The following is a 72089-nucleotide window of genomic DNA, read 5'->3' as shown; positions in this document are numbered from 1 at the left end:
TTTTGTCATGTACTGTTATATAATAATATTCTTTACGCTGACAGCTCCAATAGGCTCCTCATGTGTACATTCAAAGCATTATTAAACGCACAGAAGCATTAACATTCAAGTGTTTCATTCAAGCTGACTTTAGTCATAACACACTGATTGTTATTTTTCACAAAGGCACGACGTCTCTTTTGTGCATGCGGATAGCTCAGATCTCTCAAGGTAATTAAAACCAGCCTAGGACCTGCACCAGATAAACATGTTAGTTGACATAATCCGCTTTTGTATTTGAAAAGGGTCTCTGTCACTGCACATCATGTTGACTTCAATCATGCGTCTCTGATGACAGGAGGCAGACCGCCGAGGAGAGAGAGGCTGAGCGACAGCAAGCCAACCGCCTGATGCTGCAGCTCCAACAGGAGGCCTTTCAGAAGACCCTGAGTCAGCCGCTCCAACAAGACCCTCTCTGCCTACACAACTCCTCGCTTTACGCCCTGCAGAACTTACAGCCTTGGGCGGAAGATAACAAGGTGACGTCCGTCACCTCAGTCGCATCTGTGGTCTGACCCACAACTCTCACAACTGCGTGCTAGTTAATTGAGAAAGGATTTTATAGGACGCCAATTAGAATTTAGGCGGATCTCTGACATTCTCACTCGGACGAGCATCTGTACAAAGCCGTACGGTTTTTTGTAAGATGGTAGAGATCTAGCTGTGCAAAAACATCTTTTCCACTCATATATGGAAAGATTCTGATCGATTTCGATCACAGCTTTGAGCCAGTACAAAGACAGATTAAGCCAAACTGTATTTTTGTGTATTTGTTTATGGTTTTTCAGAAACATGCATATTTAAGTCTTGGCATGGAACTAAAAGCCTAATGTATTTCCAGTTAAAGTGGAATTACCACACCAAACACAAGCACACCAAGTTCACATTTTCATTCCCACCTGAATCTGCCTGGTCATTTGCTCGTCCCTTACGCTACATTCTCGTTCCTCTTTCTTCAGCTACCCATCTAAGAGAGGGAGGGGCTTTGTCCTTTCCAACCCCAAACCGCAAAGCTGTCTGATGAATTTCACCCATCAAGACGGCTGTTTGTCTACGTGCCATTTGGCATCAAGGAGACTGACTCAACCCCAGACTCGTTCATTCTTGTTCTTTTTATTTGTGTTTTTTTTTCTTTTCCTTTGGACTTTGTAAGATGTGTTTGTGATGCATGTTCTCTACATTTCCTGTATGAAGAGATGGACTAAAAACTTAGTTCTGTCAAGCTGGAGTCCTTCCTAAAACGCACTTTGGAAGCAATTATGGAGGCTCTCCCTGGATTCTTCATGACGTGACGTTTAAAGGTGTTTTATATTAAAAAGAATTGTGACTTCTAAGACTTCTGTTTCATCCTCTGTAAATTAATTTAGAATGAAAAAGGTGAAATGTGCTATTTTTGCACAACTACCCTACACTGTAAAATCCTAGACTTTTAAAAACTGGCATTGATGGTTTCATGAAGAATATTTAACATCCATGGAATCCTTCCAATGCACAACAGGATTCTTTATAGAGAAAAACGGTTCTAATATTCATGGAAAGGTTCTTTGGGAAACCAAAAATGGTTCTTCTTTGGCATTGGTGTGCAAACTAATGCACTAGTTGAGTCAATGTTGCCTTATTGGGCTAATTGGGATGCTAAAACAGAAAAATGATCAAACAACAAATGGCTTATTTTAAAAATGTACAGATAATGTACTCACCCCCCTTTGTCATCCAAGATGTTCATGTCTTTCTTTCTTTAGTTGTAAAGAAATTATGTTTTTTGAGGAAAACATTTCAGCATTTTTCTCCACATAGTGGACTTCTATGGTGCCCCGAGTTTAAACTTTCAAAATGTAGTTTAAATGCGGCTTCACACAATCCCAGCCAAGGAAGAAGGGTCTCATCTAGCAAAATGATGATTAAATGACAATTTATATGCTTTTTAACCTCAAACGCTCATATTGTCTTGCTTTGACTTAACTATTTTTTCCGGTTCAAGACAGTTAGGGTATGTCGAAAAACTCCCATCCTATTTTCTCCCTCAACTTCAAAAATCATTTCAAAATCATCCAACATCGCTGCAAAAGTACCAACCTAGTGTTTTCAAAGTGAACATGCAAAGAAGATCAAACACCCTTAAAGGAACACTCCACTTTTTTTGGAAATAGGCTCATTCTCCAACTCCCCCCGAGTTAATAAGTAGATTTTTACCATTTTGAAATCCATTGAGCCGTTCTCCTGTTCTGGCGATATCACTTTTAGCATAGCTTAGCATAAATCATTGAATCCTATGAAACCAATAGCATCGCGTTCAAAAATGACCAACGAGTTTCGATATTTGTCCTATTTAAAACTTGACTCTTCTGTAGTTATATCGTATACTAAGACCGGCAGAAAATGTAAAGATGCGATTTTCTAGGCCGATAATATTAGGAACTACACTCCCAATCTGGCGTAATAGTCAAGGAAGTTTGCTGCCGTTATATGGACGCAGCAGGCGCAGTAATATCACGGTAAAACTCAACTTATTGACTCGGGGGAGTTGGAGAATGAGCCTATTTCCAAAAAAAGTGGAGTATTCCTTTAACAAAAAAGTTAAATCAGCGATGTAGGGCGATTTTGAAGTTGAGGGAGAAAATGAGATGGAATTTTCGACATACCCTAACTATCTTGAACCGAAAAAAAAAAAAAAAACAGGGCTCGTGTTTGAGGTTAAAAAGTATATAAATTTCACTAGATAAGATCCTTCTTCCTCGGCTGGGATCGTAAGAATATGCATTCTGGAAGTTCAAACTCGGGGCACCATAGAAGTCCACTATATCGAGAAAAATCCTGAAATATTTTACTCAAAAAACATAAATTTAATATTGAATATCTCAGATGACAAGATGGTAAGTACATTATCTGTAAATTTTTGTTCTGGAAATTGTTCTGGATTTTTTTTTTTTTTAAACTCTAACATTGATTAAAAAAACATGCCACTTTGAGTTTTACTACCTATATTTATCCCGAATTCATTGTCAGCTTGTAAAAACTTGCTGGTGAGAACCTGTGAGTACAGTTTGTATACAAAAAAACAAGTCCTTGACATGTATTTTGAAAGCATTCATCACCCATGTCCACCCAGACACGGTAGGGGCGTAAACAACTGATGGGATCTCTGTGAGCCAAGACAGCAGTCAAAACAGCAGTTTCCTTATTGGTTACCACAGTAGAGTGATATCCACGTAACGCAGGGAGGGAAATGTGGAATCATAGCAGTTTTATTCGCAGTAAATGAGCCTTTACATTCTGTTCTACACACGACTGCATCTCCCAGGAAATGCTAAAGCGCTAAACTGATTATGGCGCTCTACAGCCTGTGGCTTACAGAAAAGAACCAGCAGTTGCACAAACCACAGACTGGGAACACAGCTGGAAAACACACATCTTTCAACAGGAACAATAATTCTCCTGGATTTGTGTGATTGGCCTGTTTTAAAATTCATTACGCATAATCATTCTCAAGTTTGCTCTCGGGCAAGCGAATGAAACGTATTAAAATCTTGCAAACTGTTTCTGAAATTACTAAGGACATTCAAATAAAACATATTTTAATAGATTTATAAAATGTTACTTGTTTCAGGTAACCTAAAGATATCAAATTTTCAGTATTTTGTGTTGTGACGTCCAAATCAACTACTTTTCTTTAGGTCAAAAACTGAATTTAATATAATCGAATGAATCTGACCAAATCAGGTTGCTAATTAAAGTCAGATGAAGTAAGAATAGCATCTTGATTTAACTTCATTTATATATCTATATAGTTTTTGGGTGGATTTTTTAAACATACATTAAACATTAAAACTTTTATTCAGCAAATACATTTTAAAATGATAAAACATGACAGTAATAACATTTATAATGTTACAAAGTATTTCACTAACACTTTACAATAAGGTGTCAACTAATGTTACCTGAACCTTATTAATGAACCTTATTGTCAAGTGTTATCAATATTTCTATTTCAAATTTTTTTTTAAACTTACTAATTATCCCAAAAAAACCCTAACAATTTATTATGTTTTCCAAAAAATATTAAGCAGTACAACCGTTTTCCACATTGATAAGAATAAGAATCATTATTCATAATTGAGAACCAGCAATAACTGATAATAATTAGGTAAAAATAATAAAACTTGAGTAATGTTAAAAAAAGTAAAATAAATTACACTTTAAAATACAGTACCATAAAAAAAAGTGTTCTATTATATTTCCATAATATTTCACAATATTGCTGTTATACTATCTATGGTAAGGACAAGAGACTAAAGTATATAATTATTAAGTACGCTTTTAAAAACATTTTGAAAAAATCTTACCAATCCCAAACTTCTGAATATTATATTTATACATTTAAAATACTAGATTTCAATGGAATTTTAAAAAGTATCATATATTAAGTAATGTATTCACTCTTCAATACATTAATCTTTATTAATGCTAGTTCATAAAAATACAGTTGTTCATTGTTAGTTCATGTTAGTTCACAATCAACTTGGGATTTTAATAATGCATTAGTAAATGTTGAAACTAGTGCGGTCAAATCGATTAATCACGATTAATCGTGATCAATCGTGATCAATCGCATCCAAAATAAAAGTTTTTGATTACATACTATATGTATATATAAATACACACACATGCAAATATATATATTAAAAAAATAAGTTATGTTTTTATATTTTAAAAACATTTACATATAATATTGATTATATAAATATAAATATAAATATATGTGACCCAGGACCACAAAACCAGTCATAAAGGTCCATTTTTTCGAAATTGAGATTTATACATCATCTGAAAGCTGAATAAATAAGTTTTCCATTAATGTATGGTTTGTTAGGACAGGACAATATTTGGTTGAGAAACAACTATTTGAAAATCTGGAATCTGAGGGTGCAAAAAATCGAAATAATGAGAAAATCGCCTTTAAAGTTGTCCAAATTAAGTTCTTAGCAATGCATATTACATTTTGATATATATTACGATAGGACATTTACAAAATAATCTTTATTGAACATGATCTTTACTTAATATCCTAATAATTTTTGGCATAAAAGAAACATTTTTAATTTTGACCCATACAATGTTTTTTTTTAGCTACTGCTACAAATATACTTGTGCTACTTATGACTGGTTTTGTGGTCCAGGGTCACACACACACACACACACACACACACACACACATATATATATATATATATATATATATATATATATATATGTAAATAGATGTATTTATATATACACATAATAAATATACACAGTATACTCACATATATTATGTAAACAAACACTTTTATTTTGGATGTGATTAATCGCGATTAATTGTTTGACAGCACTAGTTGAAATGAATGTTAACTAAGATTTATAAATGCTGTAGAAGTATTGTTCATTCATAGTTCATGTTAACTAAAGTAGTTAACTAATGTTAACTAATGAACCTTATTGTAAAGTGTTACCAGAAAAGTCTATAAAAAACAGCCTGATGTAGTGATAATTATTTTATTACAGGTGTTTTACCCATATTTTGAATTACGCATCGCATTGTGTTTTGTTTTAGGTTCGAGGGGAAATGTCTGTAAATTTACCGGAAAATATACTGGTAATTTTCTGCCATGCAGGACATTATCTGTTTTTCGTACACAGTGTTGATTAAACTTCTTTGTTTATGTGTTCTTTTCTATTACAAAGCTTTTCAATTATATCAGCCTATACCAAAAGCAAAACAACAACTTGACTGTCAAACTGTCTGTTTTAGCCATCCACTCCCGGTTTGTTTGATGCCATCTCGCCTGGTTAAGATCCTGTCAGTGTGAGTCGGTTGCTGCGGTGACGCCTCTCCTACCCTCATTTCCTCTGTCAGTCTTCCAGTCGCTTTCATCTTCCTGTCTATGCTACCGCTGCGACGTGACTTGGCTCATTTTGCTCAAATTCCTTTCGGCCTCTGTTTTCGAAAACTCTCTATTGTGTTTGGCCACAGGTGCTCCGAGCCTCTCTTTCTCCTCATGTGCCTTTATGTTTTTTTTGCCCTATCTACCTGAGGGCCCTCACCTCATCCAATAAAATGTTGCCACACAAGATGAGCGAGAAGCGAGAGGTTAAAGTATCACACTTCCTATCTCACTCAATGTTTCTAGACAGGCTCCTGTTTATCTCACAGACGCTACAAACCAATATGACCTATATGGCCTCCACTTTTTCATAATAAGTCTGCGATTTCAGATTACATCTGATGTCCGACGATTCAAAGATTCACCGCAGTGCATTTCACAAACACAAACAGATAGAAAAAAACATACAATAGTCTATGCATCGCATGTAATTCTTGACAGCTTCTTTTGGCAGCTGATCCACGTAGTAGAAAACATAACTTTATTCAAATTCTTGAATGAAATGTTTTGTTGTGCTGAAAATAGACTGCATTGACATGTTTATTTTTATCTTTATATAGATGCGGTGATGGCTATCTATGAGTCTAGTCACTCTTCCGAAAGAATTCTATGAAGCCCAGCATGTCTTTTATCAAGGGAAGAATGGAGTATTATGGGACACTCACTATACAATTAAATGTAACATAATAAGGCTTTTTTATAGCATCTGTGGAACAATCTCTATCAAACCTTAGGCCATCAAAAGCGCCACCACAGTACAGCAACACACAAAAACATCTGATATACCTGTAGTTTTACTGACACATCTAAATGGCTGATCTCCTCATCTGCATTTGTGAAAATCAGATAGCTGGCTCTCTTCCAGAAAGAGATACAGGTCTGCAAAAACATTTCTGTGAAAGCGAGAAGTTGGGACAACATTTGAGAACTGAAATCATAATATGAAGTACAAAAGACTAATGAAAAGCCTGACATATGAAATAATAATCAGAATAGTCTAATATATTGCAATGGAACATTTAAGTGAGAATAAGAAGCTCATAACTGAGGCAAAAGTTAGCAATTGGCCAAAAAATAAGATGAAAGTCTGATCGTCATTGCAAATAAATTCGATTTTTTTTATAACAGTATAATGATATGTTGAGGTCAAAAGTTTACATCTCACTTTCAGAATCTGCAAAATGTTAATTGTCTTACCAAAATAAGAGGGTTCATACACAATGCATGTTATTGTTTATTTAGCACTGGCCTAAATAAGATATTTCACATAAAAGATGTTTACATGTAGTCCACAAGAGAAAATAATAGTTGAATTTATAAAAATGACCCCGTTCAAAAGTTTACACCCCCTTAATACTGTGCCGTTACCTAGTGTTGTTTTTGGTGGCCGATTTTCATTTTAGTTTTAGTCTAGTCTTTGTGTGAACCTGACATTTTAGTTTTTATTAGTTTTAGTCAAGTTCATACACCTTTTAGTCTAGTCAAGTTTTAGTCGACTAAAAGTCTGAGCATTCTTATTTTAGTCAGAATTACCCATGACTATTTTAGTCTAGTTTTAGTCGACGAAAACTAATGACATTTTAGTCTAGTTTTAGTCGACGAAAACTGATTACATTTAGTCTATTTTTAGTAATGCAATTTTATTTTACCCAGTCAATATAGTATAAGTACCTAGTATAGACAAAACCAAAGTTTTCTTTTAGCTAAACCCATTTCAAACAAGGTTATCTTATTATATTTTTGTTACCTTATAGGCTGAAAAATGCATCCGTTGCAGAAGATGCTCTAATTTGAATTTACAACATTTATTTTACCTACCAAACATGTTAGAAGTACACACACATAAATAAAAATTTAATAAAAACAATAAATAAAATAGCATCACATGACAATGCCAGGAAAAAAAAACAGAGAAACAAGGTTTGAATGGTCAAGCTACAATTTACTAAAAATTAATGATGTGACGTTCGACACAGAAGCTTCGAATAATAATATTAATCAACTTAACAATATTCTTAATTTACTTGATCATCTATGCATACAAGAATCTTTTGTACTTTTGTTTTTTTAAGTTTATTTACAGATTAATTAATTTATACCTTCTGTAAGTAAAATATTTCTTATGGTTTTCTTAGCATAAATTTATTTATTTTATGAAATTGTCCAAAAATTGCTTGGACAACTGGAATGCAAAAGAAACGTTTTCCACCGTTGACCACAAGATGTCATTAGTGTACAACGTGTTGAAAAGCTTCGAGTAATGAACCCTTTTAGATACAGTTGATCCCGTTGGTGCTTCGAAAAGCTTTTTTTTTTTTTTAGTAGAAAAAAAATGTATGTGTTCTTCCTTCTTTTCCCCCCAAATATGAACCCTATCTGGCCGGGCATTGGTCCCTTTATCTGTGTCAGACTTAACTTTGTTTGTAGGCGTCTTCTAGATAATGCAGCGAGTGGAGCTTGAGGGTGTGACGCCGCTCGCTTGCGGTTTAGGCTAGAAGGGATACAGCTCTGGCTACTGGGCATGCGCACATCAATCTAACATTCTAACATTTCGTTTCGTCTCGTTTTCGTCAACGAAAATAAAGAGACATTTTAGCATAGTTTTTATTTTGTAAACAACATTTAGTCTTGTTTTTATATCGTCAACGATATTTCATAATACATTTTATATAGTCATCGTCACATGACCAGCATTTTCGTTTCGTCTCGTCTCGTTTTCGTCACGTGATAAAGGTTCGTTGACGACTATATTTATTCATAATTTTCGTTGATGAAAGCAACACTACCGTTACCTGAATGATCCACAGCTTTGTGTTTTGTTGTTGTTGGTTGTTCATGAGTCCCTTGTTTGTCCTGAACAGTTAAACTGGTTGCTGTTCTTCAGAAATATCCTTCAAGTCCCACAAGTTCTTTGGTTTTCCAGCATTTTTGTGCAATTGAACCGTTTTGCCCAATGACTGTATGATTTTGAGATCCATCTTTTCACACTAAGGACAACTCAGAGACTCATTTGCAACTATTAGAGAAGGTTCAAACGCTCATTGATGCTTCAGAAAAAAAAAACCCCAATGAATTAAGAGCCAGGGTGAAAACTTTTGAACAGAATGGAGATGTGTACATTTTTCTTATTTTGCCTAAATATCATATTTTTTTCATTTAGTACTGGCCTTCAGAGGCCACAGAAGATAGCTACATGTTTCCCAGAAGACAAAATAAGTTATTTACCCTGATCTTCAAATTCATAATGCATGGTTTTTCCGTCTGGAGCATCAGTGAGCGTTTGAACCTTCTGTGATAGTTGCATATGAGTCCCTCAGTTGTCCTCAGTGTGAAAAGATGGATCTCAAAATCAAACAATCACTGTTGGAATAGGTTCAAATACACAAAAATGAAAACCAAAGAACCAAAAATGAAAACCTTATTGAATTGAATTTGTGGGACCTGAAGGATTTTTCTGAAGAACAGCAGGCTGTTTAACAGTTCAAAACAAACAAGAGATTCAACAACTATCAGTAAAAAAAAAACAAAAAAAAAACAGTAACATGCATTTTGTATGATTCCTCTTATTTTGGTAAAATATTAACATTTTGCAGATTCTGAAAAGGTGGGTGTAAACTTTTGACCTCAACTGTATGCATATAAAAAATGTTTCTATTATCTCTCTATTTTTCCCAATAGCATTTTAGTAAGATGAGTTAAATGCTACTTACAATACAATTTTTATTAAAAAAGCATAAATAATCAAATAAATATTAATAACAATATAAACACTAAATATATAAACTGTATATATCAGACGACAAAAGGAATGTAGTAGATTGTAGTAGACAGGTTTTTCAGCAGGCGTTATGGGGATAATCGACCCGTTTTCGCTAATTTGAGATTATCTGGCTAATAAAAAATGTATAAAAGAAGCATTCATGCATACTAGATCAGGAATTATTAAAAAAAATACATATTAAATTGTATTGTATGGTCAATGTACTACTTGTATGGTGTTCTGCTAGTTTATGCTGTCTAAATCACAGGTAAGCAGGAAAGGGTGCAATATTTTGACAAACTAAAGTTAATAGGTGGTAAAGATACTTACAAGCAGTATTAATTAAGACATTAGCTTAATATTTCACCTATTTTCCTAACCGGAAATGATAAGAACAAACACAAATGTTGTCAAGATTCTTGCCTGTAAGTCCTGGTTCAGTTTGGCCAACCACAAACACCTTTTGTTCCTCAGACAGCTTTTTTGCACTCTTCTCCCTGATTTGTTATAATTTTTGGCAGTCTATAGTAGGCTACTCCAAATGCTTTTCCTGGTCTGACCGATTAGTACAGCCCAAAACATGACAATAACTGACCATTTTCTGTAGCAATAAATAGCAAAATTGGCAAGTTTTGCTCAGTTCATTGGCATTGTTTACATTCAGTGCTGCCAATATGGCCGATTGATGACACGTCATGAAAACACTCTATTCATACTTTTTCATACAAACTTGCATTTCTATTAAAAAACAACAACAACAACAACAACAACAACATACTGAATTAAAAGGTGTGCCAAAGCACAAGTCAAGTACAACCAGTTTTCTGTTGATAAATACCTAAACATGTTTATAAAGTTTGCACCCTGCTTGTGAGGATTTATAAGAAATAATTGTTTATGTGAATGTTAAGCAAAGTGTTGACAGGGACTATAGACTATATTAAACCCTGAGATCCGACAGGCATGCCTGTGTTTTGGGGTGTGTAATCAGACCGGCATGTCTTTGTGTGTATACGGGTCACTCACGTTAAAGTGCTGCCTGTTTTGAACTGTTTTCTTTCAAGATGGCTGTTTTCACCAAGAGCCTGCATGAAGGGTGGAAGCGATTATCTTCGTCCTTTTTTATGGCTGTCACCTCTAACAAAGCAAAAAGGCTTTGTTCTTGTGAATGGGAAATCAAGTAAATCCTCTGAAGAGTTTAATAAATAGTCGAGAAGCGACATGGCCTAGAGGCGCCCAGAGTGTGGCAGGTGCTTTCGAAACGAAGCTTCGAGAACTTAATATATCGCCTGATGTTTCGAATCTTTTTTGTTAATGGCGGTTGGCAAACCCATAGATGACGTAATTTAATCTCGAATCAGCTTTATAATTTGTCCATAACAAATTTGTAGAATTTTGTATTTAGGTCTTAAAATTCAGTTCGCTATAGTGTAAACTAAACATACTCTAAAAATTAATTAGGAATTAATTATTTGATGGAACTTGCTGCTAATATAGCAACTGACCTTGACATTTGCGTTCATAAAAATTGAGTAGAATTTTCTATAAAGGTCTTAACATTTTGTTTGTTACTATTTTTCAAGATTGCAAACAAATGAAGTGCTACAATTTTTTATTTATTTATTTAATTATTTATCTGTTTTCGTGGCATTTACAGTTTCAACCAACAAAATTCTTTAGCATGAGAAGTTTCGACAGTGAATCATTTTTGAAGCTTTTTTCGAAAAGCTTAACGCAGTATTTAATAAATTCAGTCAGCTACAAATGCGTTGTAACGATTTTAATCGTTGTACTACTCTTTGTCAATTTCGACCAAGCTCACTTTTTTAAAACCCCGATGATTATATAATAATAATAATAATAGCAACATTTTATTAATATTTTATTTTATTTGGAAATATGTCAAGTAGCATTGAATCATCATAATAAAGCCTTCAGCTCATATTAAAGCAAACCTACAGTTTTATTTTAGAAATTTTTTACAGAGGACATGCGGTTTGAAGAATGTATGGAAGGGTAAACAGAGGTAAATGTGCTGAATTGTTATTATAGGGCGTCATCTGGCGGATAAATTGGAGACTGAACGCAAGAAAAAAGCAAACAAAGGGCAGTTTACGTTACCACCAAGGTTGAATACTATTGGACGAACCCTTTCTATAGCCCGCCCACTCTAGCGCTCTCATTCGTCCATTCAAGTGTCAATCCCCACGCCGGAATTACGATTAACAGGACCCTCTGTGGCGCAAAAATGGAGGATAACATTAAAGATCTCAGCCGACCTCAGATGTATTTATTTGGTGAGCTGAAATAAAACCTCATGTTGCATAATCATATATATGCGATGATCAGTATTATGCATTCATATGACATGCGGCTGCTGCAGCACTGTAATGTAATAAAAGAGTTGTGGCTAATGCAGCTAGCCTCATGCATTGAGTTTGCCTTTGTTTACAACCTAATGTAAATACCAGCTTAGATGTGATTTTTCTTTTTTCCTTTAAACATATTATGCACAAGAGAAGTAGAAGTCTTCCTTTTTTCTATTTGTTTACTATGATCTTGTATCTACAGCCTTTATAAGAAGACGTTGTATAGTATGTGGGCGTTGATTGTAAAGGAGGTTTTTCACATAGGTTTACATTATGTTTACAACACTAACAAATAAAACATATGTTTTGTCTTCTTCCTTTAGGTTGCTCGTTGAAAGCTGATAAGAAAGAGTACAAAGTTGAGTTGGATGATGATGAGGCTGAGCATCAGCTGTCACTCAAGGCGGTGAGGAAGATGAATTAATGAAATGTCATTAAATATTTTCAGTATTACAGATATTCAGTCGTGCATGGAATAGTTTAATCAGTCCTACCTTGAAGAGAAAAGTAGAAGTTGTAAGATGCAGAAATCATGAAATGTCTTAAGTTTTTATTCTCTTATATTGTATTTTAATCTATTTGTTCTGTATATTTGCCCTTGCGCCTTAAAGAATATTGTTCTGTCTTGTTCTCTATAGTTCTATTCTATTCTGATCTATCCCATATATGATTTTTAGACCCTAATTAATCTTTTTCTCCTGTAAAAATGCATGCTTACCGTTTATAATCTCTTTTCATGTTTGCTGAAATCAGTGGATGCTGATTTTTCACTTTAAATTAAATCTCTACATTTATTTCTGAATTATTAAACCCATTTTCCTTATTATCTAATCTATTCTATTCTATTCTATTCTATTCTATTCTAGTATAAACATTCTATCCTGGTATAATATCATATTGTACTATAACACTGCATTCAGTTCTGTGTTGGGAATACTGTTGTCAGTGTTCATCATCACTTTGATAATGAATTATATTATAGAAAAATCATTCAGATTTCCCATAAAATCACATTAACACACCAGTTTCCTGGCACTTTTCTTTTCCCCTGTGTTCTCAGGTGTGTTTGGGTGCTGAGGCGGAGGATAAATTTCACACTGTGGAGATGGAGGGATTGACTTACGATGGCAAAACAACCAAAATCACTCTTGCTGTACTGAAGCCGTCCGTTCTGCCTTCTGTAAGTGTTCCAGTCTCCGTTTCTACAATGCTCAACTCATATGTATCCATCTAACTAATCATAATAAGAAATTATTGTAACACACTTTGGTTATTAATAGTGCAGTGACTCTTTCTGTTGTTTAAGATTCAGCTGCGTAACACTTTTTTTTTATTTTACAGCATCCTTGTTATACAGTTTTAAAAGTACTAGTACTACTTACTGTAATAGTAGTAGGGATGCACCGATCTGTACCGGCCGATCACTTGCGCGTTTTGTCAGTAAAGCCGGTTCTGTAATCAGCGGTAAATGCCATCAGGTGCTTGATTTCACGTTGAGCCGTATATACTACACACAGCCGTTGTTCACTGACGAGCTGCGCACATTCACACTGATAATGAACATTGATTTGCGCAGCTCGTCGGTAAACAACGGCTGTGTGTAGTATATACGGCTCAACGTGAAATCACGCACCTGAAGGCATTTACCGCTGATTACAGAACCGGCTTTACTGACAAAACGCGCAAGCATGATTCGTATCGGTGCATCCCTAAATAGTAGACCTTAGTCAGGTTAGGCATCATATTGAACTTAACGTGGATGAAGACAAAGCTGTGAAGGATAGACTTTAAGTCTTTATGATAGCACACACTGTATAAAGATCATGTAATCTTCACAACTCACAACTTCCAATACTGTTTTAAGGAGTTTTTTCCATTGAAAGATTTCGAAAAAGAGGTTTTGTCTTAACAGTTGACACTGGTATGTTGTTAAACAACAGTACAATCCATTCAAAGTCCCTGATAGTCTTATTTTTCTGTTAAAAAATAAATATGCTGCTCACCTGATAAAGGTCTATTACAGTAAGCAATGCATAATTACAAGCAACTAACCCTAAGTACATTTTGATAAATAATATTGATCTGTATTCAGGCAAGACACCCCAGGTGAATAGTGTAAAAAACTGAACTAGTAGACATCACAATTTCAGCATTTCAACAGAAATCTGAACATAAAGACAGTAATTACTTCTCATGGGGACGTAAGCTATTTTCAACATTTACAGAGGTTAGTCTGTGATTTTTATTGCCATCCAAATCCAGAATGTTGGTGTTTTTCTACGGCTGAATTACCTAATGTTTTTTGACAAACACCAAGGTTGTGTGGTAATTTAATTGCTGTCCAAATCCATATTTCTTTTACAACACATTTGCAAGAAGAAATTGATTCAAAATTCACCATTTAAATCCTTTTTGACCACTGCCGTTGAACACTGCACAGTAACTGTTGCACTTCGCTGTAATTTGAATGCATATTTATTACTGAATTGCTGGGAAGTATTTACAAGAGCAATATTTCATATCTGCTCCACCACAGTAAGGAGCTGTTAAGAAGAAAAATTAGAAAAGCATGTAAACATTTGAAATGGGTCATTATTATGGCAGCAACAGGTATGCGTATTATATACAGTATGCATAATTTTATCGTGTATAATTATATATTACTATAGTGTGTCTATTTTCCTATTTTTCCTAAAAACAGGTGATTTAAATAATCAAATAATAAATAGGATATTATTAAATATTAATTCATTGGTATTATTCCAAGCATATGTCATTTTATTTATAGCAGACAATCATGCGACTGGCTGGTTTGTAGGATCACTGAACTCCCTTTGAATATATCGCCATCCAAATCCATGAGTTTTATCACTGAGGTGACATGTACATTTATTTTTACTGTCCAAATAGGAATATATAAGAGTCAAAAGTTTTTGGCAACTGATACAGTATATGAACAAATCCCTTTGAATATTATGAATAGTAATAAAAAGTTTGTTGTTTGTACACTGGCATTCAAAAGTTTGGGATAAGTGAGATTTTTAATGTTTAAAAAAAAAGAAGAACTATTTTCTGCTCATCAAGGCTGTGTTTATTTGATTAAAAATGCAGGAAAAACAGTAATATTGTTTAATATTATTGCAATTTAAAATAGTGGTTTTCTCTTTTAATATACTGTAAAATAGAATTTATTCCTGTGATGCAAAGCTGAATTTTCAGCATCATTACTGCAGTCTTCAGTGTCACATGATCCTTCGGAAATCATTCTAATATGCTGATTTATTATCAATGTTGGAAACAGTTGTGCTCCTTAATATTTTTTTGCAACCTGTGATCATTTTTTCGGGATTCTTTGATGAATAAAATGTTAAAAAGAACAGCATTCATTTAAAATAGAAAACATTTCTAACGATATACACTACTGTTTAAAATGTGGGGTCAGTAAATGTTTTCTTTCTTTCATTTTTAGAAAGAAATTAATAATTTTATTCAGCAAGGATGTGTTAAATTGATAAAAAGTGATGGCAAAGACTTATATTGTTAGAAAAGATTTCTTTTTTGAATAAATGCTAAAAGGCTCCAAAGAAATATGAAGCAGCACAGCTGTTTCCAACATTGATAATAAATCAGCATATTAGAATGATTTCCGAAGGATCGCGTGACACTGAAGACTGGAGTAATGACTGATGACAATTCAGCTTTGCATCACAGAAATAAATCATATTTTATTTTAACTGTTATTTCAAATTGCAATGATATTTCATAAAATGACTTTTTTTCTGTATTTTGTATGCTCAGATAAATAGAATTTTGATGAACATAAGAGACTTCTTTAAAAAATAATAAAAATCTTGCTGTTTTGAATTTTGAATGGCAGTGTAAGTGTTACTGAAGTGGAGATTTCTGGCTCAGTACAGGCAAAAAACTTTGTAAAACTTTGTTAAAATTATGTATTGTAATTGCAATAAAATTAAAAGTGTAATAAAATGAAGAAATGAAGGTGTATTTTTCTTCTTTTCCTTCCATTAGTCTGAAAAACAAAACAAAAAACATTATAAGAAGCCAAAGCCAAACTTTCAAACAGACCAGTGCCTGTAGCGTCTTGCCTTAATTGTATAAGTACAAGAAGACTTCAAAGTGTGACCAAAAGTTCCCCAAATGGACAGACTTTCTCTTTAAATCACTTCTTCAGGGTAGACAAAGTGTTCAAGTGATGTGGTGGAGAAATGAATATTGCAGATGATACTACAAGTTTACTCTAATTCTAAAAGAGATTAGCAGCCAAGTGCTGTTATGCCCTCAATAACATCTTGAAGATGGATTTAGACTGTGGACGGATGCCTGTTATGGGTGTTTTATGGTATTGGAAGAATGTGTCTAATAAAAATTCCAGCTGTGCCGAGGCTGGTCAAGTTGTGATTGACAGATTGTTTTTGGAAGGGGCCGGGCCTTCGTTGCATCATCAGGACAGCAGGCACAAGCTCTCCATGACATCAGCACATATTCGCCTCTGTTTTATATCAGCTATGGAAAATGTGAGCATTTCCAAAGAGCTCTGGGAGGAATCTATGTTTTATGGTGCAGAGCGAACAGAATTCAGGGTTTGCAACTCTTTTTGTGTTCTGATACATACAGTGGATGGAGTTTTTAATGGTGGCATATTCATTTTGACCTTTCTAACAGCTGTGGTGGCTGATTTGTCTATATTTATAAGCCCTTTTGTGTTATTTTCACCCTGTCTATAAGATCTTGGATTTTATTTAGTTTATTCAATCCCAAAATTAGAAAACGCCCCAGGATATCTGACTCGAGCAATAATTGTACCTTAATTGCGTGGCTTTGTCTCGATAGCTCAGGAGACAATCTACTCATCAGTCAGCGTTTGTGTTGAAACGGATGATCTGAGATGCTTTTGGACGTGAGGGATTGTTCGCCATTCAACGTAATTACAACAGTTACATAGCTGTCATTTAAAGCATTAAGCAGACCATCGCGCCCTCAGCTGTTTACATCTGGTTGCCATCGATGCAAGTGCCGTTGCCTGGCGCAGTGGAATGTTCATTCAGAATTTTTGGCCGTGGCTTGTATTTCGCGAGTTGCGCAATTTTGTACTGATGTTTAGCTGAAGGCCTGATCAGGACGGATCCCAGTCGTGAATTCTTTCTGAGAATCTAATCTTGTTTGGTTGTTTGTGGTGGGAATCATTTGTCATCTGATTTTTAGCACGTTTTAGCTACTTATTTTTTTTTGAAGGAAGTCTCTTATGCTTACCAAGACTGCATTTATTTAATTAAAAGTACAATTAAAACAGTAATATTGTGAAATATTATTACAATTTAAAATAACTGTTTTTTTTTAAAATGGTATTTATTCCTGGGATGCAAAGCTGAATTTTTAGCTTCATTACTCCTTCAGTGTCACATGACCCTTCAGAAATAATTCTAATATGCTGATAATATGCTCATTTTTTCTTATTATTAGTATTGAAAATGGTTGTGCTGCTTAACTTTTTTGTGGAAAAATAGGGTCTTATGATTTTGGCCAAATGGAAAACGACAGGAATTAAGTCATAAAAATGGAATTTACTGTATAAGCGGAACATCATGGAATTTGTTCAGTTTGTAATGAATAAATCAAAAGTATATGATATTGTGATGTGATATAGTCCTTAAAGAAGGAATATTTACCAGAAAAAAAAATATTTACCAGAATTTATTTACCGGAAAAATGTAAATACACAACACATCTGGAGGAAAAAAAAAATAATAAATGAGTTTTTTTTTTATTTATTAATTATTTAAAGATTTTTATTATTTTTGTTATTATGAAACCATTAAAATGAAAACCAGAAAATTTATGTAAAACAAGGAATTTGGTAAAAAAAAAAAAAAAAAAAAAAAAAAAAAAACTGAATTTTTGTTAAACTTTTAATAAAATGCTGTTAAATTGTGTACGTTTCATGATTTCAGTTAATTAGACATGCTTTTTATTAATATTTTTTTTTATTTTAACTATTAAAATGGAGTGTAGAAAGTGAAAAAAAAAAAAAGAATCCAGACAAAAAATTAAAGCAGAATTTGGGAAAGAATAAAATAGATGGGAAAGAATAAAACAAATTTAATAGGGCCTTTAAAATGTAATTTTTGTTAAACTTTTAATAAATTGCTGTTAAATAATGTAAGCTTCGTGATTTAATTTAATTAGACATGTTTTTTTTAATAAATATTTTTTAAATGGAATCATTAAAACAGACTCTAGAAAATGAAGAAGAAAAAAAACTGAATCCAGACAAAAAGTTAAAATGGAAATAATGGAATTTAGAAGTAAATAAAACGGAATTTGGGAAAAAATAAAACAGATTACGTAGGGCCCTAAAAATTAATATATATATTTTTTTTCGGAATTCTTTTATAAATAGATACAAAATGTATTTGTGTCCTTGCTAAAAAAAAAGAACGATTTCTTTAAATAAATAAATAAATACTGTACGTTAGTGTAGATGCATTTTAAAGCAGAAAAGTTTGATAAAAAAGAATTCATAGGGCCCTATTATTTTATGAATTCTATTGAAATGATTTTATGAAATCCTATTATTTTTATTTAATGAAATATATTTTATCTATGTAATGTGTCCTTTCTGATTAAAAGTATCAGTTTCTTAAAAAAATAAAATAAATCAAATACATGAATGCTTTTTTATTAACAAAATATATTTGATCTATTTAAAGGGATGGTTCGGAGTAGAATTGACTTCATTGCTATGCACTCCGAAGCCCATGTAAATAGCCCATCCGAAGTTTTTTTTACCTTAGTCGAACATTTATGGAGATATTAGAGTTTTTCGAATTGCTTGTTACAGGAGTGAATGGTACATGTGATGTATCTCGTAAATTGCACCACTAAACGTGCAAGTAATCTTACCAAACTTGTACAGTAGTGTAAATAGGTTATGTACTCACAAAACGCTGCATCGGAACATTTGTAAGTCCACCATGAGTGTTTTAAAAACATGTTTTACCCGAGAACTACTAGTCTCAGAAACTACAAGTCGACGTCACTTCCCTGGTTTGAAAAAAGCACGTAAAAGTCCTCCTACTACATCTGTGCGCATGTCAACTTGTAGGAGGACTTTTACGTGCTTTTTTCAAACCAGGGAAGTCGCCATTTGTAGTTTTTGAGACTAGTAGGGATCGGCTAAAACGTGTTTTTAAAACACTCATGGTGGACTTACAAATGTTCCGATGCAGCGTTTTGTGAGTACATAACCTATTTACACTACTGTACAAGTTTGGTAAGATTACTTGCACGTTTAGTGGTGCAATTTACGAGATACATCACATGTGCCATTCACTCCTGTAACAAGCAATTCGAAAAACTCTAATATCTCCATAAATGTTTGACTAAGGTAAAAAAAACTTCGGATGGGGTATTTACATGGGCTTCGGAGTGCATAGCAATGAAGTCAATTCTACTCCGAACCATCCCTTTAATGAGTCCTTGCTGAATAAAAGTATTAATTTCTTTAAAAAAAATTAAGGTAGTGTAGATTAGTTTTAGAACAGAAAAGTTAGATAAAAAAAAACCTGTATTTCATTTTAGTTAATCTATTAATAAAATACTGTTAAATTGTGTAAGTTTTTACTAATATTTAATTTTCATTTAACCATAATTTTGATATTAATTTAATAAGCCATGGTCTCTGTTCTAAACCATTTTCTTTGTGTAACCCATGAATAAGATGTCTTGCTATTATTGTGTTTGATAACTCTCTCTCAGTCTGGATTACAACAGTATGTGTGTCTGCATGTTCCCTTTAGCTAAGCCTGGGAGGTTTTGAGGTCACGCCTCCTGTGTCCTTTCGCCTGCAGTCCGGAGGGGGGCCGGTCTACATCAGCGGTCAGCATTTTGTCAGTGAGTACTTCTTGTCTTTTCGCATTTTTGTTAGGACTGAACACGACCACTCAAAACCAAGAGTTCGTGAAGACCATTTCCCAGGTGTGTCTTTTGCCTCTCTTATTTACTCTTCTCTCCTCTGATAAAATGATTCTCTCAACCTGTTGCGCGTCCATGGGAGTAATCCGCCCGTCCGAAAGGGCCTCCGTACGAACTCAAAATGAATTAACCAGCACCATGTGACAACATTTTCTCTTATATAATCGCTTCCATATGTTTGCACATGCTGTTCAGACACTTTCAGCATGTCAGTTCTGTTCTCCATCCGGATATTAAACGAGTGCAGCATTTAGGCTTCCACTTATATATGTCAGAATGGTTTTGTCACACAAACTTGGACATGTGAAGTTGTTTTGTTTTGATTTAAAACAAGTTATTGATGTCTGGAGATCTCTGTGGTTTGCTCAGGTGTGAAGGAATCAGATGATGAAGATGAGGAAGAGGAGGAGAATAATACATCACCAGTGAAGAGACCGTCCAACATGACCCTTGCAAAAGTTCCTCAGGTGGTCTGTCTTTAACCTCACCTCAAATAATGCTGTTTACTATGGAAGCCCATTTCTGTCACTGAATAAAAATAAAAAAAGGTAATTGCAACATTTTATCTCACAATTATGACTTTTTTTCTTGCAGTTTGGATTTTACATCTCGCAATTTTGACTTTTTTCTCGCAATTGCAATACAAACTCGCAGTTGCTAGTTATAAAGTCCATTTCTGATGAGAAAAAAAGACTGATATGTTCACAAAAGACTTTATTTCTCAGAATTGTGAGTTTATATCTCGGAATTCTGACTTTATAACTCGGAATTGCAAGTTTATATCACACAATTGCGACTTTATTTCTCAGACTTGTGAGTTTAAATCTCGCTATTCTGACTTTATAACTCACAATTGTGAGTTTATGTCTCGCAATTCTGAGAAAAAAGTCAGAATTGTGAGATAAGTCACAATAACCTTTTTTTTTCAGTGGCGGAAACGGGCTTCCATAGTTTACACACAATTTATTAAATTATAAAGGGTTTTTTGGTGCAGTATTCTTAATTTATGAAATTAAATACATCACCGGTCAAAAGTTTTTGAACAGTAAGATTTTTTTAGTTTTTAAAAGAGGCCTTTTCTGGTCACCAAGCCTGCATTTATTTGATCCAAATTACAGCAAAAGCAGTAATATTGTGAAATATTTTTACTATTTAAAATAAATGCTTTCTATTTGAATATATTTTAAAATGTAATTTATTTCTGTGATCGAAGCAGAATTTTCAGCATCATTACTCCAGTCTTCAGTGTCACGTGATGCTTCAGAAATCATTTTAATATGCTAATTTGCGGTTCAAGAAACATTTATTTATTGTTATTTATTACACTATTATTGTCAATATTTTAAACAGTTGAGTATTTTAAATTTTTTTAGGATGAATGTAAATCTGAAATCTGAAATAAAAAGCTTTTTTAACATTATACACTACACCATTAAACATCTAAAAGGTTAGAGTCTGATTGTTTTTTTTTTATCAGAAATTATAGAAATTAATACTTTTATTTGCGTTAAATGATCAAAAGTGATGATAAAGACATTTATAATGTTACAAAAATGTATATTTCAGATAAACGCTGTTCTTCTGAACTTTCTATTCATCAAAGAAACCTGAAAAATTCTATTCAGCTGTTTACAACATCATAATAATAGTAATAAATGTTTTTTGAGCAGCAAATCAGAATATTAGAATGATTTCTGAAGGATCGTGTGACTGGAGTAATGATGCTTTGAAATCATAGGAATAAATTACATTTTAAAATATATTCAAATAGAAAATAGTTATTTTAAATAGTAAAAATATAAAAAAATGTATTTATTAGTTTTTTTATCTTTAGATCAAATAAATGCAGGCTTGGTGAGCAAAAGGAGTTCTTTAAAAAGCATATTTAACATCTAAATATATAAATGGTACAAATATTTATGTAAAACTCCCTTGTTTTCCAGTACTATGTCTATATATTCTTAAATCAAGATACAGTTACTTAAAAAGCAAAATTACTTAAGATATTTAGTCTTATTTTCTGAAAAATGTATCAAAATTCAAGCTTAAAACCACAGAAGAACCAAATCAATAGGGTAAAAAAAAGGAAGTTTATTTTTTCTTCACCAGATATTTTTTCTTTTAAGCATAAACACTTAATTTTGATTAATTGTTTACGTCATTTTGCTTCTCAAATAAATGTAACTTGATTTAAAAATGTACCAGGGAAAAAAAAGACTAAAAAAATACGAAAGAAAGTCATTTTGCGGTGTATTTATCACAGACAAACTGGTACTTTCTTTCTTTTGTTCATAAGAAGTGAAAAGGGTTAAACTAGGTGTCCAGAAACATTTAAAAAGAGAAACTTTGAGGTTGCCCTGTTGACTTTCGTGGAATCTCAATAAAGAGACACATTGTTCAATACACACTTAATCCTCTAGATAAGTGTCTGAGACAAGCAACAGCTTGTCATCGATGTGATGCACAGGGAGTCTGTTTGAAATCTTTTGTCAGAGTGTTGAAATGATCCCAGATTTCTTATTGAAGAAGTAAGCCGTGAGAGGCTGTCACTAACAGTGTTTTTACTAGGGTTAAGGGGTGTTGTTGAGATTTACTCACAATAAAATCACTGTAATATCTACCTTTTAGTGGCTTATTGCTTCTATAGAATGGCAGCACGAAAAGACAAGACACAAATTAATGCATTATTAAATATTTTTAAATAATAAAGTATGATTATACTTGTCTCTAGCATCTCACCAGTCACTTCCATTCAGATTTTACTGCCGGAACCCTCAGGTTTATATGTGTGACCCTGGGCCACAAAACCGATCTTAAAAGGATAGTTCACTCAAAAATGAAAATTTGATGTTTATCCAAGATGTAGGTGACTTTGTTTCTTCAGTCGAACACAAACAAAGATTTTTAACTCAAACCATTGCAGTCTTGTCAGTCAAATAATGACAGTCAATGGGATCCACAGCTTTGAGAGTCAAAAAATCATACACAGACAAAACCAAATTAAACCATGCGGCTTGTGACGATACAGTGAGGTGTTAAGACACAAAACGATCGCTCTGAGCAAGAAACTGAACAGTATTTATACTATGCAGTTGGACATAGCGGTGGATCAGAGGTAAAAATGATATAAATGCTGTTCGGTTTCTTGCTCAGAGCGATCGTTTTGTGTCTTAACACCTCACTGTATTGTCACAAGCTGCAGGGTTTAATTTGGTTTTGCCTGTGTATGTTTTTTTGACTCTCAAAGCTGTGGTGCCCATTGACTTCCATTATATGACTGACAGACTGCAACGGTTTGAGTTAAAAATCTTTGTTTGTGTTCTACTGAAGAAACAAAGTCACCTAAATCTTGGATGCCTTGGCGGTAAGCAGATAAACATGAAATTTTCATTTTTGGGTGAACTATCCCTTTAAGTAGCATGGGTATATTTGTAGCAATAGCCAAACATACATAGATTTTTCTTTTATGCCAAAAATCATTAGGATATTAATTAAAGATCATGTTCCATGAAGACATTTAGTACATTTTCTACTGTAAATATATCAAAACTTAGTTTTTGACTAGTAGTATGCATTGCTAAGAACTTCATTTGGACAACTTTAAAGGCGATTTTTTCAATATTTAGATTTTTTTGCACCCTCAGATTTTCAAATAGTTGTATCTCGGCCAAATATTGTCCTATCCTAACAAACTCAATTATAAATACTCAAAATATAAATCTCAAAAAAAAAAAAAAAAAAAAAAGTAGTTTAAAAGACCCTTATTACTGGTTTTGTCGTCCAGGATCACATATAAACAGTGTTGAAGTAAGTTACTTTTAAAGGTAATGCATTACAATATTGAGCTATCCCTAAAAAAGTAACTAATTACGTTACTTAGTTACTTTATGGAAAGTAATGCGTTACGTTACTTTTGCGTTACGTTACTTTTACGTTACGTTACTTTTGCGTTACTTTTTACCTTGCGTTTACCTTTTACCTGGACAGGGCTTGCTTGTTTGTTTTTAATATAAAAAGTTCTATTTTTGGCAAATGTAAAAGCCTTTTTACACCAAAAGCCTCAGGCTTAGAGAAAAGTTAATTCACATCTGTACAATAGACCGCAGAAGAAAAAATGTCAACTCTTCAGCAGTAAAAAAAATGAAAACAGATTAGATTATCTTGAGTAATTTTTGCTTATTAGTACGGATGAATTGGATCATCGAAGGTCGGCAGCAAAGACATTGGTTAATAAAATGGGATTAAATACATAAGGGATATTTGTATTATTTAACATATTTAATTATTGCATTGAATTTCACTTTTTTTTCATTTTGAGGAATACTGTATATGTTTTTTTAGTGAGTGAGATGAATTAATGCATGTTCACATTTATTCTAGAACTAAAGTAACATCTTACAACACAAATCACTGTTCAGTTTCCAATGATTATGTTCTGTCATTTCAGAAAAAGCTAAAAATGGACTCAGATGAAGACTCAGATGAGGATAGTGATGATGATGATGATGACGACGATGATGATGAAGAGTAAGAACTGATGTTTGTTTAGTTTTTACACTCTCAGTAAACAGGAATTCACTTGAAGAGGATCATTTATATGTATTTGTTTGTAAATATTTGCATTTTTCTCTTTATTTTTAGAGACGACGACAAAGAGGTAAAGACTGTTCGAAAGAACCCCATCAAAACCCCTCAAAAAGTGAGTCTTGCTGTTTTTTTTTTTTCATGTATACAATTAGGAAAGAGGAAATGCTGTATATTATACTACCGTTCAAAAGTTTGGGGTCGGTTCGATTTTTAAATAACTTTCATATGTGTACCGAAGCTGTGTTTGTTTAATTAAAAATACAGTAAAGCAGTGATATTATGAAATATGATGTTTTCTGTTTGAATACATTTTAAAATGTAATTTATTCCTTTGATGCAAAGCTCTTGATGCGAATATTCAGCATAATTTCTCAAGTCTTCAGTGTCACATGATCCTTCAGAAATCGTTCTAATATACTGATTTGCTTCTTAAGAAACATATATTATCATAGTTAAAAAAACCATTTGTGCAGAAACTCTTTGTTAGAATTCTTTAATGAATGTAGAAGTTAAAAAAAACATCTTTTCTAACATTATATAAGTCTTTACTTTTACTTTTGATCAATATAATGCCTCCTTGCTAATTAAAACTATTAATTTATCCTACTGACCCCAAACTTTTGAATAGCACTATGTTACATTGCTGCATGTTCGCACTGCTGTCCTGAATAAAGCCAAGTGAACACCAGAGTGACCAGCAGGTGCCAGTCTCTGCCTGAAACAGAGGATTTCGCCCCTTCACATATTCATCAGCACCTGTTATTATCCCATCAACATTGAGAGCACATTACATTCTGTCTGTCTCTTCGTATTCTTCCTCCCTCATGTCACCTCAGTGACTTAACATCTTTATCATGTCTTGTTTGCATCGTTTTGTCATCCGTCTGTTTTCATAGACACTTTCTCTCTGTCTGGATCATAATGATCACATGTCCACTGTTAAGATTCACAGACAGTCTGACTTCACCTCTGTACACATCGCTTGCTTGTTATATGAATAAGAAAGGAATACTTTTATTCAGCACGGATGTATTGAATTACTCAAAAGTGACAGGAAAGTCATTTATAATGTTACAAAAGATTTCTTTTTCAATATTTTCTCAAAAGATCTTGAAAAATGTGTCATGGCTACCACAAAAATATTAAGCAGCACAGCTGTTTTTAACATCGATGATACTTAAAAACGTTCCTTGAGCAGTAAATCAGCATGTGACACTGAAGACTGGAATAATGATGCTGAAAATTCAGCTTTGCACCACAGGAATAAATTTCATTTTAAAATATATTTAAGTTGAAAACAGTTATTTTAGATATCAATAATATTTTACGATATTAGTATTTTACTCTATTTCTGATTGGATAAATGGAGCTTTGGTGAGCATAAAAGACATCTTTCAAAAACTTTTAAATGGTAAATCTAAAATGTAAATGAATGTGGTTAAAATCAAAATCTAAAACTCACTGGAACTAAACTGAAATTGACAACCTAATAACCCTGCTGTGTGTATGTGTATTTAAATATTTGAAAGTGCGTGACTGTGTGTGTTTGTGTGTGTGTTTAGAGATCAAAGCGGGTACATACCTGCTCTGTGAGGACTGATTCCTGCCCTGAGGAGAGATGACAGACGTGCACTTCTGTCGCACACTCCACATCCTCTCTCATCCTCTCTCCCCCTATCCTGAATGCTTTCTTCTCTTCTCACAGCTTTTCAGTCTCTCACTCTCTCTTTCTTTCTTTATCTTTGACCCATCAGGTCTTTAACTTGTTTTTACCTTCCCTTTGTGAAACTTTAAATCATGATATGAGTATTTTTATTTCACGGTAATGATATATATCACAATATATTATTTATAAGGCCAATGTCAACATCTCAAAAAACTAATACTAGCTTAAATGTAAAGTAAAAAAAACAAAAAAAAAAACAAGCTCACTGAAGACAAGTAAACAGTTAGTGGTTTAATAAGAATATGAAAATAATTACAAGCAATAGGACACAAAAAAATCAGTAGAACAATTAAATAAGAAATGGTACATACATTGTACACTACCAGTCAAAAGTTTTTGAACAGTAAGATTTTTTTTTGTTTCTTCTCCTCACCAAGCCTGCCTTTATTTGATCCAAAATACGTTTTGAAATATTTTTACTATTTAAAATAACTGTTTTCTATTTGAATATATTTTCAAATGTAATTTATTTCTGTGATCAAAGCAAAATAAATCATTCTAATATGTTGATTTGCTGTTCAAGAAACATTTAATATTATTATTATCAATATTTAAAACAGATGAGTGAATATTTTTAGGTTTCTTTAATGAAAAATTGTAACATTATACACTATACCATTCAAAAGCTTGGAGTCAGTATAATTTTTTTAATTACTTTTTTTTTAAATGATAGAAATTAATACTATTATTTACTGTAGCAAGGAGGCTTTAAATCGATCAAAAGTGATGATAAAGACATTTATAATGTTACAAAAGATTTCTATTTCAGATAAATTCTGTTCTTCTGAACATTTAATTCACCAAAGATACCTGAAAAAATTCAACTCAGCTGTTTTCAACTTAATAATAATAATTGGAATTAATAATAATAATAATAATAATAATAAAGTTTTTTTAAGCAGCAAATCAGAATATTAAAATGATTTCCGAAGGATCGTGCGACTGGAGTAATGATGCTAAAAAATTCAGCTTTGAAATCACAGGAATAAAGGACGTTTTAAAACATTTTTATTTAAAGACAGTTATTTCAAACAGTTTCAACATTTTACTGTTTTGCTGTACTTTGAATCAAATGAATTCAGGCTTGGTGAGCAGAAGAGACAAAAAAAATTACTGTTCAAAAACATTTGACAGTAGTTTATAAATTAATCAAATGTAAAAAAAAAACCCACTGCATATTCTTCACTGTCTAAATTAAATATACATTTCTTCTTGTTAAAGTTACAACGAATGACACACAGCAGAAATATTAGACTGCTGTCACTTTAAGAGCTGCCCGGATCCAATATACTCTTACACGTGTGTTTTCTTTCTCAGCTGTTTGCTTTCACATAAGACCTAAATTACTGTGTTTATGAGGATACTTGCAAAGACAGGCATTTTGACACATACAAGTGTGTGTATTTAACAGTTCAAAGCGGCACAAATAACTTCAATAGTTCAATACTCCCGCGTCTGATTGCATTGCAATGGCTTAGAATCACTTTTTAAACCACAATGCTTAAAAACGCATGCAAACGATTAGTTTTCGTGAACATGTAGCACAGCAATGTCATGTGAATGTGCAACCACGATTACATTAGTATTGTTTATAAAGCCAAATGTTTGTGTGTATAAGGTGTGTGTGTATAGATTCATAAAAAGTGTAAGGGTTGTCTTACTCCCTCATCCAAATTTTTCTATTTCAACCTTATTTTACTCGTCTGTCTTTTCTTTCACTGTCTGTTTTTCTCTCTGGGGCATAGAGTTATAGAGCAGTGTCCTGCGGTCCCCTGTAGGCCATGACTAGACAGGCTGCGCTTTCTACAAATTACTGCTCTCTTTCATCAAGGCTCTCTGACAGCCGCCTGAAAAAAACATCCGAGAAGCGTATTGTGTTACATCACTGAAGAGCAAAGCCGTCACAATCACTCAATTCACAAACATTATCCGCTGTTATGATTCCAACACTGAGCATGACAGCTGACTGGAGCTGCTCCGTCTTTGACACGTGTTAAATATTTTCTCTGCTTATTTTAACCTGGAATTGCAATGTCTCTCTCTCTGTTTTCTTTCTCTCTGTTCATTTTTCCAGACCCCGGAGAAGAAGAAAAGTGCAGATAAGCAGAACGGCTCTTCAGAAAAGAAAGCGGGGACATCAGGGAAGCCCCAAACACAGGTAAGTTATGATTTATTTTGAGCGAAGTTAGCAACACTTCAGAATAGATGGGGCCGGTAAAAGGAAATCCACTAAGTTTCTTTTTCAAATGAAATGTACTTATTTGAGGGATGCAAATTAAGTTTGGCATTAGTGCAGAAACAGTCACATTATGTAACACTTTGGCTAAAAACTAACTCTAAAGAAAATGAACAAGTTTGGATATACATTCAAAGGATTTTTCTACAGTCATACAGTATGTGTCATACTGCTCTGGTCTACTTCAGCGTAAGTTTATTTGGGTCACCGCAAGTTGTAGGAGCTGTCTGGGTTTCAGGTTTTGGTATTCAGTCCCATTTCCAAACCGTGCCAACCAAAAGCCAGTCTACCAGTGGATGCCAGAGGTAATTCTTACCAAACGTCCAGGTGCAGTTTAGGACGCCGACGACATGGCAGCCTCACAGAGAAAACCACGGGATAATGAGACGGTCTGTCTTTGTTTACGATCAGCCAACACCGCCAAAAGCAAAATGTGAATTAGACCAGCAGTGCCCCTAAAGATAAATGTGTGCAACAGCATTCAAAACTCCAGCTGTGATTAGCTGAAAACCGCCCAGCCTCGGGAGGACACGACGATCCCGAAGCCATTATTTCTGTATCTTTTTTTAGAGTGAATGCACTTAATATACTTTTAATAATCGAGCGTTTTAGAGAAAAAACATCTTGACATTCAAAGCTGTTCTTTTAGGTCATGGAAAAGGGCCATTGTGTTTTCCCATGCAAGGAAACGGTGAAGCGCTCTTAACTAGCTGCTGGTGGCAACAATCCCAAAGCGCCCAATTTGAAGGGTCATTTGTGGTCTGCTTTAAAACAACAAACTACTCTCAAAGCCACGGCCTTCTGGCAGGGTGACCGATGTTGGGAATCTGAAATGCATTCAGCAGACTTTCTTCTAATCACATTTTTTCCTCCTTTGACCGGTGCACATGGAGTTGTGTGGGGTTGAATTTTCTTTGATGTAGTTTTTTTTCTTTTACTGTAATTGTGGTGCTGAATCAGAAAGATACAGGAGTAGGAACGCTACGCTCAGTAAGAGTTCTTCAAAGACATCCAGAGAAGTAACAGTCATCCACACAGAACGCAAGAACATTGTGAACTTGAGAGAGAAGCACAAGTTGGGTTGGGGTTTTCACCATATATTTCTCTATGTATATGTATATGTATGTGTGTATATATATATATATATATATATATATATTAGTGGTGGGCCGTTATCGGCGTTAACGTGAAACTCTTATCGGGCGATAAGTCTATACTATGCAAGCTATGATGACTTTCACCTTGATATTTTAGCACGGATGTATACCTAGCCGAATTGCACTGTAGGGGGCGAGAACGAGTCTTCGAACCCGTGTGTATGCCTACTGTGAAATTACCACATCAAACGAGACGTGCTAACATGGATGCAGCTATGAAGCCGCCGGGTTTTGCTTCAGGGCAGGGGCGTTGCTAGACCCTTGCCCCAGTAAAATCTCAAGTTTGAGTTATAATTTACTTTGATAATCCCGAAATAAAGACATTAAACTATATGCAACAACTGAATTGATGCTTCTAAAAGCAACACAGTTTAACCGAAGACTATGCACGCAGATATCCACGCCCATGCGAATCTGTGTATTTAACTGCAACACACACGTCGCGCAGCCTTTTACGCAGAAGTACATGCAGTGTAGGAATAGTTGGTTACACGAGTTTGTATAGTTAATTGTGTTGTAAATGCAATTGTCATGCAGTTTGTGATGCATTTTGGAAACAGGAGATGAGCCCCTGGTCTAATGCGCCACCTGACTTGAGAAACCCGTTCTCAAAGACTTACTCTTAGTCATTATTTGGGTAGCACACATATTTTGAATGCCTTCGTCAGAATTCAAATTAGCCATTTTAATCTAGATTAATCTATATTAATTCCCAGATTACAGTGAGATTAATCTAGATTAAAAAAAATTAATCTATGCCCACCACTAATATATTATACATACATATACATATACATGTTAGTTCTGTCAAAATTAGCATGTTAACGCAGGTGATTCGTTTTTCCAGTTTAACACTGTTCAAAATATTTAAAGCCAGAATATGTTACGATTTTTTTTCCAAATATTCAAAATCCACTAGAACAGTGTTATATATTTGTTGACTTGTATACCTACATTATCCCAAATGTTTCAAAGAATGTTTAAATCCAAAGAAATAAGCAATTTTAGCTTGTGTAACTGACTGTGTCATTGCGTCGCCTGCCAATGCCATCATACACTCTTTATTTTCCAGTTTTATTTTGTAGAAAACATGGAAACCCCAAAGACACTTTAATATGTTATGCATACTATTTAGACTGACAAACACACACAGTAGCATTATAACAGAACTTTCAACACACTCTAGTGTCTAGAATGATAAAACAGCTGTGTTTATGTGACCGGAAGAAGCGGAAGCGGTCAGCTGTGGCATAATAAAAGCTCTGCTGCTTTCGAGCCATGTATCACGCTCGTCCTTCATTAGCAATCGCTCCATCATTCTCATTTCGCTTCCACGACTTTTAGCACCACCCTGCTTCATACTACAGTCACCTTAATAAGTCTTTAATACATTAGCTCATCCATCAGACTTTATCGGCTATGGGGATGAAGACAACAAATCCACAAATCCCATGAATCACGGTGCCATCAAACTACGCCTTTGTTTCTTTGTTTATTTTGAGTATGCACCCTCTAGCTGTGAAAACTTACATATTGTGCCTTTAAAATTGATTGCTCTCAATTATTCTGTTATGTCGAATGACTATATCTAAACTATACTATATTAGGAAAAACAGAACAATTTCTTAGAGACATCAGTGATATTTGTATTAGTGATACTCGCCTTCAGTCATAAAAATATATTTAACCAATATTAAAAATATACTGCCCTTCATGTTGTTTCTACATAAATTTGAAGATTAAATGTGAAATGTAAAAAAAAACTATAGGTTAGATTGATTTCAGAAAAAAAATGCATATATATGAATTTAGTTTAGATGCAAAAGCCTATAAGTGCTGTCTAAACTTTTCTTCTAAAATTAGCATTTTTCTAAGGCTCCTTACTTAGTTTATGTTCAGATATTTTACTTTAATGGCAATGAAAAGAACTTATTCATTGCCATTAAAGTATAATTACTAAACACATAGGAGCCTATTAAAAATGCTTATTTTAGAAGGAAATGTCAAAGGGCACTTAGAAGCTTTTGTTATCATCATTAGCTAAAACTGAAACCATAAACATATTTGGTACTTAAAACAAATACAAAAGTTACTTTAGCTAGCTTCCAATGCATAATCAGTGACTAAATAAACTAAAACTAATAAAAAAAATTAAGCAATTAAAATATATAATTTATTAGTTTTTATTTTAGTCTTATTTCAGTACTAACAAAATCATGCAAAAAAAAAAAAAAGCTAAAAATTACTAAAACTAACAAAAATGATTTTTTAAAACTTTAAAGTACAAATATTCTACTTTTGGTTTGATTACATTTTATGGAAAGAGAAGTCCTTAAAAAACTCAGCCTTGTCTTTTATTCTGATTTTTTTAAATACGTTTTTGATTCAAATAAATGTTTTGAATCAACCAATGACAGTTATGGTCAGTGTGGTCAATGTGGCACTATTGAGTGCTTGAGGAATTACCAGATTTAAATATAAATGTCCATCAGGCTTGGCCTTTTAAACATCCGAAAGGGATTTCATAAACCAAATGACCAATTTCCTAAGTGGGCAAGTTTTTTGCAGGTGACAAACAAAGGCGAGACTGAACTTTCACCACTTATTTAAATTTGTCTGACCTTTGACCCCTGGAACACACCCCTTTAGGACAGGTTTAAACCTTACAGGGTGACCTTTGGTCTTGGCATTCAAACCTAGACCACCTTTAACACATAAGCACCCACACAATGCCTGAAACATCCCTTAACAATGTCAAAATGTGTTTCCCATCGTTCCTTCTGGCAGTTCACTTGACCTAACAATGTAAGACTCAGTAAGCATGTTATTAGCATCTTAGATGCCTGACGTGAGGAGCGCTAATTACCTACTGTTATAGAAACACCCGGGGGGGGATGTGTGTGTGTGTGTGTGTGTGTGCACCCACATTTACCTAATTCCATAATGGCCATGTTCTGGTGCAAGACGTGGTTGTTAAAACACCTGACGAGATTAGACAGTCAAGCAGACATCCTCCCATCTTTCTCCAACTTTGGCACTTTTTACACTTCTGCTTCCGGTCGGCCACCCCTACTCGTCCTTCTCCGCACCCTTGTTTCCGGTGGCCACTCCTCTGCCATTAGAAATCATTAGGGCTTGGTGTTGGGAGTCCCTGCGGGCCATGAGGCGAGCGGAAACCGAGTGCTCTGTGATTAAAGCAGGCCAGACGCTGCATTGCTTAACACTTTGCGCTCTCCCAACAGAGAACTGTATATCTGTATGAATACATGAAGAAAAATCACTTTTTATTTCACACTGACACGCACGAGCAGTTGTGGAATGCTCTGTGAGACTGTATTTGCATGTAGAAACAAGTTTAGTACAATAGTATGGGACATAACTGTAAGATGCCTACATCTGTGAATGGCATGTGAACTGTCATAAAGTATACAAGAATAGAATGCTTGAAGTCCAGTTGATTTATGTTTGCCAGCGACTAACATAAAGTATAATGGTTTCCATAAAGATATTAAACTATTTTCATCAGTTATAACAATAAGAAATGTTTCTTGAGCAGCAAATCATCATATTAGATTTAGGGCTGTCACGATTCCTTGATTCTACGACAGCGTTTTATTGCCATGTTAAAAAATGTTACAAAATCTAAGATTTCGAGAATAATGTTGTAATATTTTGAGAATAAAGTCGAAATATTTCGAGAATAAAGTCGAAATATTTCGAGAATAAAGTAAAAATTACAAGACTTAATTAGTAGCAATTACGAGATTAAAGTTTTAATATTTTAAGAGTATATTCTAGCCCTTGCACATGCAAATGGCCTGGATTGGGAGCACCGGGAGATATTCCAAAGTCTCTGCTTTCAAATTCGGACAGTTTTATAGTGAAATGTGAACAATATGTACAATAATAATGATAATAACAACATTAATGTGGCTTGACAGATCGCTGTATTCACCTCAGTTTAAGCGGCATGTGAATCAGTCATATAATTTAATGAAACAAATTTCTCATTGTAATCGAAAAGTCAATTGATTTACATGAATATAGCGATCTATCCAGCCACATTAAAGAGCGTGAAAAACACATTATTGCAAGACACATTGTTTGTATTTTGCTAGAAAACTGACAAGCTGAGACTTGTTTTATATTAAAAGTACCAAAAGCACAAAGCTTATTGCTATTATTTTGGCTAAGCGGACTACAAATAGACCTAATGAATGCAATCGAAGATGTGAAATATTATTTCCAAGCATACTGCCCCATATGGTATGATTTCTGCTAATAATCTCACATATATTTAAATTCTGGTGGCCTGGCAACTTTTCCCGGTGCCCCCAATCCGGGCCATTTGCATGCACAGGCTATACTCTCAAAATAATATAACTTTAGGTCACACTTTATATTAGGTGGCCTTAACTATTATGTACTTACCTTATGTACTCACATAAAAATAAGTACAATGTAATGTGGTCATATTGCATTGCAAAACACTTTTGCTTCTATTAAAGTGGGATATGGGTAAGGTTAGGGACAGGTTTGGTGGTATGGGTAGGTTTAAGGGTGGATTAGGGTGTAAGGGATGGGTCAACAGTGATAATTACAGAAATTAATTACAAACGTAATTACATACAGGTTTTAAAAAAAAGATAAGTACAATGTAAAAACATGTATGTACACAATAAGTACATTGTACCAAATTATTAATTTAAATGTAAGCACATAGTAGTTAAGGCCACATAATGTAAAGTGGGACCTAAGTTTAATTGCTACGTTTTAAATGAATTTAGACTTTATTCTCAAAACATTTTGACTTTATTCTCATAACATATCAACTTTATTCTCATAATTTAGACTTTATTCTCTAAAAATATTTAGACTTCAATATTGTAATTTAAAACACCATTGTATGATTCAATTCAGGTACATAATAATAATAATTATAAAAATATATTTGACTGCCCATAATCCCCCCAAAAAAACAGAAGTGGTGCATTCCACGGATGAGAATTCATTAAACGCATTATTGGACTGTTTTCCAAGACTTCATGATATATTAAACCTAGTTCACATAAGCTATCACAGTAAATGCTAATTACATGTGTGGAGCGTCCCAAACTCAAAATTTTTGCATATTGCTGAGTTTGGGTTTATCATAACGCTCATCTGAGAACACAGTGTGCACCATTTTATCAGATTGTAAGGTAAATGATTTATAAACCTACGCAAACACAGGTCTAAGTTTATTACCACCAAAAATGATCTGATTATTTGATTTAATCGCTCGAATAATCGACCCATTAATCAATTAATCCCTAGAACAATCGACTGATTACTAAAACAATCGACCGATTACGTGATTAATCGCTAGAACAATCAAATGATTACTAAAACAATCGACCGATTACGTGATTAATTGCTAGAACAATAGACAGATTACTAAAACAATTGACCGATGTAATCGATTAATCGCTAGAACAATAGACATATTACTAAAACAATCGGCCGATGTAATCGATTAATCGCTAGAACAATCGATCGATTACTAAAACAATCAACCGATTTCTCGATTAATCGCCAGGACAGTCGACCGATTACTAAAATAATCGACAGATGTAATCGATTAATCGCTAGAACAATCAATCAACCAATTTCTCGATTAATTGCTAGAACAATCGACCGGTTACTAAAACAATTGTTCGATTTAATTGATTAATCGCTAGAACAATCGACCGATTACTTAATTCTTTGCCAGAACAATCGACCGATTACTAGATTAATTGCTAAAACAATTGACCGATTACTAAAACAATTAATCGTTTAATCGCTAGAACAATCGACCATTACTAAAACAATTGACCGATTGCTCATTTAATCGGTAGAACGATAGACTGATCACTAAAACAATCGACCAATTACTCGATTAATCGCTAGAACATCCGACCGATTAGTCAATTAATCGTTAGAACAACCGTGCGATTAACTGTTAAAAAAATAATGGACTGATTACACAATTAATTGTTAAAATAATCCCTGATTACTCGATTACCAAAATAATCGTTAAGGACAGCTCTAATTAGAATGATTTCTGAAGAATTGTGTGATGCTGAAACCTGTAGTAATGATACTGAAAATTCAGCTTTTAATCACAGGAATAAATTGCATTATTATTGTTATTATCTTATTGTAATACTATTTCACAATATTACATTTTTTTACTGCATTTTTGATTAAATAATGTGAGAAAAAGTCTCACATTAGATAGTGTATTTACATCTATGCATTTGGTAGACGCTTTTATCCAAAGTGTCTTATATTGCATTTAGGGTATACATTTGATCAGTTCATGCATTCCCTGCCATTCCCAATGCCATGAAATAGTCAGAATAAGAAAAGGAAGTGGCTGAGTAGTTTTGTGTGATTAAATGAGTTCTTATGCCATTAGTCAAAACTCTGCCAGAGCATGCTATAGTAGCTTTGGCAGTGGACGCCAAGGAGAGCCTGAGATGATGGCTGTATAAACACTTGTAAAGTCAATTCCTATTAGGCTGCTCAGACCATTACCTGTCCTCAAATACATAAAAACTGCATTAGTGTAATAGAGCTGCGAACAATGCGCAAGATCGTTCGTAAAGGTCAGTAAAGTTTTGTAGTTACCCGCTCAATTATGGCTCAGTAGAGTGGCGTTTGTGTTTGTGTGTGTGTATTGAGGACAGCTGATTACATCAAATGCTAGCGTGCTAATGATTAAGTGCCGTCCCCTGGCATCTGTAATCAGTGTCTGGCGTAGATTAAAAAGCTCGCTGCGCTCTCTGTCTGTCAGCTGTCTTAACTCTACAGCTGTCCTTTCCCAACACACAAAAACGCCCTGCTATATAATGACTGCACCACACCGGGCCTCTCTGGCCTTCTGCCAGTCCTGAGTGTGTGTGTGTGTTGTGAGTGCATTTGTCCTTTAATCTGATACCTTTTGATCTATCGCATGCTCGTCAATCGCAACCGAGGAAAAGGGGATTATTTATTTTGTTCTTACAAAGAAAGACTGGAAGACATTGTCCATTACTTTATGTTCCTCCTTCACTTTTCTTCTTTCATCTAGCAGGGCCAAAAGTTCTGGAGCATTCTTGAGGGATGTTTACCTGTTCGCCTTGAAGCTGAACTGGTACACGATGCATGTCGTGATGCGCCTAGAGATGCTTTGGTTTTCTGGTGTTTTTGCTTTTTTTTTTTTTAAAGAACCAAACTCAGATCAAAAAGAAGCTGCTTAGTTCTTTTTGTTTTCACACTTTATTTGGCCTTAAAAGTTGACTCAGGTTCAGTCTATTGCTTTTTTTTATTAGTAGGACTGGGAAATTTTAATTTGCATAAATTTTTTTTATGCAAACTGTTTAAAATGTGTTTGTGTGTATACCAGTCAAAAGTTTTTGAACAGTAAGATTTGTTGAGCAGACAAGTCTGTAATTATTTGATCCAAAGTTACAGCAAAAACAGTCAAAATTTGAAATATTTTCTATTTGAATATATTTTAAAATGTAATTTATTCCTGTGATATCAAAGCTGAATTTTTAGTATCATTACTCCAGTCTTCAGTGTCACATGGTTTTTCAGAAATCATTCTAATATGCTGAGTTGCTGTTCAAGAAACACTTATTATTAGGGGCCAAGCACCGAAGGTGCGATGGCACCTATTGTATCCGTTAGAATTCTTCTTCTTATTATTATTATTCCGCCGCAAGTCTACGGCAGCCCATAGAACCGCTTGCAGGAAAGTTGTATAATTTGGCACACTAATAGAGGACAGTCTCAACTTTAACCATAGAAAGTTTGGAGTCTCTAACTCAAACTCTCTAGCGCCACCACTTACCCAAAATTTCACTTTCTTTTTGCTGATAACTTTTGAACCGTAAGCCATAAAATCAAAATTCCGAATCCCTGGGTCATGCCGAGCCGAGTCGAATGAACACCAAATTTCAAAAATCGTAAGGTTTACTTTTTTTTCTATAATTAATTGTTTGTAAAACCTACTTTTTCGAACTCGTCCTAGACGGTTTGTCTGATTTTCACCAAAATAGGCTCAGATCATCTTCAGACCATGCTGGCAAAAAGTTATGGAATTTAAGTCGATTGGACAAACCGTTCTCGAATAATGCACTAATTAATTATACGAAAAGCGTGCAAAAATGGAAGTGAGGCCATATCTCCGTAACGCTTTGGAATATTGAAACCAAACTTGGTGTGTGTTATAACAAGCATGACCTGAGGCTACCTGCAGTGTTTCATCACGGTGCCACCTAATGGTCAGGAGATATGAAAATTTACTATGTTTGCTTATAACTTCTTAGTGATTTGCCCAAAAATCTCGAAACTCGTCCCGTTAGATTCGGAGGAGCATGCCGAGTCAAACCATATCCAATTTTCCCATGTCAGCCATTTTGGGTGTCGGCCATTTTGTATTTAGCTTTAAAATGCTGTATCTTGAGAACGGATTAGCGTATCGTTTTGACAATAATTACAAAAATGTTCGGCACCATGCCCTGAATGTACATACAAATTTTAGGGCCAGCGCCACCTTGTGGCCAAACGTTATAACGAAATTTCTAAAAATGCTAATAACTTCTGAAAAAAATGGTTTATTGTAATAAAAGTGATCTCAAAATATTCCTTGGGTCAGGCCGAGAACATTGATACCAATTATGCCAAAATTGGCCTAACTTCCTGTTCGCCATTTTGATTAATGTAGAAAACCTACTTTTTCGAACTCCTCCTAGACCGTTAGTTGGATTTTCACCCAAATTTCACTCGGATCATCTTCAGACCACGCTGACAAAAAGTTATGGATTTTGTGTTGATATTCAAAACCATTTTCATTTAACGCATCAACGAATTTGCTGGAAAGATGCCAAAGCGCATCGGAAGCTGTATCTCTGCAAAGCTTTGAGATATCTGCACCAAATTTGGTATGTGGCATTACCACCTCACACTGATTACACCACATCAATTTGGTAGCAGCGCCACCTATTGGTCAAGAGTAATGAACCATTCAATAACCATTAGTTTTAAAATGATCAAAAATGCTAATAACTGTAGATAGCATTAGCCTATTGTAATGAAACTGGTCTCAAAATATTTCTTGGGTCATGCCGACAACATAGATACCAATTATGCCACAGTTGGCCAAACTTCCTGTCCGCCATTTTGATTTATATTGAAAACCTCATCTTCAGACTGTGCTGACAAAAAGTTATGGATTTCATGTTGATAGATGGAACCGTTTTCGTAGAGCGCCTCTATAAATTTTAGGCTTGATGAAAAAATGACTCTGAGGCTTTATCTCTGCAAAGCTTTGACATAAAGACACTAAACTTTGTGTGTACCTTTGTCAACTCACACTTAACACACCACATCGATTTGATAACAGCGCCACCTGTAGGTCAAACGTAATAAGCATTAAATCATATCAGTAGGCGTTCTACATAATTTTTCTGTAATTTTGACTAAAATTATATTAAAATTGCTTCCTTTTACTTATTGTTGCAGTTGGTTTGCTGTTCCTGCCATCATTAGCTCCTCATTTTGCCATTTGAATGCTTGGCCCCGTAATTGCTGCTTGCAGCTATATTTATTATTTTTATCAAAACAGTTATTTTTTTCAGGATTCCTTGATGAATAGAAAGATCCAAAGATCAGCATTTATCTGAAATAAAAAAAAAAGCTTTTGTAACATTATACACTAAACAATTCAAAAGCTTAGAGTCAGTATTTGATCAAAAGACATTTATAATGTTACAAAAGATTTCCATTTTATATCAGTACTGTTCTTCTGAACTTTCTATTTATTAAAGAAACCTGAAAAAAAAATTCTCAGCTGTTTTCAACATAATAATAATAATAAATGTTTTTTTGAGCAGGAAATCTGAATATCAGATGATTTCTGAAGGTGTGACTAAAGTAATGATACAAAAAATTCAGCTTTGAAATCACAGGAATAAATTACATTTTAAAATATATTCAAACAGAAAACATTTTAAATAGCAAAAATATTTAAAATTTTTACTGTTGTTGCTGTACTTTGGATCAAATAAATGGAGGCTTGGTGAGCAGAAACTTCTTTAAAAAAACATTAAAAATCTTACTGTATATATTGTTATTTTTAGGGATGTACTGAAAAATTTTGCGTAGAATTTGCATAGAACTGAATAAAAAATAATTTATTGATAATTATTATTAATATTATTTTATGTCCAATTTTATTGTTTTACTTTCAGTAAAAGTGTGGTTATTTTGTATTTGTATATGTGGTACTTGTATTTTTTTCATTCATCATTAAAATTATTGAGTTGAATTAATAAGTCTTACTAAATTATTTTATATATTTGAATAAAATAATAAATTACTATTTTAAAGCATTTTTGGTTTCGCTTTTCGGCCAAGTGCATGCAGGAATTTTCAAGTTTCCATTTCTGCCCAGAATTTTCATTTTGGTGCATCCCTAGTTATTTTAGCATTATTGATATACTATTGTAGTATTCGTTTATATAATTATTAATATTGTGAATTAGCTTTTAATTTTATATTTTTAGTTTTCATTTAAATTTTAGTTGAAGTTTTAGTAATTGTATAATGTAATAATGTATATGTATGTATATATTAATTTTAGTACTTCAGCTTATTTTATTACAGTTAGTTTCCAAGGCAATTAACTAATTGTCATGCTAATTTTCAAGTTTAAGTTGTTTATCTAATATTTATGTTTCAATTTATATTTTATTTTAAGCTCAATTTCAGTTATTTTTAATTAATGAAGATGATTTTTTTAGTTAACAATAACAGTTAATTCAACTGATTCAGTATCTATTTATTTGGATTAGTAAGAATTTTAAAGAAGTTTCCTCTGCTCATCAAGGCTGCATTTATTTGATCAAAAATACTGAAATAACAGTAATATTGTGAAATATTATTGCAATTTAAAATAATGGTTTTCTTTTTAAATATACTTTAAAAATATAATTTATTTCTCTGATGCAAATCTGAATTTTCTTCAGTCATTACTCCAGTCTTCAGTGTCACATGATCCTTCAGAAATCATTCTAATATGCTGATTTATTATCAATGTTGAAAACAGTTGTGCTGCTTAATATTTTTTGTAACATGTAAAACTTTTTTCTGGATTATTTTATGACTAAAACATAAAAAAAATAGCATTTTTAATAATATACACTACTGTTCAAATACTGTTAGGGTCAATAATTTGATGATTTCTGATAGGAATTAATACTTTTATTCAGCAATGATGTGTTAAACTGATAAAAAGTGATAGTATATACTTATATTGTTAGAAAAGATGTCTATTTAAAATAAATGTATTAAACATTTTATACATCAAAGAATCCTAAAAAAAAAGTATCACAGTTTCCCAAAAAAATATTAAGCGGGACAACTGTTTCCAGCATTAGTAATAAAAATATTAGAGTTATTTCTAAAGGATCATGTGAGTAATGATGCTGAAAATTCAGCTTTGCATCACAGAAATTAATTATATTTGAAAGTATATTAAAATACAAAACCGTTATTTTAAATTGTAATAATATTTCGCAATATTACTGTTTTATTCTGTATTTTCGATCAAATAAATGCAGCTTTAGTTTAGTTTAATTTAATTTAATTCGGCTTTAAGCAGAAGAGGTTTCTTTAAAAAACATTAAAAATCTTACCAATCCCAAACTTTTGAATAGCAGTGTATATGGACCTTTAATGTCTTAATGTCTCAGTTGGGTTCACTTTAAAGGTCTTTGAGGTCATTTGAAGCATTCATATATTCACATATGCCAGTCTTCATGCTTTACATCTCCATTTCTTCTTTCTACTTCCATCTTTTCACTTACTGTGTAAAACAAGGCTCTGTCCATCAGTGTAACCCTACAATCATTGTGGATTCCTGGCTGGGCTGCATGCATGGACAGGCCAGTGTGTGTGTGTGTGTGCGTCTGTGTGTGAGAGAGCTTATATCAGTCTGCAGAGGGATAGTATCTCTCTGCTGAAAGCTGGACACACACCTGTGCCCAATGAGCACACACAAATACAGACCTGCTCTTTTAGAGGGTGGACACCAGATTCTTTAGTGAAGCTGTAATAATACAGACATTTGCCCTCACAATCTCTCAGACCTTCTATACTGTGACAGAGCATCAGCGAGCACATAAAATATTTTCCTTTCAAAGCACCAACACAGACCCTGTTTACACCTGGTAAACTTTGCTGGCTTTGAAAGAAAATTACCATCCGATGTAGTCACGAAAATCAGAGGCCCGCCCTGTGAAACACGATCACAAGCGGTCACAGGACATGCTTCCAGCATCTGCTACAGCACCTGTGTGTACTTGAGGTAAACTGACTTCAAACATTAACTGTGTCCAAAACCTGAAAAATCCTTCACAGGAACACATTTAAGCTTTAATTTAAAATGTATGTATTTAAATATCATATAAAATTACAGTTGAAGTCAAATATTTACATACACCTTGCAGAATCTGCAAAATGGTAACTGTTTTACCAAAATGCATACTGACCTGAATAAGTTATTTCACATAAAAGATGTTTGCATATAGTCAACTAGAGAAATTGGTTAAATTTATAAAAATGACCCGGTTCAAAAGTTTACATACACTTGATTCTAAATACTGTGTTGTTACCTGAATGATCCACAGCTGTGTGTTGTTGTTTTTGTTTTGTTTAGCGATAGTTGTTAATGAGTCACTTGTTTGTCCTTAAAGTCCCACAAATTCTTTGGCCTTTCAGCATTTTTGTGTATTTGAACCCTTTCCAACATTGACTGTATGATTTTGAGGGGCTCATATGCAACTATTTCAGAAGGTTCAAACATGCTCCAGAAGGAAAAGTTATGCATTGAGAGCTGGGGGGTGAAAACTTTTGGAATTTAAAGATCAGGGTAAATGTAACTTATTTTGCCTTCTGGGAAACATGTAAGTATCTTCTGTAGCTTCTGAAGGACAGTACTAAATGAAAATAAATATGATATTTAGGCAAAATAAGAAAAAATTACACATCTTCATTCTGTCCAAAAGTTTTCACCCCCTGGACCTTAATGCATTGTGTTTCCTTCTGAAGCATCAGTGAGCGTTTGAACCTTCTGTAATAGTTGCATATGAGTCCCTCAGTTGTCCTCAGTGTGAAAAGATGGATCTCAAAATCATACAGTCATTTTTGTAAAGGGTTCGAATACACAAAATGCAGAAAAACCAAAATAATTTGTTGGACCTGAACCTTAATTTGATGCATAGTTGTCAGTCAGTCATAAATGAAAAGGGTAATAAACATCCACTCAGGCAAAAAAATCATGGCATCGTTTATATTAATAACTTGCATCTATTTAATTTTATTTAAATAATCATATTTCCAAAGTGCATCCATTCAGACAGCTCAGAATCAGCATAAATCTGTTCATGTGAAACAATTAGCATCCTTAGAATATGGCTAAAATATATGAAGAAAAAAAAAAAAGGTTTAGTAAGTTGAAGTGTACAAGATTAAAACAAACTGGATTTATTGTGGGGAAATGTATAAACCAGGTTATTGTGTAATTAAAAACACATTCTGTCTGTTAGACATTCTACTATTACAGATAATATATCTGTTTCATTTATGTACAAGTACAAATAAGCATCACATTAAAGGGATAGTTCACCCAAAAATGAAAATTCTGTCATTTATTACTCACCTTCATGTCATTCCAAACCTGTAAGACCTTCATTCATCTTTGTAACACAAATTCAGATATTTTTTATCAAATCTGAGAGCTTTCTGACCCTACATAGACAGCAACGCAACTGACAAGTCCAAGGCCCAGAAGGGTAGTAAGGACATTGTTAAAATAGTCCATGTGACATCAGTGGTTCAACCTTAATGTTAATAAGCTACGAGAATACTTTTTGTGTGCAAAAATAACAAATTTATACAACAATTTCTTCTCTTCAGTGTCAGTCTTCAATGCACGCTCACAGGAGTACTACAACGCATGGAAAGGATAAGAATTAATTATTACATTAATTTCTAAATTTCCTCTCTTTTTCCAATTATGATTAAATCTTTATTGGGAAATAAGCACTGTAGCCATTAAATATTTTAATATAATATACAAATTTGAGGTTATGGCGCTCTGAAACTAGTTTCTTCTTGCAAATTAGTCAGTAAATTGCAAAAAATGACTCTGAAAAGTGAATTTATGTCTGAGAAGACCTCTTTGGAGTTCTTGGTTGTCATCCTATATGGACTTTAACATAGTTAAAAGTGTTTTTGTGGCCACAGTGCAGTGAGTAATCGTTGTAATGGTGCTGATGCATAAAGTTATTGATCTGTGTGTAACATAAGGGTGTTTGGACATGATAGTCTTATCACTGAACATCAAGACATTTATTCCTCCTCTTGGCAGAGCGTCCCGTCCCCCCACCACATCTAAGAGCTTCGGGCTTGTCTTCTCCTGCATGGAAGCAATAAAAGGATCATTTGTACCCCTCCAAATTTGTCAAAGAGTGCTGTCATTAGTGGAGAAGTCTATGGGCCAGACTAGACCGCTGGTTATTAAGGAGCCTGCCAGTGTATGTTACGAATGAAAATGACGTTTTTTTGGATTGTTGTCAATATCCAACATATCTGATGCTGTCGGACAAAACCAGAACTTGAACTAAAGGAAGACACTGCTGTCTGCTGTAGAGATCCTTTATACTGAATTACATTTGTTCATAATTGACAAATTTTGCAACATCGCTATTATTGAACTCAACTGAATCAACATTGAACCGCATTTCCGTCACTGATTGTGTTATTTTCCACTTTAATGTGAAGCTGTTTTCAAACTTATTTGTGTTGTATAATGTGCTACCGGTATATAAATAAAAGCAACTTGATTTAATTTAAGCTTATCCAGATTAACAGAATTTCATTTTTCTGATTTACAGACACCACAGAAAGTAAAAGACAAATCTGCAGCAGGGCCTTCTGGGAAGTCTCCTAACACTCCCAACCTGAGTGATCTCAAAAGCAAACTTTCATCAGCTGCTAAAGAGGTACAAATGCTCAACATATTCCCTTTCTCATCTATATTTGTCTCTCTGCTACATGTGGATGCGTTTCTGTTCTGTAATCACACACATGCTTCAGCCCTGACATTCATACATACAAACAAACATACACACATGCTGTGTGTTAACAGTAATAAGTAAGGCGACTTAGCAGATGATGAGATGGTCAAATGTTAATGAGGTGTCTGCGTTAAAGGCCGGAGGGGGAATGACCAGCTATATGACTTCATCATATCAGGATTATCCAGTCTTTCTGAGTCTACCTGCTCACTTCCTCAATCAGTTCTCAAATGCATGAATTCGCTTAGTACCCCTGACCACTAACCCTCTTCATCCTCACATCCTCAGATCCATAAGAGCTTTGTGAGTCTCTCATTACATGGCAATGTTTTTGAAAGCGGTGCTGATCCTTTAAATGTTAAATGACTGCATGCAAACACACCATGCAGTGATGCTATAATAGTGATGTGTATTATACTTTGAACTATACTGATATACTGTCGAAAACCAGCTGCGATTCATTCCTCAGTTTGTCAAAATGAACTAGTGCAACACCATAAGCAGATATAAGTTTAATATATGCAATATTTCATTTTAAAATACAGCTGAGGTCAAAAATGTACATACACCTTACAGAAAAATTAGAGGGATCATACAAAATGTATGTTGTTGCTTTTTATTTAGTACTGACCTGAATAAGATATTTCACATAAAAGACATTTACACATAGTCCACAAGAGAAAATAATAGTTGAATTTATAAAAAATGACCCTGTTCAAAAGTAAGATTCTTAATACTGTGTTGTTACCTGAATGATCCACAGCTGTGTTTTTGTTTAGTTATAGTTGTTCATGAGTCCCTCATTTGTCCTGAAAAATTAAACTGCCCGCTGTTCTTCAGAAAAATCCTTCAGGTTCCACAAATTCTTTGGTTTTTCAGCATTTTTGTTTATATGAACTCTTTCCAACAGTCATTGTATGATTTTGAGATGCATTTTTTCACACTGAGGAAACTGAGGGACTCATATGCAACTATTACAGAAGGTTCAAATGCTTACTGATGCTCCAGAAGGAAAAACAATGCAGTAAGAGCCGGGGGTGTAAACTTTTGAACTTTTGTGTATATTTTCTTATTTTGCGTAAATATCATTTTTTTTTTATTTAGTACTGCCCTTCAGAAGCTACAGAAGATACTTACATGGGTGTCCAACTATCACTAAATTAAAAAATTAAAAAAAAAAAAAAAACAGCCGTGGATCATTCAGGTAACAACACAGTATTAAGAATCAAGCATATGTAAACTTTTGAACAGGGTCATTTGTATACATTCAACTACCGTATGTTTTTTCCCCTGTGTTATTCAGGTCAGTACTAAATACAAAATAACATGCATTTTGTATGATGTCTTTTATTTTGTTAAAATAATTAACATTTAGGAGATTCTGCAATGTGTATGTAAACTTTTGACCTCAACTGTATGCAAAACTCTCTTGTCTCGTCAGCACCACCTACATTATTGTTTAAAAGTTTGGGGTTGGTAGACATTTTTAATGTTTTGGAAAAAAGCCTCACAAAGGCTGCATTTATTTGATCATAATTACAGTAAAATTTGTAATATTGTGAAAAATTATTACAATTTAAAATAACAGTTTTCTATTTGAATATATTTTAGAATATCATTTATTCCTGTGATGCAATGCTGAATTTTCAGCATCATTACTCCAGTCTTCATTGTCACTTGATTCCTAAGAAATCGTTCTAATATGCTGATTTGATTTATCAGAATTTTTCGATGCATAGAAAGTGTGAAAATTTAAATAGAAACCTTTTGTAGCATTAAAAATGTATTTACTGTCAATTTAGGTATTAATTTCTTAAAAAAAACTGACCTCAAACTTTTGAATGGTAGTGCATATACTAAGGGGCTAGTACATTATTGTCTGTGGCAATATAAAAAAACCTGTTAGGTTCCTGTAAGACATCTTTACGCTAGCTGTGCGCTTCTTAAAAACCGCAGAAACTAGAAAACGAGATGAATATCATGTTGTGCAGTAATATCTGTGTAACAAAGTTCGTAGACTGTCGGAAGAAGGAGGCGGGAACCGGCAAACATTTAAACACTTTAATAAAATAAACAAACACAAAAGTAAAGCGGCAGCCCCTCACGGACGACTGCCGCACACATAACACAAAATAAAGTCCAGGCCTGGTCCTCTCTCGTCCTACGCTGTCGTCACTCCTCCTTTTATCCTTCCGGAGCTCCTCAGTGGGACTCGAGACCGGTGAGTGGCGCAGGTGTCGCTCATTATCATTAACTCCACCGGCCTCGCTCTGTTCCCACTGCTCTCGGCCCCGCCCCACTCACTACATACCCCCATCACCCCTCGCAGGCCGGGGGGTACCCTCGAGACTGCACTCTACTCCCCCCCCACTCCCGGGGTGAACTGGAGGTAAACAGACGGGGCGAGAGAACAGGAGACGGAAGGAGAGGAGAGACAGCGACGAGAGAGGGAGAGAGGAAAGCAAAGAAAAAGGAGAAAAAAAAAAAATTGGTCTGGTTCCCCGACACACTGCCACTCGGTCCTCAACCGTCCGAGAAGTTTCCACTCGTGGTGCCATGCAATGGCACTGGACATCCTCTGGTGGACCCACTCGATGCTACTCCGCCTCCTGGCGGAAAGATGATGGGTTCCCCCTGTCTGAGGGCAGCCGGCAGTGAGTCCCCGTTCTCTGCTCCTCCCCAATCATGGCGGACGGCAGCAGACTCCGGCCTCCTGGCAAACGGCGCCAACTCCTCCGCTCCCTCTCGGGCGTTAACCACTCCTCCTCGACCCCGGAGCACGGCAGTGAGCCTTCCGTCCACATTTCCTTGCTCCAGTACCACTGCCTCGGGCAGCCTCTGGCGATCTCCGCTTCTCTGTGCTGCCCGATCCTCAGCACCGCGATCCCCCTCGGCAGCGAGGGCTTCTTCTGACAGCGTGTCCCTCCTTCTTCCCGGGTTTCGGCACCAGTGTAACAAAGTTCGTAGACTGTCGGAAGAAGGAGGCGGGAACCGGCAAACATTTAAACACTTTAATAAAATAAACAAACACAAAAGTAAAGCGGCAGCCCCTCACGGACGACTGCCGCACACATAACACAAAATAAAGTCCAGGCCTGGTCCTCTCTCGTCCTACGCTGTCGTCACTCCTCCTTTTATCCTTCCGGAGCTCCTCAGTGGGACTCGAGACCGGTGAGTGGCGCAGGTGTCGCTCATTATCATTAACTCCACCGGCCTCGCTCTGTTCCCACTGCTCTCGGCCCCGCCCCACTCACTACAATCTGGTTTAAAACTGGAAGGACACGGCGGATGGATTGTGTTGAGCAGATATGATGATTTGTGTCGGTGTGATTTCATTCGGTCTGCTGTAGATAAGGGGAACTGGAATTACTGTAAAGGCCACAAAAAAATGTGAGTTCACTGAAGTGCGTCCAACACCCAACGACTCACCCTGTTCATCACAGCAGCAGCGCGCTGGCTCCGAGTCAGGATGATCTCAACACTTAGCAGAGAGACACAAGTGATGAAAAAGGGCCATTTCATTTCTACAAAAATATGTTTCTCTGAAACAGGGGAGGCCACTTCCAAAGACGGAACAGAAGTTTGAGAACTACGCTAGAAGCTGTTTCAAGATCTCCGATAAACAAGTGAGTATCGCTGCTTTCATAAAGCACTGTCACCCTCTGGCTGGAGTATTTCTAGTGTTCGCACATTGCATAAAAAGCATGTATGGCCCTGACAAAATTTATCAACACTTCTAAGAGGTCTTTTATGTAAGAAATGTCCACTTAAAAGATTAAGACACTCTTCAGCTTAGAAGTTGAGACATTCCTCAGCCGGCGGAGAGATACAAAAGCATCAGGATAGAAATGTACTCTATAATGCAAAGGCAAACTTAACTACATCCAGTTCAACATAGTTATGTTATTTTAGTATCATTGGTATACTAATATAGTTTTTATAAAAAAAATGTAATTAGATTTTGTTTTGATGTTTTTAAGTTTTAGTGTTGTTTGTTGTGTTTGTATCATTTACATTAGTTTTCTTTAATGCAGTCAAACCAACATTTATTCAGACACCTTCAACATTTTTCACATTATCAGTTTATTCGCTATAGTTTAGAAAATGCTAATAAAATATGACAAGAACTCAAACTGTTAGAACAAATTCATCTTGATAATCACAAATGAATTACAGCCAAACCAACATTTATTCAGACACCTTCGAAATTTCTCATATTATCACTGTTTATTTGCTTTAGTTAGTAGAAAATGGTAATAAATATGACAAGAACTTAAGAGTTAAACTGTGTCAGAACAAATTCATCTTGATAATGTTGGATAACTTTGATAGAAAAGTATGTAACAAAGCAGGCCAGGTCAAAGTGTCAAATCAAATTTTTGGTCCCAAAGTTTTAGAAAGTTCACTGTATGAAGAATTTTTGGGTGTCCTCATTTACATAAATGAACTATAGGCCTGCTTTCACAGGCAGGGCTTAGACTAAGCCAGGATTAGGCCACAGTTCAATTAGGACATTTAAATAATTTTTAAAAACATGCTTAAAAAAAAAAACTTGAGACAAAAAAAAGGTGCTGATATATTTTAAGATCAGTCAGTGCAAGTTTCTTTTAGTTGAAACAGCTTAGATTTATATTTTAGTCTAGGACTAGGCTTAAGCCTTGTCTGTGAAACTGAGGGATAGTGTCCTGTAGCCACCAGTAAAAAAAAAAAATATCAAAAATTATATTTGGTATCTTAATAATTTTTGGTTTAACTGTATGTCGGTATCATTTTTATTTATTTATTTATTTATTTGTCAGTTTTAGTTATTTAAGTACAAGTTAAACTTAAGGTAAAAAGGAAATGTTAACTAGGCTAGTAGCTGAAATAAAATACATTTTAGTTTTTTATATTTTGTCTTGTTTCAGGAATTAGTTATATATATATATATATATATATAATTAATTAAAAAAAAAAAATTTTCATTTTAATGATATTAAAGTTTTAGTAATTTAGTTGTGTTTTTGTAATTTTTAATAGTTTTATTTATCAGTATATCTGGTGTCTGAATAATTTTTGGTTTGTATGTTGGTATCATTTTTATTTATTTATTTATTTTTCAGTTTTAGTTATTTAAGTGCAAGTTGAACTTAAGGTAAATGGGAAATGTTAACTAGGCAAGTAACTGAAGTAAAATACAAAATACATTTATTTGTTTAGTTTAGGATTTAGTTTATATTTTTATGCTTTTTGCTTTCTTTTTAATTTTAGTTTAAGTTTTAGAAATGTAGTTGTATATTTTTTAGCATTTTTATTAGTTTTATTTGTCAGTATATATTTTTTATACATTTCAATTTCAGTTTTAGTTATGTTAGTACATCAAGTTAAACTAAAGTCAAAAAATAATATTAATAGAGACTATTTCCACAAAGCAAAAATAGCCGTTTATATATATATATATATATATATATATATATATATATAATTGTAGTTGCTATTTATTCAATTTAGTACAAGTGGCAGATATTCACACCTCAGTATTGTAGTACATTCTAAAACAGTATGCAATATATTGAGTATAAATGATCTTTTTTATTAAAATTATTAAATGGATGCCTCTTTGGGACAATAAAGCCCTGCCTACACCTACCCCTAATTGATAAACACCCCTAAGGCACTTTATTTTCCAGTTTTCGGTTATTTCGTTTATTTTATTGAAAATAAATATATTTCGATCTGATATATGATGTGAAAAGAGCGAGTTTGGCGAAAGGCGGATTCGAACTCGGGTCGATCATGTCAAAAAGTCACGGCTTTTTTTTATGATTTTAGGTTTAGCAGGCATTTACGCAACACCATTTTAAACTAAAAGCTGAAAAATTGCTTATTTACACGACCAAATGTTTCAAAGTGATATCGCCATCTACGGGTCTGGCATGTATAATACAGCTTTTTAGTTGCTTTCCTGGAATTCATGTGAACAGGATTGTTTTGACAGCATTGTGCGTGAAACTTTCAAAAACACAAAGGAAAAACTTTTTAGTACATCGTTGCTGTGTAAATGTACCATCAGTACATCAGTAAATAGATAGATTTACCTTGAAATGTTTGTGCCAACATGGATGTTATTATTCAGATCTCTAGTTTAAAAACAAGTGAAATGTTCACATCTATGTTTAAATACTTGCATGTGAGTATATTTTAGGCCTTGTTTGTCTTAGTGGGCCGGTTGGGGGTGGCATTGAGATCTTCCTGCCGCTCTTTTTTTTTATCAGCAAATGAAATATGTACTGATTGACCTCTTGGCATTCAAAAGAACAGGAGGGAGCTGTCATGCCTGACATCTTTAGCTGTGATTTAAATCCCTCCTTCACTCATTCCTCTCTCGCTGTCTCTTTTAGTCTAGAGCTTTTTTTTTTTTTTTTTTTGCAGTCGTATGTGTCAGGCTGGGTGTTGACCTAAAATATTGCAGTAGTCTAAAGCAGCCCTCACAAATGGCCACGTTTGGGTCAAAAGAGAAAAATCTCTCTTTTAACTAAAGCGCACTATCATGTCTGCTGTAGCTCCTCTTTTCTCAGGATGAATTACTCACGAGAGAGTGCAAATGTCAGTGTGAGTGTCTGTGTGTGTGTTAGTGGTACCAGTGGGGTGGATCTAACAAAAACACATCCAGGTCTCACTGTACCCTAATATTTTTTCGCTGTGATCTTATTTTTATTCATTTAAGCATATTTCAAATTTAAATTCATTCTTTTGGCAGATGTTTTTATCCATGCGACTTGCATTCATGGTTGACATATTTCTCAGTTTCCTGGAAATCAAACCCATGACTTTGGTGTCTACATTTTGAGCTGCAGGAACACACATTAAAATATTTGACTTCTTTTTTCATTACTTTTAAAAATCAGTTTGTAGGTAGTGCAAGTACTTCATCATGCCATTATTATTATTGTTGTTTTTTTGCACTAAAGTTTTCTTTTATGTTTGCATTCACCTGCTTATTGTTTCCATTAATTACTGTTCCAAAACCTAGCGAGCTGCATATCTACACTCTTAAAAATAAAGGTTCTTTATTGGCATTGATGGTTTTATAAAAACCTTGAACATCCATGGGACCTTTCAAATGCAGAAAAGGTTCTTTAGTGTCAAAAAAGGTTCTTTAGATTTTTAAAAATGTTCTTCAAAATGGTTCTTTTAAGAACTGTTCACTGAAAGGTTCTTTGGGGAACCAAAAATAGTTCTTCTATGGCATCACTGCAAAAACACCCTTTTGGAACCTTTATTTTTCCAAACAGACTAGACTGAATTGTAGATAGTTGTTGAGTGATATGGATTTCCTTTGATAGCCAATATCTAGAGTAAGGTAGCAGTGCTGGGTGAAATATACAGATTCTAATAGTAAACCAGATTAAATTTAACCACACTGTATGTAAAAATAAAAATAAAAATTCAGTTCATTGGGGTGGGGATTTATATGAATGTATCTCTGAGAGGAATTAACTGATTTTCTTTTCATCTTACCTCCATATAATGCATTATAAATAAGTAAAAATAACAAAAGCCTCCTGTAGCAAACCAATGTGTTTTTGTAAGAAAAACATCCATATTTAAAACATAAGAATCACTTTAATCTAGCTTGCGCAGTTGTACATGACACTTGCTGCTTTGGGAAGGGGCGTGGCAGGACTGAAACTGTGTCTAAGCTGTTAGGACTGCTAACCAATCACAACACATTTCATTTTTCGGAAGGCGGGCCTTCATCAAACCCGGAACTAATCGAGCTAGTTGTGCCAGGCTGGGAAGAAAGCTATTGTAATGTAAATTATGTGAAAAATAATGCGTTTTTCAAATCACCAAGCATGAGAGCGTGTTCTAGTGCACCCCAAAACAAAACAAAGACTTTGTAATAGAGCATAATAGTAAAACCGCCAGATTCCTAATACAGATTTTTGGTATAAACCGCCAAGCGGTCTATAAAATGCTGGGTTAAAAACAGCCCAGCACTGGGTGAAATATGGACAAACCCAGCGATTTGGTTGTTTTGACCCACCGGTTAGTTTAAAATGTTTAACCCAATCTTCTGGGTAGTTTTATTTAACTCAACTATTGTTTAAAAACTAAACTAATGAAAAAACTAAATTAAAAATCAAACACATAATTATTAGAGGCATCAGCAGTAATCATAAGTTGAATATTTATTAATAAGCAACCTAAAAATGTAAAATAGACAGATTTATGCTTTACATAGTAACTAGATTTTGTAATCCTGTTCTACTGTAGTATTTTTCACAAATCAAGAGGTTGAAGAAAAAAGATCTAACAGCTGGATTCTGTTGCAGGGTTTTTTGCATTAAATGTTTATTTGATAGATCAAAGATATCCAATATTAAAATGCATATTTGCTCAATGTAGTATACGGAGAGAGTATTACAGCATATGCTTTTTATTTATTAGACAGGACTGCACTCAGGCACTGGGTTCTTAACATTGTCAAGTAAAAGTCCCTCTTCTGACACTTTTTTTTGTGCAGTGAGGAAAAACTCATAGGCTGATGTTTGTCCCTTTATTTTAATTTATCAACATTGGCTTTCCTGTTTGGCTGATGAGTGTCAAGAGCACGGAAACTCCTATTTTCTGTCTATATGTTTACTGTCTAATATCGACCCTGGTCAATATATCAGTCGACCACTATTTGTAGAAATGGGAAAACAGAAGAAAAAAATGTTCCAAAATATGTACAAGTCAAAAGTTTTGATGCTGAAAATTTAGCTTTGATCACAGGAGTAAATTACATTTTAGAATATATTCAAATAGAAAGCAGTTATTTTAAATAGTAAAAATATTTAACATTTTACTGCTTTTGCTGTATTTTAGATCAAATAAATGCAGGCTTGGTGAGCAGAAGAGACTTCTTTAAAAAACGTTTAAAAATCTTACTGTTCAAAAACTTTTGACTGCTAATGTAACTATACTCACATTTCATTCAATGCCGAAAACTATTAAAATGGACTATTTTTGTATCAAATTTTTGTACGTTTTGTATTTTTGTAGACGTCAAAACGTATTTTTAGCATTTCAGTTAAGTCGAGTCTCCGTTGCGCATTACTTGACAAGTGCTATTTATATGCGTTGCTGCCTATGAAGCTGTTTCCAGATCACTTCTGAGGTCCCATTGCAGTTAGGATGCTGCCTTCAAAAGTATGCAGCAAGTCCGCTCACTAGGATTTGGAACAGAGTTTAGATGTTTTCATGTTTTGGTCGGTAATGAGTTATGAGCTATTTGATGCATTGCGCCCTGTGCGTCTGTTCTAGAAACAAGGCTGGAGCGTGTCAGACTTTGCAGCGCAGGTGTCCTCTCAGATGTACAACGGGTGGAGCGTGTGTGTATGTGTGTGTGTGAGTGTGTTTTCAAGCTAAAATGGCTTTGGGAGCGCAGCAGGCAAAGAGGTGTGAGACATGTCTTTGTCAAAGAGAGGCACTAGTCATACCCTCTGGTATGTACAACGACTGCACCCCCTTCCTCTGGGCTCGGCGCTGTAGTTATACCCCAGACGCACCGCTAATGTGGAGCTTTTCGTCCAAACTGACTCACACGGCTCTAATTATTAAGCATCCAAATGAGTCGCTACATCAGAGAAACTCCATTCCAACTTTACCAACTCATCCTTTTCCCCCTCCCCTCTCTGTCTTCTTCTCTCTCTCTCTCTCGCTCTCTCTCTCCCCCCGTTTGTTTTCTTGCAGGTGATCAAAGACCTTTGGAACTTTTTACAATCACTAAAAAAGTAATGGCTGCTCTGCGCTCCCCTTCCCGTCCCGGTGCAGCAGAAGACTGGGGTGAGCCAGTAATGGCACTTCAGCTGTGCGATCTGGCCTCTTCCCGTCTTAACGCGATCCGCCTGCTCTTCTCTCACTTTAAAGATGGATAGAGCAGAAGGAGACTCAGCAATGACAGATATCATGCGTCATGTTTTATATGTATTTTTTTTTTTATTATGGATTTTTTGTCAAGTCCGCAGTGCTTTCTTAGAAGAACATTTGGTGGGATGTTTTGCTAAAGCAGTTATCATTTTAAAAGCGAACAGGGTGCATTTCACTGAATCTTATCAAGAACTTGTGCAGGTCATGTTTCTCCTCAAAATTCAAAAAATACTCAAGCTTATTTTGGACTAATCAAATGTTTTGAATTATTACTTTTTTTAATTAGAATTCAAGGAGTAGTTCACTTACAGATCAAAAATTTACAGATAAAGTACTCACCCCCTTGTCATCCAAAATGTTCATGTCTTTCTTTCTTCAGTCGTAAAAAAGAAAATGTTTTTTGAGGAAAACATTTCAGGATTTCTCTCCATATAATGGACTTCTATGGTGCCCCCGAGTTTGAACTTCCAAAATGCATTTTTAATGCAGCTTCAAGGGGCTCTAAATGATCCCAGCCGAGGAAGAAGGGTCTTATCTAGCGAAAAGATCGGTTATTTTTTTTTTTTAATTTATAATTTATTTACTTTTTAATCTCTACACAAAGTACACACAGAGTTAGACGAGACGAGCATTTGAGGTTAAAAAGTATATCAATTTTAATTTTTTTTTAGAAAATAACCTATAGTTTTGCTAGCTAAGACCCTTCTTTCCTCGGCCGTGATCGTTTAGAGCCCTTTGAAGCTGCATTTTGGAAGTTCAAACTCAGGGGCACCATAGAAGTCCATTATTTGGAGAGAAATCCTGAAATGTTTTCCTCAAAAAACATCATTTCCTTACGACTGAAGAAAGAAAGACATGAACATCTTGGATGACAAGGGGCTGTGTACATTAGCTGTAATTTTTTGTTCTGAAAGTGAACACATTTTCCCCAATCCTCATTGTCATAATGGGAAAAAAATTAATGTCAGAAAAAAATATTGAGTATTTATACATCATGGCATGATTTGTGTAGAGATAATTTATGGTGATTTAATAAAAAAAACTGTATAAAATAAATAAAATTGCACTATTTAAAGGAGAAGTTCACTTCCAGAACAAAGATTTACATATAATTTACCCACTCTCTTGTCATCCAAGATGTTCATGTCTTCCTTTCTTCAGTCCATAGGAATTTATGTTTGTTGAGGAAAACATTTCAGGATTTCTCTCCATATAGTGGACTTCTATGGTGCCCGCGAGTTTGAACTTCCAAAATGCAGTTTAAATGCAGCTTCAAAAGGCTCTAATCCATCCCAGGATGATTCGTGTAGGACGATTTTGTTAGAGAAGTTAGAGAAGAAAATGACCCTAACTGTCATGAACTGGAATACACAGAGTTCATGCAGAGCTAGACAAGATGAGCATTTGAGGTTAAAAAGTATATAAATTGTCATTTTTTTTAGAAAATGACCGATCATTTTGCTAGATAAGACGTATTTTCTTCGGCTGGGATCGTTTAGAGCCCTTCGAAGCTGCATTGAAACTGCATTTTGAAATTCAAACTCGCAGGCACCATTGAAGTCCACTGTATGTAAACAAATCCTGAAAAGTTTTCCTCAAAAAACATGATTTCTGAAAAACTGAAAAAAGAAAGACATGATCATCTTGGATGACAAGGGGGTGAGTAAATTATCTGTGAATTTTTGTTCTGGAAGTGAACTTTAAAGGAGTGGGTATCACCATTAAAACTAATCTTGAAAAATGAATTTTCGGAGGGAAATATTAACGGTCATTAAAATAGGCTTTGTTTTTTTTTATGTAAAATATAATTTTCTTTTTTCTTTGGTTTTTGGGTAAAATTTGATCCTGGGTATGTTTTTGTGAGCGTCACTCTTAAATAGAATAGAAAAGAAAATGGATATTGACTGGTTCCAATTTTATTTCTTTTTTTGTGAGGCTATTTGAAATAACACCACCACACTTGAACGTCATCTTCAGCTAAATAGTTTTTTGCACTACCAGCCCAAAACCAGTTTGCTTCTTGTGTATATTTGAATCCATAATCACTGTAAATCGTCCCCTTCATGTGAAGATGGCAGCTGAAGTGTAATAATGTTAAAGATTTAGTCACATTGTGAGTGTTCCGTCTGATCGAAGATTCCGTCTAGTTCTCAGTATTCCGTGCGGCCCTCAGCTCAGCATTCTGCCTTGCAGCATTTTCAATGGCCTTCAACGTAAAAACTTTACAATTATCTTAAGTGCTATAGACTCTCCCATAAAAATCCTCTTGAGAAGCCTGGATGTAATATACCTTCTTAGTCCATTGTTTAGGTGATTAAATATTGATAGAAAAAGATGTTTAGTTGATTTGATGCTTTAAATTCCAGCTTGCTCTTTTTATGTTGTTATTGTCATATAATTTTTTTTTTTTTTTTTACTAAGCTATTTTAATTTGTTAGTGCTATTAGTTAAAACCCTTAAACGTATGTGTTTTTTGAAGAATCTATCCTGGATCTGTTTTAATTGGTTTGACATGTTGTGTTGCTCTGTGAAATTGGTACAAGTGTAATTTTTTTCTTCCCACAAAGTATATGCTACAATCAAGCGGTGCATTGCAACAAAACTATATTGTGCCATTATGATCAACAAAATAGTTTATGATGCAATTGCACAGTGCTGCTTGTTTGTCGATGTCGATTACATTGGGAGCAATTTAATTTTGTTGCATCATTCTGCTCGCTTGCAGTATTAGTTTGGGTTCTTGGCTGTAAATGGAGGTAATCCAGCTTTAGTTAATCTGTGAAATAAATACTGTATAACAACTTTCTGTCTGTGAATTTTAACAATGTGAAGTTGCCTACTCTAGCTTTAACCAGTCTTTGGATGAAGGTAACCAAGTGCACCAATAAGATGTTGTTATAACTGCTAACATCAAAGGCCGGAGGCGAGATCTTGTTTTTACCTGGTTGCACAAACAGGGTTTAGACTAAACCAGGATTAGTCTAAAGTTCAATAAGGACATTTAAGTCAATTTTATAAACATGTCTTTGAGAAAAACATTACTGGTGTGCATCTTGAGACAAAACAAAGCCACTGATATATTTTAAGATCAGTCAGTGCAAGTTTCTTTCAGTTGAAACCGCTCAGAATTGCATTTTAGTCTGGGACTAGGCTTAAGCCTTGTCTGTGAAACCGGGGGATGAAGTTTTCAGAACAAGACGCCTGACTGGACTGACACAAAACAAACTATATTGTGCACTTTTCTAATCTGAAAAGGTTCGATGCAATGCCCCATTCAAATGTATGTTGCATGGTACAATTGCACCATGCAGCATCTTTATTTTTGCTGTCAGTTAATAATCGTTTCATTTACAAATAACAAGTGTGAATTGATTGATTTAATTGATTATTACACCTTACATAACCAACAACAAAAACCGTCAAAAAGAAATTATAATGGTTTCCACTACAAATACCACTATAAACATTACAAGCTATCAACTTTTAACCATTAAAAATGTTTTCTGTAGTGTGTTTTGGTACATATTCCATTAGTATTTAGTGATTTTTAACAAGCCAGTACAGGGTTCATTACAGTTTTCATTAATACTAATACAATTCCCATTATAACCAGTAAATCCATTACAAATTCTGTGATGGTTTCTATTGTTTTTAAGGAGGGAAAAGCAGCTCTGATTAAAGTAAATGTTAGATGATGCTTTAAATTCTTGTAAGACTTACCAACAAAAACCATACAGAGCACCAATTTAGTGTTTAGTGTCTTCTGTTGGACCTTAGCAATCCTTTCTCCTGCTCCAGAAAGTTTTCATCCCGTTTCTAAGGTGTTCACCTGATTGAAACAAGAGTTTTCCGTTCCATCATTGTCTGAAAGAGAAAGAATAAAAGTGACGACTGAAACAAACTGTTGAATTTTCTTTTTTACACTTGCTTCCTTTTTCCTGGATGTCTGAAGCGATTTGTGGGAAAGTGTACCTTGTTGATCTGCGGCTACATTTACACTGTCAGTTTTGACAACCGCATTTATTTACTTGCTGTGTACAAACATCTGACAGACGTCTTTAAGATGTCAGTTTTGCATACATTCTAATTCCTAAGCATCTAAAAGACATCTAAGCGTCTATTTGCAGATGTAAATGCAGACGTCAAATAGACGTCTCTGTGATGTATGTGTGCTATCAGACCCGGTTTCTTCAGGAATTTTAATTTAGCCGTTTTTTTTAAACCAGGTGCTGCCCCTGATAGCACACGTACACCTTGGAGACGTCTATCTGACATCTTACAATACAAGATGCAATACACTGCAATACAATTATAAGCAAGATGTATTTTTAGCATGTTTGCTCATCTGCAATATATGTTTCATTTCAGATGTGAAAAAGACATTTATTAGATGTCGTTTAGATGTTTTGGATTTAGATTGTATGCAAAACTGACATCTTAAAGATGTCTGTCAGATGTTTGTATGCAGCAGATGCTTGCTAGATCGAGCAATCTTTAACAGACATCTTGCAGATGTACGTGTGAAATCTGAATGTTGTTGCATCTTGAAACTGATTGATTTTTATTGTGAGTGACGACAACATACAGATCTTTTCACGATGGTGGACGCGTCGATATGTCTGGAGCAGTCGAATGTGGCATCTACCTATAAATATATATGGTATTCCTTGCCATCCTTCTGGTAAAAAAACATTTACTATCCCTGTTGAAAAAAACTGCATATGCTGGTTAGGTACACTGACTTTTATACGGCCAATTCTTGAGTATGCTAGCCCAGTATGGGGTGGTCTACCTAAAGGTCTCTCTGATGAGTTAGAGAAGATCCAAAAGCGATGCTGTCGGATAATAGGCCTCCCTACTTCAACCTTTCCAGCACTAAGTGAGAGGCGTGAGGCGTGACTTTTACTAAAATACTCAAGGACAGTTCATCACCACTGCATTGCTTCCTACCTATGGCTCCAACACCTACTTATTCCCTCCGGCGGCACAGGACATATGTTGTACCCAGGAGTAACACTAAACATCATGAACTTTTTTTTATTCCCCGTGCTCTGAAATTAGTGTATAGATAACTTACAGGTCTTTGATTAGGCTACCTTTTCTGTGATTCTGTGTTATATATATATATATATATATATATATATGTGTGTATATGCCATCTTATTTGCTTGTATTTTAGCTATTTTTTTATTATTTATTTTTACTAAGTAATGACTGTTTTTGGAGTGTGTGTATGTTTGACACATTTCAGGGTTTTGTGCTGCAATATCCTGTCATGTCAAACTTTAAATAAAACAAACAAACCAACAAATGACTTGTACTTTTAAGTTGATTTAACTTATGAGTTGAAATGACTTGTACTTTTAAGTTGATTTAACTTAAAATTTTAATGCAGCTGCTAAACTGAAGTTTTTAAGTTGAAACTGGTGAAAACGTTTTACAGTGTAGGTTTTGATGCTGGTTTATGCTGGTCCTTTGCTGGTTAATGCTGGTCCTTAGCTGGTCATGTTGCTGGTCAAGGACCATAAACCAGCTAATGACCAGCATAAACCAGTTTAAACCATCATACCAGCATCAAAACCTACCTAACTAGCATATGCTGTTTTTTTCAACAGGGATAGACTAGTTAAACCATGGTAACCAGGGGCGCCGCTCGCAATTTTGGGCCCTATGACAAAATATGAGGATGGGCCCCCTCTACCACACCAAAGCAGATCTCTGGGGGCCCCTAAAGTGTGTGGGCCCTTAGAATTGTCCTAACTCCCCCAATCCCCCCCCCCCCCTTAGCAGATTAACTATGGTTTTGCTACACTAACCGTAGTTTAACCATGGTGTTTGTTGTAAAACTGTGGTTACACAAATGGTAGTCAATACGCCAAAAAAACATGGTTTCTACACTTGTACTACAGTAAAATCATGGTTAATTTTCATAACCACAGTGACCAAAGCAATATCAAAGTTAGCGACGTCTATTTAACAAAGTCTTATCACTTTATGACAAGAGTACCTTGCATATCTCATCTCGTCTTGTCCACTGCAGTCCGAAATCTGGGGTCAGTTAGCCGATGCTCACAACAGGTTGTCAATGAGAGTCAATAGGGCATTGAAGTAGACATGTAAATAAATCACTGTTTTATGCCATTTACGAGGCACAAAGTAGCTCCACACTTCATTGGTAGACTTCCAAGGGCCCTGACATTTAAAACGAGACATTGAGAACTCAGAAAAAGCACCGGTAGTTTATTTACGAGAAGATTTATACAGACAGTAACTGCAAGAAGTTTAGCGGCAGCCGCCATCTTGAATTTAGTCACGATAAGTCGAGTGCCGAACAGGAAGGAACTTATCAGGTTTTCAACTTATCAGGTTGTAGTTTCCTTCCTGCTCGTTCACACTCGGTATCATGATTCAATACACTTTAGGTCAATATCACACCGGAGTTCTCCTTTAAGGACTCAAATACAGGACTGACAACCGTATTCTGCTGCTGTGTGAACGTGGCCAACATGTTTCCTAAACGGTGGAACCTGGTCCAGTCCTCGGCCATGATGATGGCTCTGGAACAGGCTATACATACCACTTGCTTATTTTACAACTCTCACTTGTTCATATTCTTTTTAAGGAGTGTACTTTTAGAAGAGAAGAAAGTTCCATCAGATCCATCGGATTGTCTTAAATGAAGAGATCCATCACAATCTCTCCAACAGCAAGGTACAACCTGGATTTATACTTTTATGATTGTTAGTGTCTAATTGTAGCCTGTTCTGATTAGTCTTTCCTAGTAAATTCTGTTATAAGGTTGCTTTGCTTGTTCAGTTTGGAAATTATTCTTCATGCATTCACCACATGGTGGCGATAATGGCTTATGATGACAGTGTATTTTGATTTATGGAACTTTCCTTCCCTCTATACTGTAAGGGACAATTAATCAGCACCTCACCTGGATTACACACCTTTATTATGCCTGCTGACACTTACCTACTTCCTGTTGTCTGAGTCTACAGCAGGAAGTGAGCTCAGCAGACAGGGTGGGCAAGAGTTGAAGTATTACTATGTGGAATTCCCCCTCTTTCCCAAGTGTGAGGAATTCCAGATCAGCGCACACTCCAGGCAGAAACAGGGATGAAGGAGAGTGTACAGAAATTCCACCTGAAGCTATTTCAATCAGTGGTTAGTAGGAATTATGAAATATTTCTCTGATTCAGCTGTCTGACTGAAGTGTCCAGTCATGACTGTGGAAACAACAGTGTCAGCAAGATCATGTTGGAAGCAGAAACTTTTTGATCCCATTTAATAATGGGACAGATGCAGCTGTCCTGCAAGTTGCACGTTAGTGTTTAACTGTGCAAACGTCAGCTCTTTAACATCTCTGTGTTCACTAGAACATATGTGACCCTGGACCACAAAACCAGTCTTAAGTCGCTGGGGTATATTTGTAGCAATAGCCAAAAATACATAGCATGAGTCAAAATTATTGATTTTTCTTTTATGCCAAAAATCATTAGGAAATTAAGTAAAGATCATGTTCCATGAAGATTTTTTGTAAAATTCCTACTATAAATATATCAAAATGTAATTTTTGATTAGTAATATGCATTGTTAAGAACTTAATTTGGACAACTTTAAAGGTGATTTTCTCAGTATTTTGATTTTTTTGCACCTTCGGATTCCAGATTTTCAAATAGATGATTCTCGGCCAAATATTGTCCTATCCTAACAAACAATATATCAATAGAAAGCTTATTTATTGAGCTTCCATATGATGTATATATCTCAGTTTTGTCAAATTTAACCTTATGACTGGTTTTGTGGTCCATGGTCACATATATCAAAAAATCTATCAGACCCTTTTCCTTGCATGACCCTAGACTAATTTGGTTTTGTGAATATTAATACATATTGAAAGAAACTCTTGTTCCTTTGCACACTAAATTATATATTTAGTTCAATGCATCTATGTCTTATGAAAAGCATTACGAGGTGTTTTTGTTCTTTGGTTTCGTCTGTTCTTATTTAGGCATTGACTGCCACTGGTGCTGCCTTGTAATAAAATTTTTGCATGATGCTCTTGCATACAGGTAAGGAAACAAACTGAGATCTTCTTGACATACTGAGTATTTTGAAAAAAGCATTATGAGAACTCAGAACATCATGCAGATTTTTTGTATGTATGTAATACTCTGATGTGCAATATACAACCAGAGCTGCGTGGGAAAACTGTCACAATGAAATGCGCTCAACTTGACCTTCCATCCATTGTTACGAATGATTGTCATTCATCATCTTTAACATCTCCTTCTTGACTCATTATTTGATCAGACTGCCAAAAATGAGGACGTATTTGCACAAAATTGGATTAAAAATTGCAAAACATCAATATTACCTTCTGAGATGATATCTGGGTTTAGCATGCAGCATAATGAGTCATGTGAAATCAATGTAGTGTGCTGCTGTCTGAAATGTTCATGGTTGCATACAGCATACTATTTTTTTTTTAAACAGTTTTCTTTTATGGCTACAGGTGCAGTGGAACCAGAGTAGTCCCTTACTCAATGGGCTTCCATCTCTTCCAAAACCTAACAAGCTGCTTTTGTAGGCATCATACACATCACACATACACTTAAAAAGGCTTAAATTTAAGATGTATGAATTTGAATTGCTTATACATTTTCCATCTATTTGGATTAACAAACTAATAAACCTAGGCCTTCTTTCACAGACAAGGATTAGACTAAATCAGGATTAGGCCATAGTTCAATTAGGACATTTATGTCATTTTTATAAATGTGCATTGTGAAACAAAGGCACTGATATATTTTAAGATCAATCAGTGCAAGTTGCTTCAGTTGAAACATCTCAGACTTACATTTTTGTCTGGGACTAGGCTTAAGCCTGGTCTGTGAAACCGAGGGCTAATGGGGTTCATTTTAGTCATAAATTAGATTTGTGTATGACTGAAGAATAGGTATGATTTACGCCATTAAAAAGGTATTTTGAAGTCAGATTTGCAAGTTTGTAACACGCAATTCTTTGAAAACAAGTCAGAATTGCTAGTCTGTATCTCACAATTCTAAATAAAAGAGAAAGAATTGCAAGTTTGTATCACGCAATTCTTAGAAAACAAGCCAGAATTGCAAGTTTATATCTCACAATTTTGAGAAAGTCAGAACTGCTAGTTTGTAACACACAATTCTTTGAAAACAAGTCAGAATTGTGAGTTTATATCTCACAATTATATCTTGCAATTCTGTCTTGAGTTTTTTCAATTATGAATTTCTATCCCAATTCTGAGACAAAAAATAAAAATTGTGAGTTTGTAACAAGCGTTTTTTGAAAACAACTCAAAATTGTGAGTTTATATCAATTATATCTTCATCTTCTGAGAAAAAAGTCAGTATTGAAAGTTTGTATCATGTAATTTTCAGAAAACAAGTCAGAATTGCGAGTTTATGTCTCAAATTCTGAGAAAAAGTCTGAATTGCGAGTTTGTATCACACAATTCTGAGAAAACAAGTCGGAATTGTGAGTTTATATCTTGCAATTCGGAAAAAAAAACTTATCAGAATTGCAAGTTTCTATCTTGCAATTCTGAGTTTTTGGTTGCAATTATGAATTTATATCTCACCACTCTGAGAAAAAGTCAGAATTGCGAGTTTATATCATGCAACTCTATATTAATTATTATTATTTATTAAATTCTTCTTCTTAACTTTAAACAGATTAATGCATTTTATAAATATGCTTATTTAAATATTTAAAATATTTAAAATATCTAGTTAGAAATTGAATATATTAGCCAAAATTTAGGGATTATATACATGAAAATAGAATGTAATTGTATGCTTGTTAAAACACTATTTTTTAGCAACATTTGATACAAATCTCTATAGATAATATTGTTTCAGGGGCACTGCTGTTAAAATACAAGTTGATGCCTATATAGTGCATTCCAATTCACTTTTGGAGGCTGCCTTAAAAGCTAGTTGTCTATGTAGACAGTAAACAGCTTACTAGGTTTTGGAAAAGAGCCCAAATCTAACAGTAAATACTGAAGTTGTTTCAGTTAGCGCTCTATAGGGAAAGATGCTGCTCTGAACCTGTCTGCTATACCTGGGCCAGGTAAAACAAAGAATTCATGCTCACGGTGATAAAACAGACTGCTGAAGTGCAGAGGAGACAGATTTGTAAACATTGACTGTGGGAGAGGGAAGGAATGGCAACTTGGCATGTTTATCGGGATCCCTCGGGGCAAAAACTGGTTGGATCAAGGCTGATTAAATGTTTGACGTAGCTTCAATTTCAGCTGTCATGAGCTTGGCAGACTCATTTGGGTCCTCAGAGCTGTGATAATGAGTGATTGACTTGGATCTCGACACCAGTATTCATCGGAACATGGGTCAAGCATTAGTCTGTGCGTCAATTCAACTGTACTCACTTTGTGTGAGGAACAGACCGAAAATGTAGTAGTTATTCACTGATACGCTTCCGCTAACAGGTCATGCAAGTTTGACATCATTGATGCCGAACGCCGTTACCCGTGTGTCATATGACTTATTGTGTTGGTGCAAGTTTAAATATGTGGTAGTGCAAATAAGATACTCCTGCACCATTCCTGTACCACAAAAAGTAGAGCATGGCACTAAAGGTGAAAAAGAACACAAAGTGATGGGTTTGATTCTCAAGCAATTAATTACCTGATAAAATGCACATATTCAGTGCAATGTAAGTTGCTTTGGATAAAAACCAGTTCAAAAAGTTCACTCGTTTCCTCTGATGTCATGTGGATTGCAAAACCCAAAAATCACAGGTCTATTCTGGTTTGGCCTACCTGATCTCATGACGAAAACGTGAAATACAGTCAAGCCCAAAATTATTCATACCCCTGGCAAATTTGTCCATTCATCTTTAGTGATGAGCTCCAACTCTTTCAGGTTGGAGGGTCTCTTTGCCATCATCCTGATTTTAGCTCCCTCCACAGATTCTCTGGCTGGGTCACTGCAAAACGTTAATGTTTTTGTCTGCTAACCATTTCTTCACCACTTTTGCTGTGTGTTTTGGGTCGCTGTCGTGCTGAAATGTCCACTGGTGCCCAAGGCCAAGTTTCTCTGCAGACTGCCTGATGTTGTTGTTGAGAATTTTGATGTATTGCTCCTTTTTCATGCTGCTGTTTACTGTGATTAGGTTTCCTGGTCCACCGACTAAAAAAAAAAACACCCCCAAAACATTAGGTTCCCACCACTATGTTTGACAGTGAGGATGGTGTTCTTAAGGTTGAAGGCTTCTCCTTTTTTATGCCAAATAAAGGCTACATCATTGTGGCCAAATAATTACATTTTTGTTTCATTTGACCATAAAAAAGGAGACCAGAAGTCTTCTTCTTTGTCCAGATGAGCATTTGCAAAGGCCAAGCAGGCTTTTGTGTACCTTATCTGGAGAAGTGGTGTTACAACCACTTCTCAACCAGGAAAACTACAACCTGATAAGTTGAAAACCTGATAAGTTCCTTCCTGTTCGACACTCGACTTATCGTGACTAAATTCAAGATGGCGGCGGCCGCTAAACTTCTTGCAGTTACTGTCTGTATAAATCTTCTCGTAAATAAACTACCGGTGCTTTTTCTGAGTTCTCAATGTCTCGTTTTAAATGTCAGGGCCCTTGGAAGTCTACCAATGAAGTGTGGAGCTACTTTGTGCCTCGTAAATGGCATAAAACAGTGATTTATTTACATGGCTACTTCGATGCCCTGTTGACTCTCATTGACAACCTGTTGTGAGCATCGGCTAACTGACCCCAGATTTTGGACTGCAGTGGACAAGACGAGATGAGATATGCAAGGTACGTTCACACTCGGTATCATGATTCAATACACTTTAGGTCAATATCACACCGGACTTCTCCTTTAAAACAGATGAACATACATATAGTATGTTTTATGTGACATTTTTGTTTTGGTTGTGTTTGTGTCACTGCAGTTCTCACTTGAAATGTAAGTTGAGTGGCACTATAACTAATAATGCTCTAAACCTACCCGATAGTATGAACAAAAGTGAATGTGATGTAAAAACGCAAGCGCAAGCATGCCAGTTTAGCTTGTTTTTCGGTCTTTTATCTTTCAGGTCTTTCATCGTGAGTCATGTTTTTTACTGGGTTCATGCCCAAGGATTTCGCATTGTAAGTCTGAGCAAGCTTGTCACATCCGGAAAGCAAAACATATGGAGCTGTAAGATTGCTGTTGTACGGTTACAAGATCTCGCTGTTTTATCACCTTTAGTGGACATTTCTGTTGCAAACTGCAGTGATATGTACCTATTGGCACATACTTTGCGTCCCACAGGTACGTTTTTGTCATGAGTAGGCCAAACCAGAGTAGACCTGCGAATTTTGGTTTTGAAATCCACATCACGTCAAAAGCAGCGAGGTGAACTTTTTGGACTTTTTTTAACTTTTTTTTTTTCTCTCTCTCACTCTCTTTTGAGACTCTTTGGACGTCTTGATTACTGGCAGCTTTTCATTTTTACAAGGTTTTTGGGGACAAAGGCAGTACAACAATACCGTACAACATTTTACAGTTCATTCTTTTTTGCTGACCAGAAAAGTCTAACCTAATTTATCATCTCCGCAACATATGTTCCATCTGTTCCATTGGTTCATTAGAAGCAAACTAAGCTCTTAACTGTTTCATTAACATTGCGAGCCTGTGGATCTGTTCACTTTCCCACAGTCTCCGGCTACGCCTGTGCTGGCGTGAACTTTCTCTCAGGTAGCATGGGCCTCTGGAGGAACACATTGCATAATCCTTTCCCCATCGATGGAAAAAAAGAATGCCTGAAGTATGAGACGGAGGGACTAATTATTCTGCAATATCACACTGGAATCTGCACTGAAGCAGGGTCGGCGTGAACGTGGCCTTGATTTCCCAGCAACTGAACAAGGTCGGATTCAGTGCATCACGTAAAGGGGGTAAGCTCTTGCTCTAGGAATATTTGTATTGATTTAGGTGTGGGCGATATACCGGTAGACACGATTAACATGAAATTAGAGATTTTCTATTGCGGTTACACACTTACGTGGCATTGCTGTGCTACGTGGTCACCAAATTGAAACGTTTGCATGCATTTTTTAACATTGCATTTAAAAAACAAGTGATTTTAAGCCGTTGAAATGCATTCAACAGCGGAGGAGAACTCATCTAAGAGTTTCTGACACTTCCAAAGAAATGCTTGCACATGAATGGTGCTCACAGAGCACAGGAGTATTGAACGGAGTTGTTGTTTTGCCACGTTATAGCCTTTGAATGGTTTAATACACACACTTGTATGTGTCTTTGCATGTGTCTTTGCATGTGTCCTTGTAAATACTTAATTTAAGGTCTTAAAGGAGTAAAGAAATAATGTTTTTTGAGGAAAACATTTCAGGATTTCTCTCCATAAAATTGACTTTATGGTGCCCCTGAGTTTGAACTTCCAAACTGCAGTTTAAATGTAGCTTTTTTTTTTTGTTATTTTCGAAACAGATTGACAATTTATATACTTTTTAATCTCTACACAGAGTACACACAGAGCTAGACAAGACAAGCATTTGAGGTTAAAAAGTATATAAATTGTAATTTTATTTTAGAAAATAACCGATCGTTTTGCTAGATAAGACCCTTCTTTTCTCGCCTGTGATCGTTTAGAGCCCTTTGAAGCTGCATTTTGGAAGTTCAAACTCGGGGGCACCATAGAAGTCCATTATATGGAGAGAAATCCTGAAGAGTTTTTTTCTCAAAAAACATAATTTCCTTGCGACTGAAGAAAGAAAGACATGAACATCTTAGATGGTAAGGGGGTGAGTACATTATCTGTAATTTTTTGTTCTGAAACACAGCTGTAACAGTATATTGGATCCAGGCAGCTCTTAAAGTGACAGCAGTATAATATTCCTGCTGTCTTTCATTTATGTCTCACTGATTTTGACTAAATTACATTTGTTGTGACAGCATTTTAGTGCAATGTTAAAATTTTTTACAAATTTCAAGATTAAAGTTGTAATATTTTGAGAATAAACTCGAAATGATTTGACAATAAAGTCAAAATTTTGAGAATAAAGTTGAAATTGTGAGAATTAAATCGTAGCAATTAAAGATAGAATATTTTGAGAGTATAGCCTGCGCATGCAAATGGTCCAGATTGGGGTTGAAGAAGTTGTCAGGCCACCGGAATTGATTAAAATATATGTGGGATTATTAGCAGAAATCGTACCATGTGGGACAGTGTGCTTGAAAATAATATTCCACGTTTTCGATTGCATTCATTAGGCCTATTTGCAGTGCGCCTGCCACCCAATAATAGCAATAAGCTTTGTGCTTTTGGTGTTTTTAATATAAAACAAGTCTCAGCTTTCAAAATCAGTCAGTTTTCCACGCTCTTTAATGTGGCGGGACAGATTGGTGTATTCATGTGAATCAATAGTCTTTTTGATTACAATGAGGCATTCATTTTATTAAATTATACTGTTTTCCACCAACTCAGCTAAAATGTCTGTGGCGTCCAATCTTTTATTCCTAACATGCATGTCTTCCATTCGTTATTTGTAGTGCGCCAGTCACCCAGTAATCACAATAATTTTGTGCTTTGTTAATTTTAATGTAACACAGCTCAGCTATCAAATTCTGTCAGTTTTATCACAAAATACAAATTATAAATGTTTTTCCTCTTTATTTTAAGTTTATAGCGCAATATAAACAGTATAGACTAATTAAATTAAACGAATGTCTCGTAATTGGAAAGATGACTGCTTCACATGCCGCTTAAACTGAGGTAAATACAACGATCTGTCACCCCACATTAGAGAATGTGAAAAACACATTATTGTAATAGACATACTGTTTGTATCTCACTATAAAACTGACAGAATTTGAAAGCTGAGACTTTGGAATATCTCCCGGTGCTCCCAATCCAGGCCATTTGCATGCGTAATAAGATAGAATATACTCTCAAAATATTATAAGTTTAATCTCATAATTGCTACTAATTCATTCTCATAATTTTGACTGTGTTCTAAAAAATATTTTGACTTTATTCTCAAAGCACTTATAATTTCGACTTCATTCTTGAAATATTACGACTTTAATCTCATAATCTTACTTTTTTTACATGCCACTAAAATGCAGATTTTAGTAAGAAGTAATACATATTTAATTTACACAGTGATAAATTGATTAGATTTTTTAATTGCTTTATACAATGTATGTAGCATTTCTTTATTTTTTTGTCCTATTGCTTGTAATTGTTTCTTATTTTTATTTAAACTGTTTACTTGTCGTCAGTGAGCTTTTTAGTTTAAGCTAGAATGACATTTTTATGATATTGACACTGGTGACAAGAACTTTCTATGGTATCAACAATTTTGATATCATAATGACATTTTTTAAAGCAAAAAAACCCATATTGTGATATATATCACTCAAAAATTACTCATGTCAAGATATAAGATTTTGGTCATATCGCTCACCCTATATTAAGTTGTAAATAACATTTTTTTAATATTTATGAAAGAAGTCTCCTATGCTCACCGTAGCCTTATGTTTTCTCTCATTTTAGTGTATTTGCATGTTTATTTGTGTGTTCATTATTGTTAGAATGTCTTAGCATTCGTTTACATATTATTTCTCTTCTCTTTCAGAGCTGCTCTGTGTGCATTTCACTGTAAGAGGTCAGGTACATCAAAAACGACATGTTAACACACTGTCTAGATACAGCCCAAAAAAAGCAAAGAAGCATTTCAACTATTTGTGGAGAGCTTTCAGAATGGAAGTGGAACAATACGATAGCCCGAGGGGAAAATAAGTTGATCATGCTGGTATGTTTAGATTAGACAGAGAGGAAGCCATCATTGTCATTGTCAGATTTCTGTTTTTTATACTGTGCTGAGCTTCGACATTCTATCCTGTTCTAATCTGTTAGAATGACACCTAAACCGCTGCTTCTCTCTCTCTCTAAGCAGTGCATACGCTCGCTGAGGTGTTTATTGTGAACATTTGCGTAATATCAGCTTGCTTTTCGAGATGTGTTGTTTTAAAAGCTCCTCTTTTACATCATCACGTCTTAAGGGTGTGCATAGGACGGTTGCGGTGTGTGCCGCGTGATTCATGGAGTGGTAAAGACCGAGCTGCCAGTTTTGAGAGAGGAGGCCAAGCTTTATTATTAAGAGACAAGGTGCGCTTCCCTTAACATGTGCCAACATGTGAGTGCATTACCTTCTCGGCTGGCTATGGCAGAGATGTGAGTTGCATTCCTCTACCCACAAAAACCCTCGGCTCTGAGCACTGAGAGGCATTAGAGACGAGGGCCAGTTTGGAAGGGATTTCATTTTGGGTTTTAATAGCTTGTCAGTGGTTTCTTAGAAGCTGCTGTGTGGTTATTTTGTGGTTTCTCGGTGGTTACTCCTGTAAAACTTTATGAATCATGGGTTTTCGTTAACAGCCAGAGAACTATTCCTCAATCTTCATCTACTAACAGCCAATCCAAGCGCAGGGCTCAACCATAAGGGACCTTTTGACAGGAGCAGATAACACTAGACTCTTAATAATGAAGGGGTGCCATAGAAGCTTTCAGGAAATAATTCTTAAAAGAACCATTTTTCTTAGTGTGAAGAACATTTAAATAATCTAAAGAACCTTTTGTGAAATGAAATCATTCTGTTAAAAGGTCTTCATGGAACCATAAAGAACATTTGTTCATTAGTGATTCTAAACTACTTCTTAAAGGGATAGTTCACCCAAAATTGAAAATTACCTCATGATTTACTCACCCTCAAGCTTAGGTGTATGTGACTTTTTCCTTTCAGATGAACACAATCAGAGTTATATTATAAGATGCCCTGGCTCTTCCAAGCTTTATATTGGTAGTGATTGGCTATTGAGATTTTGAAGCCCAAATAAGTCCATAAAATGCTCCTCACAGTTGGAGGTGTGTGTAAGAAAATATCATGTTTAAATCTATACAAACCACAATCTCTAGCTACCACTAGGATGTTATTCTCATGCGTGCACTCTTAAAAATAAAGGTACTTTAAACAGCGATGCCATAAAATATGCCATAAAATAACCATTTTTGCTTCCACAAAGAACCATTCAGTCAAAGGTTCTTTAAAGAACCATATCATTCTTACTTTTCTTATAATCTGAAGAACCTTCTTTTGCCACAAAGAACCTTTTATGAAACAGAAAGGTTTTTCAGATGTTAAAGTGCCCCTATTATGCCTTTTCAAATA

The 72089-nt window shown here is 34.8% G+C and overlaps 2 protein-coding genes across 2 annotated transcripts in view; both read left to right on the top strand.

The window, feature by feature from the left end:
- The window catches only part of tlx2 (T cell leukemia homeobox 2), a 10110-nt gene extending 9449 nt beyond the window's left edge, over positions 1 to 661 (top strand). The window contains exon 5 of the mRNA XM_073820987.1: positions 338 to 661. Coding sequence (XP_073677088.1) covers positions 338 to 554 — 217 coding nt within the window. The 3' untranslated portion in view covers positions 555 to 661. The remainder of the gene's footprint in view (positions 1 to 337) is intronic.
- An 11281-nt stretch (positions 662 to 11942) lies between these two features.
- On the top strand, positions 11943 to 58737 carry npm1b (nucleophosmin 1b). The gene is made up of 11 exons (XM_073820867.1): positions 11943 to 12017; positions 12413 to 12495; positions 13150 to 13269; positions 19907 to 20000; positions 20451 to 20548; positions 24529 to 24608; positions 24723 to 24780; positions 28469 to 28552; positions 44757 to 44864; positions 48491 to 48565; positions 54660 to 58737. The coding sequence occupies exons 1-11, from the start codon at positions 11969 to 11971 to the stop codon at positions 54702 to 54704; spliced, it is 894 nt and encodes a 297-aa protein (XP_073676968.1). The 5' UTR covers positions 11943 to 11968; the 3' UTR covers positions 54705 to 58737.
- The last annotated feature ends 13352 nt before the right edge of the window (positions 58738 to 72089 follow it).

Source organism: Garra rufa, chromosome 16 (assembly GCF_049309525.1).
Source record: "Garra rufa chromosome 16, GarRuf1.0, whole genome shotgun sequence".
In the NCBI taxonomy this organism is placed as follows: Eukaryota; Metazoa; Chordata; class Actinopteri; order Cypriniformes; family Cyprinidae; genus Garra; species Garra rufa.
Note: the sequence above shows the minus strand (reverse complement) of the source record. Positions and strands in the feature narration are given on the sequence as shown.

Excerpts from the sequence above, each read along its gene's own strand:
- npm1b (XM_073820867.1), top strand. The coding sequence starts at position 11,969 with ATGGAGGATAACATTAAAGATCTCAGCCGACCTCAGATGTATTTATTT. Across the intron at positions 20,001-20,450 it reads CAGCGGTCAGCATTTTGTCA|GTGTGAAGGAATCAGATGAT; the intron begins GTGAGTACTTCT and ends TGGTTTGCTCAG. Across the intron at positions 24,781-28,468 it reads CCATCAAAACCCCTCAAAAA|ACCCCGGAGAAGAAGAAAAG; the intron begins GTGAGTCTTGCT and ends TCATTTTTCCAG.